The 72,089-nt window shown below is 44.3% G+C and overlaps 1 long non-coding RNA gene across 1 annotated transcript; it reads left to right on the top strand.

Moving 5' to 3' along the window:
- The first annotated feature begins 16,982 nt into the window (after positions 1–16,982).
- On the top strand, positions 16,983–32,292 carry LOC147342174 (uncharacterized). The gene is made up of 2 exons (XR_015157384.1): positions 16,983–17,119; positions 31,548–32,292. It is a non-coding gene; the product is annotated as an uncharacterized LOC147342174 (long non-coding RNA).
- Positions 32,293–72,089: the final 39,797 nt, after the last annotated feature.

The following is a 72,089-nucleotide window of genomic DNA, read 5'->3' as shown; positions in this document are numbered from 1 at the left end:
GAGCTTGCAGAATCTCTTGGGTAAAAGGAAAGTATAACCAGATACTGGATTTGCTCAGTGATGTTTAAGTTTTAAAACTACCTACTTAGAGGTATTAGTTTTTGTTGTTCAGTTGCTAAGTCATATCCGACTCTTTGTGATCCCATGGACTGCAGCATGCCAGGCTTCCCTGTCCTTCACTATCTCCTGGAATTTACTCAGATTCATGTCCACTGAATCAGTAACCATCTTATCCTCTTTTGCCTCCTTCTCCTCCTGCCTTCAATCTTTCCCAGAATCAGGGTCTTTTCCAGTGAGTTGGTTCTTCACATCAGGTGGCCAAAATATTGGAGCTTCTGCTTCTGCATCAGTTCTAATGAATACTCAGGGTTGATTTCCTTTAGGGTTGACTGGTTTGACCTCTTTGCAGTCTAAGGACTCTCAGGAGTCTTCTCTAGCACCACAATTTGAAAGCATCATTTCCTCAACGTTCAGCCTTCTTTATGTCCTTCTCTCACATTCATACATGACTACTGGAAAAACCATAGCTCTGACTACACAGACCTTTGTCGGCAAAGTGATGTTTCTGCTTTTTAATACACTGTTTAGATTTATCATAGCTTTCCTTCCAAGGAGCAAGTTTCTTTTACTTTCATGCCTCAGTCACTGTCCGCAGTAACTCTGAAGCCCAAGAAAAGAAAATCTGTCACTGCTTCCACTTTTCCCCCTTATATTTGCCATGAAGTGATGGAATTGGATGCCATGGTCTTAGTTTTCTTTGAATGTTGAGTTTTAAGCCAGCTTTTTCACTCTCCTCTTTCACTCTCATTAAGAGGCTCTTTAATTCTTCTTTGCTTTCTGCCATTAGAGTGGTATTATCTGCATATCTGAGGTTATTGATATTTCTCCCGACAATCTTGATTCAAGCTTATGCTTCATCCAGCCTGGCATTTTGCATGATGTACTCTGCATATCCTTTATTGTCAGAATGTCTTCATGAAACAAAAAGACCCACTTTATCCTGAGTCTAAAACTCTCTCACTTTAATTTCCTTTCTTATTGAGTGATTCTTACTATGATGCCTTATTATAGAAGGTACGTTTTCCTGGGTTGCTACTTTGAACAATGGGACAGCCTGCATTCAATTTCCCACTCTTGCCGTGTTTGACTAAGTGTCCAGGAACGCCAATGACCAGAAGCTGCAGGGAAGCAGATTTCAGTTCAACATAAGGAAGAAGAATTTTATTAAGGAAGAAAAACAGGATTACCATTTCTTTCCAAATGGTAGTGAATTGTTTCTGTATTAACAGCAATGATGATAAAGATGAGGGTGATAGCTTGGGATCATCAGATGCAATTAGATATATTATTATATATAGGATTCCCTGGTGGCTCAGATGTTAAAGTGTCTGCCTGATATGCAGGAGGTCTAGGTTCGATCTCTGGGTCAGTAAGATCCCCTGGAGAAGAAAATGGCAACCCACTCCAGTACTCTTGCCTGGATAATCCCTTGGATAGAGGAGCCTGGTAGGTTACAGTCCATGGGGCCGCAAAGAGTCGGATGTGACTGAGGGCCTTCTCTTTCTTTCTTTCTATTATACATATAATACTATATAGTATAACTATATGTAATTATAATATGTTATATAATATAATTATATTATATATATAATGGATAAACTATAAGGTCCTATGATATAGCACAGAAAACTATATTCAGTATCCTGTGATCAACTATAATGGGGAAGAATATAAAAAAAGAATGTACATCAACCCACTCCAGTGTTCTTTCCTGGAGAATCCCATGGCTAGAGGAGCCTGGCGAGTTACAGTCCATGGGGTCACAAGGAGTTGAACACGACTGAGCGACTAAGCATGTATATACATTTATAACTGAATTGCTTTGCTGTACAGCAGAAATTAGCACATTGTAAATCAACTGCACTTCAATTAAAAAGTACCTGCAAATAATACAAAACAAAACCACATTTAAAAAAAAGATGAGGATGATAGTAACAGCAATGACAGTTCTTATCCACATACTATGTTCCCATGTGCTGCCTACAGATTTTGCATACATGATTTCATTTAATCTCAAAAATACCTAAGATGTGTTATGATCCATACACATATATAGATGATAAAAATGAAGGAGAACCACGCTGAATCACTGACCCAAAGTCACACGATTAGAAAGGGACACATCAAACTCTGAACACAGGCTTTGGAGCTGGCACTCCAAAGCCCTTGTTCTCAATTATTAGGCTATTGGCTCAGGTTTTCATCATTGGAGGAGTTCAAGCATACATTGGGTTATTGAATTAATGAAACTTTAAGGAAAGGATTCAAACTTCAGATAAGATTGAGGTCACCAGACTAGGTAACAACTAAGTCAGTCATTTCTAAGCATTTTGAGTGATGGTTCCTATAGAATTTGACAACAGTCTGTGGGCTTTCTCCCTAGAAAAGTCCGTGTATGTACACAGCAGCAAACCATCGCCATGCAACCTGTTGGGGAGTAAGGATGCTCATATCTTCCTGGGCACCACATGAGGGTCCTGTGTAGAAGGTCCTTGCTCACAAGACACTTTTGCTCAGAACCTGCTTTTGGAGGTGAGTTTCCCTCCAACTTCTGACTTACAGGTGTGGAGGCGGCGCCACCATCACTCGACACTAATGGGAAAAAGCCAAACCAAACACTGGAGTAACAAGGAGTAGCCCTTTTTACACATTTCTTAGAGCAGGCTTCATGTGCCATTGGAAATCTCTCCCTTGGCTGTTACAGCTTCAGGTGCATTCTGAAAGACTCAGGAATGGAGACACGAACTGTATGTAAAGCCTCTCCTCATATTATTATTTATGGGGCCCGAGAGCCTGTACCTCCCCAGCAAGCCCCATGGCCAATAAAGAAGGGAAGTGAAGTCTGGGGAGGAGGGGCAAGATCGAGGAGGGAAAAGTGTCTTGGAAGGAAATATTTTTATGTGTTGTTGATTTCTGGTTCCTGCCTCGCCTCGTCGCGCATGTGTTTCCAATCTGGAATGAACTCCTGAGCCCAGGATCTAGAGAAAGGCCGTCAAGCCCAGGCCCTCCTCTGTGGCTCCACACCCCTCTCCCCTCCTGTGCTCCAGCGGCTGGGAGCTCTGGTTCTCCGGGTCTGGAAGACATTCCTCAGCTGGCCCCGGGTCTCTGAGTCTGGCACCCACCTCAGAAACATACACGTCTGTCTGTGACCACGTGTGCGCTGCACAGGCTTTCATTCTCATTGAAGCTTCTCACTTGGACATTGGATGGCAGGAGTTTCCGGGGGATTGCAGATGCCTGTTAGGGTCTTCTGCGTCCCCAAGGGAAGGTTACGGCATTCTTCCTCTCCTCCCTGCAGCCCTGCGATTTCAGTGCATTGTTACACGCTGAATTGCTTTGGCGCCCGTCCTGGAATGAGCTTTTCGGCACAGGTTCCTGACAGTTTCTGGGGGACTCTCTGCGGGGAGGCAGGTTTGCAGAGCAGGAGACACAGGCCAAAGGCTGTGCAGAAAGCATGCTTCTGTGGCTCCAGCCTCACTTCTGCTCTGCTCTGACTCGGGGCTTCAGACTGTCGCTGAGACATTGGTGAGAGCCTCCCAGTTCTTTCCTCTGCCTCCACTTTTGTTCTCATTCAATTCCTCCACTCTGCTAAGTGCCCAGCAATGTTTGTCAATGGCAAAAATGTCATTTTGTAGCTGAAAAGTCTCCAAGTGCCTCCCTGATATCTTGTTATCAATGGTAATCACAATAACTTCTCCCAGTTACAAGCTCTCACTCTGTGCCAGGCACCTGGGCAAGTATATTTTGTGCAGAACTCCCCATAATCTCCCAAACAACCCTACCAGGTGGGGCTTACTGTTAGTCGGTTCACCGATGAGAATCCTGAGAGTCTGGCTCAAGGTCATGCAGCCAGTGTAATGCTGAATAAAGTCCTGTAGCCCATATCTACACAGAGGCACCAAGGGGTGGATCAGCATAGCCAGGCTTCTGCTTGCCAAGCCCTTGGCCTCCACAAGAAAGCCCTTTTCTGATTTGCTCTGTGTTCAGGGGGCAAGTTTCATTTTGGGGTCTTAACCAGACACCTGCTGTGGTTGCTGCCTTCTGGGTTAGTTTGTTTGGTGCTGGTGCTGGTAGGGATCCAGAGCTCATCAGATGAGGCTCGTAAGCTCAGAAATGCACAGTTGTGTCGGGAGATGGTGCAGTGGAGGAGGGAGATGGCTGGTGGGTGATTCTACTCCTGTGGGCTAAGTATAAAGGCAGGACTATGCACAATGCACTCTTGGAATACCGCAGAAACCCATCTAGTGCACTTGGAGAGGGAGCAGAGCACCCAGAAGAGGTCCAGGAAGACTTCCTGGAGGAAAATGATGTCTGAGAAATCCTAACCCTGAGGCCTAGTTGGCCAGATGGAGGCGGATGCAAAGAAGGAATTCCAGGCAGTGGGAACAAGAGCATTATAGGAACATGTGAATCACACATCCTGGGAAAACCCGTTTGTGAGTGAATTTAAAGTGGAGCAACTTTAAATATGAAGGAAGAGTCAGCTGGAGACCGGTCTGATTAAACCTATGAAAGCTCTTTACACATATGTCCCATTCACTGAAGTAAGGGCAGACCTTCCATGCAATTTGATTTATCCTGAAGATGCCTGCTTTGTCTGGCCAGGTCCCAGGGATGCAAGGAGGCTGGGGTGTTTCAGGGGAGAGAGCATTTAGTCACCTGTATTGAGATACATATCACCTTTGGGCAAGTTTTCTGACACTTCGTCCTAAGTGTCTGGGACATTTGTTGTCTTCACTCTGCTCAGTGTCTGTCTGGGGTGAAGCCCACCCTGTTGCCTGTCTGTCCCACCCACCTCTGCTCCATTTTCACTCCCAGTTTCACTGGCTAAGGAATTCTAAAGTCCCTTCCACTTCCTTATCCCCAAGGCTTCAGTGTATGAAATCTACTCTCACTATACATTGTTTCGGGGCTTCCCTGGTGGCTCAGAGGTTAAAGCGTCTGCCTGGAATTCAGGAGACCCGGGTTCAATCCCTGGGTCAGGAAGATCCCCTGGAGAAGGAAATGGCAACCCACTGCAGTACTCTTGCCTGGAGAATCCCATGGAGGGAGGAGCCTGGTAGGCTACAGTCCAGGGGGTCGCAAAGAGTCAGAGACGACTGAGCGACTTCACTTTCACTTTCTTTCATACATTGTTTCCATTCTGCTCTTGCACTATTTAAAAATGTATCCTAAATGATACCTGCATAGAGTTGAATAGTGTGACAGGGCTTTAAATTCCAAGCCCAATCTCACTACCATGCTCATATACACAGGCATATACCCTGAGAAAACCATAATTCACAGACATGTGCACCCCAGTGTTCACTACAGCACTGTTTACAATAGCCAGGACATAGAAGCAACCTAAATGTCCATTGACAGAGGAATGGATAAAGATGTGGTACATATACAATGCAACATTACTCAGCCATTACAAGGAATAAAACTGGGCCATCTGCAGAATTGTGGAAGGACCTAGAGACTGTTATACAGAGGAAATAAGTCAGAAAGAGAAAAACAAGTATTGTATATTAACATGTATATGTGGAATCTAGGAAAACAGTAGAGATGAACCTATTTGCAGGGCAGGAATAGAGATGCAGAGGTAGGGAACAGACACGTGAACACAGGGCAGAAGGTGGGATAAGCTGGTAGACTAGGATTGACATATATGCACCACCACGTGTAAACCAGATAGCCAGTGGGAAGCTGCTGTATAGCACAGGGAGCTCAGCTCAGTACTCTGTGATGACCTAGAGGGGTGGGACGAAGCAGGGAGGGAGGTCTAGGAGGGAGAGGATATATGTTTGCATGTGTGCTACGTTTCTCAGTCCTGTCCAACTCTTTGCAATCCAATGGACTGTAGCCTGCCAGGCTCCTCATTCTAGGGGGTTCTCCAGGCAAGAATACTGGAGTGGGTTGCCATGGCCTCCTCCAGGAGATCTTCTAGGCCAAGGGATCAAACCGGCATCTGCTGGAGCTCCTGCACTGCAGGCAGATTTTTTACTTGTGAGCCCCCAGGGAAGCCTGGATATATGTATGCTGCTGCTGCTGCTGCTGCTAAGTCACATCAGTCGTGTCCAACTCTGTGCAACCCCGAAGACGGCAGCCCACCAGGCTCCTCCATCCCTGGGATTCTCCAGGCAAGAACACTGGAGTGGGTTGCCATTTCCTTCTCCAGTGCATGAAAGTGAAAAGTGAACGTGAAGTCGCTCAGTCGTGTCTGACTCTTTATGACCCCATGGGCTGTAGCCCACCAGGCTTCTCTGTCCATGGGATTCTCCAGGCAAGAGTACTGGAGCTGATTGCCATTGCCGGATATATGTATGCCTATCACTAGTTCACTTCCTCGTACAGCAGACTCTAACATAACATTGTAAAGTAACCATACCCCAATGGAAGAAAAAAGGGTTCCAAACCCCACCTTCCCTCTTTTATATATAAATCATGTCATTTGAAACTCTTGGCTTTTTCATTAGGAATTTACCATCATGTTTCCAAATAATTTGCTTATTATTTACTGTTGTTGTTGTTTCATTTAAGACATCATGTGTTGGCCTCCTACCATAGGAGGTGAGAATTTTCATTTCCTCACAACCTGCCCCTGCAATACACACATAGTTTTCCTCCCTACCTTTCATAATTATTTCACAATTTTGGTTAAACCAGTTACACTCTTATAGGATTATGGTTATATAAATACTATTAAAGGCAAAGGAGAGAAGGAAAGATATAAGCTTCTGAATGCAGAGTTCCAAAGAATAGTGAGGAGAGATAAGAAAGCCTTCCTAAGTGATCAGTGCAAAGAAATAGAGGAAAACAATAGAATGGAAAAGACTAGAGATCTCTTCAAGAAAATTAGAGATACCAAGGGAACATTTCATGCAAAGATGGGTTTGATAAAGGACAGAAATGGTATGGATCAAACAGAAGAAGAAGATATTAAGAAGAGGTGGCAAGAATACACAGAATAACTATCCAAAAATGATAATCACGATGACCCAGATAACCACGATGGTGTGATCACTCACCTAGAGCCAGACTTTCTGGGATGCAAAGTCAAGTGGGCCTTAGGAAGAATCACTATGAATAAAATTAGTGGAGGTGATGGAATTCCAGTTGAGCTATTTCAAATCCTAAAAGATGATGCTATGAAAGCGCTGCACTCAATATGCCAGCAAATTTGGAAAACTCAGCAGTGACCACAGGACTGGAAAAGGTCAGTTTTCATTCCAATCCCAAAGAAAGGCAATGCCAAAGAATGCTCAAATTACTGCACAATTGCACTCATCTCACATGCTAGAAAAGTAATGCTCAAAATTCTCCAAGCTGGGCTTCAACAGTACGTGAACCATGAACTTCCAGATGTTCAAGCTGGATTTAGAAAAGGCAGAGGAACCAGAGATCAAATTGCCAAATCATCAAAAAAGCAAGGGAGTTCCAGAAAAACATCTATTTCTGCTTTATTGAGTATGCCAAAGACTTTGACTGTGTAGATCACAACAAACTGTGGAAAATTCTTAAAGAGATGGGAATACCAGACCACCTGACCTGCCTCCTGAGAAATCTGTATGCAAGTCAAAAAGCAACAGTTAGAAACAGATATAGAACAACAGATAGGTTCCAAATTGGAAAAGGAGTACGTCAAGGCTGTATATTGTCACCCTGCTTATTTAACTTATGTGCAGAGTACATCATTCGAAATGCCAGGCTGGATGAAGCACAAGCTGGAATGAAGATTGCCAGGAGAAATATCAATAACCTCAGATATGCAGATGACATCACCCTTATGGCAGAAAGGTAAGAATAACTAAAGAGCCTCTTGATGAAAGTGAAAGAGCAGAGTGAAAAAGTTGGCTTAAAACTCAACATTCAAAACACTAAGATCACAGCTTTCGGTCCCATCATTCCATGGCAAATAGATAGGGAAATAGTGGAAACAGTGACAGACTTTACTTTCGTGGGCTCCAAAATCACTGCAGATGGTGACTGTAGCCATGAAATTAAAAGACACTTGCTCCTTGAAAGAAAAGCTGTGACCAACCTAGACAGCATATTAAGAAGCAGAGGCATTACTTTGCCAACAAAGGTCCACCTAGTCAGAGCTATGGTTTTTCCAGTAGTCATGTATGGATGTGGAAGTTGGACTATAAAGAAACCTGAGGGCCAAAGAATTGATGCTTTTGAACTATGGTGTTGGAGAAGACTCTTGAGACTTCCTTGGACTGCAAGAAGATCAAACCAGTCAAAACTAAAGGAAATCAGTCCTGAAGTTCATTGGAAGGAACTGATGCTGAAGCTGAAAGTCCAATACTTTGGCCACCTAAATGGCAACCCACTCCAGTGTTCTTGCCTGGAGAATCCCAGGGATGGGGGAGTCTGGTGGGCTTCCATCTATGGGGTTGCACAGAGTCGGACACAACTGAAGTGACTTAGCAGTAGCAGCAAATAATTGACTCATTGGAAAAGACCCTGATGCTGGGCAAGATTGAAGGCAGGAGGAGAAGAGGATGAGAGAGGCTTAGATGGTTGGATGGCATCACCAATTCAATGGACGTGAATTTGAGTAAACTCCAGGAGTTGGTGATGGACAGGGAAGCCTAATGTGCTGCAGTCCATGGGGTTGCAAAGAGTTGGACACGACTGAGCGACTGAACTGAACTAAACTGAAATACTGTTAATAATTGAGTCACAAACTGTAATAATTACATTCCTTTCTGTAACACATTTTTTTCTGGAGTCATTTTTCTTTATAAAATTTTCTATGAATCATTATTTCTTTGATTATGAAAAAGTCATTAATAATAAATAAATCATTAGTTCTTTAATTACTTCCTCCTTTAGGTTTTATTTGTCCCCTTTGACTGGAAATTGGATACAAGACTGTTTATATTTGTCCCTCATTTCTCATCTCCCTCTTCTCGCTTCCATTTTTGAAACTTTGGTTCTGGGACATTTGCTGAGCTTTAACTTCCTCTCTGTCCGATTTTTTTTTTTTTTTTTTTTTTGTAGTTTTGAATTTTCACTATCACTTTGAATCCCAAGGAGCTCTTTCTACTTCTCTGAATGTGACTTTCTTCCAAAAGCATCCTGTTCTTAAATGTGTTCTCTTCTTATCTGAGGATGGTTTTGAGTTTTTTTGTGGCTGTGCTCAGCACATGGCGTCTTGGTTCCTTTGTCAGGGATTGAACCTGCCCCCTGCATTGGAAGCACAGAGTCCTAAGCACTGGGCCACTAGGGAAGGTCCTATCTGAGGATGTTAATAACTTGTTTTATTAAAAAAAAAAAAGTGTTGCCTGCTCCCTCCATTGTCTGTCTGTCTGTCTCTCTGTGTGAATATGATTTTTTTCCATTTAATTCCTATCATGTTAAAGACTTTAATAAAATGTTTAGTGACCCCAATTGTTAATGCTTACTTAATAGCAAGACACTAAAAAACCCTTTGGAAGTGCTTGAGTGGGGCCTCAGCTTGATGACAGGGCAGTTTCACTGTAACATTTTTTTGCTGGAGAAGGAGTGACCCACAGTTCTCAATATTGTCAACTGTCGGTCTTTTCTTTGAGTCAAAGACTCCTGCAGTCTCCTGACTAGAAAAGCACAGGCCTGGCTTGCAGGGTCCTGGTGTATGTGGAGTGCATGAGTTGGGGGGCCTCCTGGTTCAGTCTGGAGAACTTCACCTCATCCCTCTGTTTCCATGGAGCTTTCTTGCCTTGCCCTTTGCCAGGGGGGAAGGGAAGGGGGTGTCCCCACGTCCAGAACCTCTGAGCTGGAATCCTTGCTGCTGGTGTTGGAGAGACACAGCCATCAGGGTCTACAGGGTTGGAAAGGGGCCAGGAAGGGCCTGACCCCTGATACAAGCTTGCTTTCCTCCTCAGCCTTTGAATTGCCTTGTCCACCAACTTCCGAGCCTTTCTGAGGTTCGGTGGTCTGACGTGGCTTCTTGTTGGGAGGGTGAGTCCTCTATGGTCACTCACTTTTTAATTTTTGCCCCTCTGGTAGCATTGTTCTCATTTATCCGTTCACTTCCTATCTTCCAGTGTTCGTTGATGTCTGTCTGTTGCTGTCTTCACTCTCATTCTCTGTGTCTCCCTATCATTTCCTAATTTTACTTCCATTTTAATGGCATTTTAGAAGAGAACAAAGGCTAGTGATTTTGTTCACATGACCACATCCAAGCGGAAGTTATTTTACCTTCCTTTTCCTTTCCTGATCTTTAATCCCTCTTTTTAAAGTGGTTTACAGTAGTAGAGAATGCATTTTGAATATGTTGATGCTAAAAAGCTTGCATTTACTGAAAAATCTAAAAATAGAAAATTTGCATGTTTTGGAATTGTGAGTAAAGGAATGTTGCCAATGGCTTTTGGTGTCTGAAGTAAGTCCAAGGCTGTGAGTATTCTCAATTCCCAGAAGAGGCAATGTGGTGGTCCCTTGAGGCATGACACTGGGTGGTGCTCAGGAGACTTGACTACTTCTTCCAACTTCAGTTCTCCTGCTAGGTAGCTATGCAAACTTGGGTGGACTAGTTCTCCTCTCTGGGACTCTGTTTCCCCCAGAAGAAGATTCCTCGTATTCTTTATTGCTCCGCCTGTGTTTTTAAGTCCCTGAGATTGAGCACTCATGTAAAGAAGGTCAGTTGCTGGCAAGGAATCACACATGAAGGCAAACACCCAACAGAGGGTTCATGTTCTAATGCAGTCCTTACATTTTATTACATTTTCTCTGTGTGTTCTCAAAGAATCTTCTTAATTTAGGGGAAGATACTTTTTCCCACTGTCCCTGAGGGACTTTCCCCTCTCCCTAGAGTTTTGGTGCCAGCTGACTTCCAGGCAAAACAATCTTGGCTTTTTCTCAAATATGAAGCAGCCCTAAAAATGGAATAAGTTCTTTTCCTGGGAAGAGTCTTTCTTCCCGACCCCCTCCACCACCACTGCCCCCCCCCCCACCATTTAGGGATATATTTGTGCATTTAATTTCCACTTTTTCCTCTAGATCTTAGGTTCCATGAGGGCAGGGACTTGGTGTGTCTTATTTCTTGCTCTGTCTGTTGTTTCTTGCCCAGGGCCTGACACATTATAGGTGATTCAATGAATAAAGTGGATAGTAACAATTTAGAGATTCTAAAGACATCCATTCCCCAGAGAAAAGGACTCTTGGCATGGCAAGAAATTTAATTGTAGATGTTCTCTTATCTTCAGATGAGGGAAAGTAGGGAAGGGCAACTTTTCATAGTGGATGAGGAAGAACAGTGGGGATTTTATTTGAAATCAATAAAGAATGCTCTGGAGAGTTTGAAGAAAGTTGGGGTTAATTCATTCTGCTTGCCTTTGGCCCAAAATATGAGCCTTGTATGATTAATGATTGGGGAGTTGAATAAAAAGAAAAATTACTGTATCTTTAGTCTATTACATATACTGTTTTAGTTAATTATTTCAACAAAATATTAATGTAGTATTTTTATCCTGACTTTACAGATAAGAGAACAGAAATACAGAACATTTATATAAATTGCTCACTAATACAAGTGGTAATACTAGAGGCAGATTTTAAACTCAGAGAGTCCAACGTCTTAGCATCTTAAAGAGATCAAAGATAAGAAAGAATTCTTATATTTATCCTCATTTTTACTGTTTCCAACATTCTTCATTTGTTTGTATAGATCAAATTTCCATTTGGTGTCATATTCTTTTTACCTGAAGACATTCCTATCACACTTCTTTTAGTGTAGGACTGGTGATAATTCACTCTCTTGGGTTTCTTGTGTGTGTGTGTGTCTGAAAGCATATATTAAAAAGACTCCTTTGTTTTCTTGTGGTTTATTATAAGGACCAATGATAGGTCCTTATTGGTTATCTATTTTATTTATTTATTTATCCCAGCATATGGGATCTTAGTTCTCTGACCAGGAATTGAACCTGTGCTCCCTGTAATGGAAGCATGGAATCTTAACCACTGGACCACCAGGCAAGTCCCTCAAAGAATATTTTCAAAAATTCACTTTTGAAAGATATTTTCACTGAGTATAGACATCTGGACTGACATTTTTTATTTTAGCGTTTAAAGGTGTCTCCCTGTGGTCTTGTAGTCTACATAACTTCTGATTAGAAGTCTGGGATAATCCTTATTTTTATTTCTTTACATGTCATGTATCTTTTTTCTCTTGCTGGCTTCAAAATTTTCTCTTTATCTTTGGTTGAAAGTAGGTTAAATATGAGGTCTGTGAGTATGCGTACGCATATGTTTTAATCCTGTTTGTGATTCTTTGAGCTTCTTGGATCTGTGGTTTGTTTCTTCCATTAATTTTGGAAAATTCTTAACCACCAGTTCTTCCAACATTTCTTCTGTCCTGTTCTCTCTCTTTTACTTTTGGAACTCCACTTACACACGGGTTAGACCTTTTGCTGTTGCCTCACAGCTCCTACATGCTCTGTTTTGTTGTTTTCTGCTCTTTTGGTGTCTCTGTTTCAACCCCTTGGGAAGGAAATAGCCTATTCCTTTGAAGTTTCCTCAAGAGTTTCCTCTCTTCTCTTCAAGTCAACTTCTTGTCTACCAGAAAGCCTATTATCAAACTTTACCTCTTCATTTGGTGACAACTGAATTGTTTAGTTTTGTGTGATGCAATAACAGGCAGTTACATGGATAAAGACAGAAACTTTGATTTTTTCAGACATTACCTCTGGCTCTAAGAGACATGAGCCTAACTGGAGAGCGAAGCCTTGTCCCATAGGACAGCATATGGGAGAGGCAGCATGAGATGGTTATCCTAATATGGGCCTGCTTGGTTTCAAGTCTTTTACTGGTCCTATGGTTTTAGCTAACTACCTGAGCCACATTTTCCTTATTTACAGTGAGAATACTGCCATCGACTCATACATCTACTAAGCCCTAAATGAGGAATAACATGTAAAGCATTTAGGTTGGCCTTAGGCACGTGTTTGGTCTCTAATGGTTGTTGGATCTGAATGTAATAGAATAAGTGATTGTACTAGTTTGCTGGGGCTGCTGTAACAAGGTGCACAGACTAGGCAGCTTAAACAACAGAAATGTACCCTCTCACAGTTCTGGAAGCTTGAAGTCCAAAGTCAAGGTGCCAGCAGTGTAGGCTCCTTCTGAAGGTGATGAGGAAGACATGCTCTGTGCTTCTCTCCCAGACTCCTGTGCTTTTCTAGAAATCCCTGATGTTTGGTGGCATGTAGGCACATCACCCAAATTTCCACCTTCACGTTCAGATGGTTTTCTTCCTGTGCACATGTCTGTGTGTAGCATTTCACAAGGACACTGATCATATCGGTATAGGGGTCCACTCAACTCCAAATATGTCCTCATCTTAACCAATCACATTTTCAACAATCATCTTTTCAAATAAGGTCATGGAAAGTTCCCTGGTGATCCAGTGTTTGAGACACCAAGGGGGCTTAAACACCTGCAGAGGGTGCAGAGTCTGACCCTGGTGGGGGAACTAAGATCCCACATGCCTCCCAGTGGGGCCAAACAAACAAACAACAAAAGATACCCAAATAAGGTCACGTTGTGAGTTGCACAGTACTTCAGCATATGACTTTGGTGGCGGGGGTGGCTGTGTACCACCTAATCCTGAACAGTGGTAAGGAAGAAATATTCTAGAGAAGGTAGAGGAGGTGGAGATAGGTCACTAGTAACCAAATGATCCATGAAACCTTTTTCGATTCCTGTGGAACTTGATCCAGGACTTGATAGTCGACAGTGACTTAGTGGTGGTGACACAAGGGCCGTGTGATCCTGGGGGAAAATGTGATGAGCAAAGATGTCAAGGCAGAAATGTGGAGATGTGATTGGCTGGACTGGCAAGCAGGGGCCTGGGAGTAATCTGGAGGCCCTTGACTGCTGAACTAAGGAGTTTGCACTTCATAGTCTTGGCAGGAAGAAGCTATTGAAAGATTATGACGCATACCACAGAGACAAGTCAGCAGTGCAAAGGAAACCTGAAGTATGTAAATACTAGCTCCAGTCACTGAAAATGACACCAGAGACCCACATTACTAGTGAATTCACTACGAGTAACTTTGCAGCTGGGGATTGGATTGAATGAACTCCTCCTGTGTCCACTCTGTAGCTCTTTGTATATATTCGGCTCCTCGGCTGGTTGGACTTAGGGGTACAGTCTGTAATCAGGTGAGAGCTGGTCTGTGGGCCAAGTAGCAGGGTTTATATGAGGATCAGACCAGATGACTAGGATATACAGTGTTCTCAAGACTGAAGGGAGGATACACAGTGGAGATCTGGCTGACTGCATTACTTAGAAATGCCAGTAAGGCAGGGGGAGCTCAGAGGAAGGGACAGTTGGCTCACTGCACAGACAGATGGCAGAAAACGCACAGAGCAGTGTTGAGGGGTTCAGGTGTCACAGGCTGCCATGGCTCACTGCCCAGGCCGTTCATCCTTGCTCCATTAGAATCTCAACACCTAGATCATCCAAGAACCAAAACCTCATGGAAAAGTGAAAAATTTACTCCATCCATCAATCGTTTGATCTATAGGATGCCAGCTGATTTCAAGGGAAACTACTGTTTAATCTCAGTTGTCGGTTGCCATGGCAGCACACTAGCACAGTCCTAGTGTCTGACGCATTGCACCCGTCACTCAACACACGGGCAGCATCTGGCACCACGCAATTCTTGTGGCCACCCCGCGGTCACCACAGACCATGTAAGCTCAGTAATTAACTTGTCAACACTCTCCACTGGTGGCCAGAAATTCCCACTGGTCCTGGAGGGCTTGGCTCAGGGTGTGAGCCATGGTGTGGGCAGGTTTCCTCACCCTGACTCTTGGAAGCATGCCTGGCATTTCTGGTGGGTGAGTTTGTTGCTCATCTGTGTACTCTCAGTTATGCAGAGTTCTGTTCAGAAGGACTTCATTGTTGGGTTTTTAGAAGCCAGTATTACGTTCCTATTACAGACAGAACCCAAACTCAAGGCAAATGTAAACTGACCAGACCCTTCTAATGTGTAAGCTCTTAGCTGTTGACTTACAGTACCTTAAACTGCACTGGGTTCTCTGCACATGGGTTTCTTTCCCTAAGGTCCCCTGCTCACTTGAGAATTAGATACCAAACCTATTTCTTTTCTGGAATGACCTTTGGCTCTGATTATCTCCCACATGAGATAATGCATATAAAACAGTTATTGTTTGGCACTTGATATACTGCAAGCTCTGAATAAAAGTTGGATAAAACCGTTCTTACAATCACTCCCCCAACATGCCAATTGTAGCATCAACAGAGGCTCCCCAAGTCTAGAAATCACCTCTTACTTAGGGTTTCTTATGAACAGGCATATCCAAATGGTAACACTGATGGCAATCATTCTTCTGTACAACTTAAACTGTGCAGTCTGTCAATGACTTCTCAGTACAACTGGAAAAACCCCATAGGATCTGGTTAAGCTACATGTGGAGGGTGATAAGAGGCCAGGTGTGGCAGGAGCAGTGGGCAGGCTTGTGGCTTGGTGGGTGGTGAGGCTAGATAATTTAGGGGTGGTGGGGGTGAGTCAGCAGAAAGGCTGCTGGGTGGTGGGTGGGAGAGACCAGGCTGGCCCCTGGGAAGCAGCCACATTCCAGGAAGATGGAGCACTGTTGCTATGTTATCAGAATGGTCTGGGAGAGAAATAGCAGGAAAATGGAGGCAGGGAGAATGGCCAGGGTCCTGCAAAAGCTGCCCTAGGGAATCAGAGCATGGGCTAGCAGACTGGTAGGCTTCGGAATGGGGGGCCTGATGAATCTCTAAAGCTAGACGTGATCCCCACCTTCTTGGTCACTAGTGGTCATCTGGGCCCGTTGCAGTGAGGGACAGAGGGTCAGACCTTTCAAAATGTGAGTCAGAAAAGTCTGAGGGATAGAGTGTTTATCTGGGGAATTTCTCCAGATTATGGTCTCGTATAGTAGACAAGAGAGTTGGATTAGATGATAACTCTGTGTGTGTCTGTTTAGTCGCTCAGTCGTGTCAGACTCTTTGCAACCCCACGGACTGTAGCCCACCAGACTCCTCTGTCCATGGGATTCTCCAGGCAAGAATACTGGAGTGAGTTGCCATTTCCTCCTCCAGGGGATCTTCCTGACCCAGGGATTAAACCCGTATCTCCTGCATTGCAGGTGGACTCTTTACCACTGAGCCACCTGGGAAGCCCAAAATGATAACTAGGGCTCAAGTAATAATCTCTCAGTTTATACCACAAGCAACAATCTCTTGGTTTATACCATGAGCAGTAATCTCTCAATTTATACCACGAGCAATAATCTCTTGGTTTATACCATGAGTAATAATCTCTCGGTTTATACCATAGCCGGACAGTTTGGAAGGCAAGCACTGCAGTGACCAAGATGACAGGCATCTGCTCTCACATGGCTGCTTCTCTGGTTTGTGTCATCCTGTTTCAGTGAGCTCACCTGTGCCAAGGTACCTGGCTTCACACCTGGCATAGAAACTTAAAATGACACCTATTGTTTTCCCTACTCCTCATGGTTTCAGGCGTGTCATCAAATCCTCCTTCATCACTCTTGTCACTGCTCATGCTTGCTGTTTGCACACACACCTCTTTCCCTGCTCTTTCTGGTTGCTGTGAAGTTAATCCCTAATCAGCCACAGGCATGAGCTCACCAGGCGTGAAGCAGGATTGACATTGCCTAGCAACTGGGAAAATAGCTCCCGCGGGCCCCACAGCAGCTCCAGAGCCTCAGCCCCTGGCCATGTGGGAACGGAAGAGCTTCAGTTGAAATACAGATACAAACAAACCGAACTGGCCCCCAAACATCACGCTTCATGTGCCTGACTCTCAGGGGAATGATATTAACCACCCTCTCAAGCACTGACACGTCCCTAAAAGGGTCAGAGAGGAGGGGTGAGCAATCAGGGTTGGAAAATCCATAAACCCTGCACATGGACACACACACACACACACACCCTGATGAAGAAACGCACGCGCATACGTAGTTGGCGCTGGCCTCCTGCTCTGTGCGTCTGCGCTGACTCAGAGGAGGTGGTCGCACGTCAGAGGCCAGCAAGCATCCTGCATGTCTGGATCAGTGAACAAGGACAAAAGTCACTCAGGTCAGAGACGTTACAAAGCCCTGTGTGGCGGATGCCCGCTCCCCTTCCTGGTCCTCCTCCATCACACACGCAGCACTCGGTGGGAAGGGTCAGCGCCCAGAGGACAAAGGGCTGCTGTCAGCAGTCCTGCATGGGGGAGGCGGTGGGTGTTCAGGACGAATGTCCGTCTGCAGCCACGGTAGCCCTGGTTTGCCTGTGGAGGTGCTTCAGGGGCTCCGTTCCTGATTATAAGGACCTGAGAGAGTCTTTGGCAGGACAGCTGAGCTGAAGACTTTTCTGCCAGATGGTAGGTCAGAGGCAGGAGTGGGGCAGGGTGAGAGATGCAGTGACCCCCTGAGGATTGCTTCGGCCCCCTCCAAGGAAGGTCACATTATTAAAAGCCTAGAAAACAAGGCCCAGAGAGGTGAAGTCTCTGCCTGTAGGCAACAGCTCATCCTGCCAGGAGAGTGAGGTGGGCCGGGCTTCTTGTACTGCAATCAGTGTAGCGGGCCCTGGGTCAGGTTGGTGGGGGCTGAGCCCTGGTCTGCCCCTCATTGGCTGTGTGACCCAGGTCCTCCTGAGGACAGGGAGATGCATGATGCCTCATAGGGTGGGTGTGGGAAATACTGAAGCTGTGAGCATGATTAATAGCCCAGACCCTGGGGCCCTGGTAAATTCTCCCACTTGGAAGACCTAGCATTTGTGTGCGTCTTCATACTTCTGGATTCAACAGTCAGCTCGCCTTGGTGCCTTCATCTGATCGAATAGCAACAGCTCTCCCGTCCCTTGACTGCGTGATCACTCCCTGTCACTTGATAACTTCCTGTTTTTTGGCAGGTCCTTTATGTCACCATCCCCTACCCCCTGGTCATACCTCTCTGCCTAGCACTCTCGGCATCAAATAGCATCTACCGTTCTGACCCTGGGACCAATTCCTAGCTTGTTAGAAAATTATCACACCCCAAGCCTACCTATAACATTTATAAGATAATTTAATATGGTAAGGTTTTAGAAATTATTAATGCAATTCATATATACTTAGACTCGGTTCTTTTACTTCAGTCGTAATCTGAGTCTTGGGACTGGGCTAGAACCTGGGTTTCTGGTTCTGATCTTGTAACATTTTCATGTGGAACTGAGGTAAAAATTAGGGGGACCCTGAGTGTATTGTGAGCCAGAGCTAATCCAGGATGAATCTGAGATGAAAAGGGGTCTGCAGAAATGATCATCCCCCCATTCTTCCAAGTCACTCTGAATTTCACTCCAGTTTGGCATCACCCTCACCACTTTATTGAAATGGCTTTTGCTGAAGTCAGTCGTATGTGCTCCATCTAATGGTTATCAATAATTTTTTTTGGACTAGTATATTTTCATACCAACTTGTATCTATTCAGAGTATGTGCTGTGTGTGTGTGTGTGCTGTGCTAAGTTGCTTCAGTCGTGTCTGACTCTGTACAGTCCCATGGACTGTAACCCGCCAGGCTCCTCTGTCCTTGGAATTTTCCAGGCAGGAATACTGGAGTGGGTTGCCATTTCCTTCTCCAGGAGATCTTCTTGACCCAGAGATCAAAACCACATCTCTTATGTCTCCTTCATTGGCAGGCAGGTTCTTTACCACTAGCAAGGCAATGGCACCCCACTCTAGTACTCTTGCCTGGAAAATCCCACGGATGGAGGAGCCTGGTAGGCTGCAGTCCATGGGGTCGCTAAGAGTCAGACACGACTGAGCGACTTCACTTTCACTTTTCACTTTCATGCATTGGAGAAAGAAATGGCAACCCACTCCAGTGTTCTTGCCTGGAGAATCCCAGGGACAGGCGAGCCTGGTGAGCTGACGTCTATGGGGTCGCACAGAGTCGGACACGACTGAAGCAACTTAGCAGCAGCAGCAGCAGCGCCAGCTGGGAAGCCCATTTCAAGTATAGTGAAAGTGAAAGTCACTCAGTTGTGTCCGAGTCTTTGTGATCCCATGGACTATACAGTCCACGGAATTCTCCAGGCCAGAATACTGGAGTGGGTAGCCTTTCCCTTCTCCAGGGGATCTTCCCAACCCAGGGGATCTTCCTAACCCAGAAATCGAACCCAGGTATCCCACATTGCAGATGGATTCTTTACCAGTTGAGCCACAAGGGAAGCCCTTCAAGTATAAGGTATGTCTAATTATTCCAAGTCGCAATCATTGATACTGTCACAAGCATTAGAAAGAGAATGCTGCAAGCTTAGGCATAGCTGTACATAGATTTGTTTACCTTCAGGAAGTCCAGAATCTCAAGAAATTATTAAAATTATAAACAGGTTGGTTTTTATAAATGTTTCCCCTCAATTTTGGTTACATGTACCCATGTAAAATACTGACATTGTTTCTGATCCTGAAGCAGAATTGTCTAGTATATAGACTTGCTTTACTCCTTACTCAAGAATGATGTTTATGCAAAGTTCTCAGTGAGATATCCATTTGTATATGTCAGGAAATTAGCATTCTAAATTTTCACATTCCCAAGTACTGTTAAGCAGTGTAAAAAGTAAGGAGAACAACTACTATTATATTTTTCTGAGAAATTTCTCAAATGATGGGATCACGTTCAGGAAATAATCCTCAAAAATATAAATTCTTACACAAAATTTCTTTAAATAAGCCTCTGCCAAATTCTTCACTTGACAGCCATACTTTAAAAATCTTTACCTGTAAATTCTTAGTTTGGTTTTTCCTGAAACTTGAAAATTTCTAAGTTCCATTAAATATATAATCTTCTGTTTCCTCTTAAAGAACTCATGTTCACAAAAGGATCATCATCATTGTTCTCATCTGATTCAAAAATGACCCCTTTAGCTATTTGGCTCTGAGATGTGAGTTACCCAGATGATAAACTTGACCACCTTTTGTGGGAAAATGTCTTCTTCCACATCCACTCCTCCCACCTCTGAGTAACATTGCAGGAGGGCGGCCACGTTGTGGACTTAAAGCCATCTGTAATAGACCTATTTCTAGATGATGCTGAGCTTCTGCTTTGAGTAGAAGTGTCTAGATCAGTGCTGGGTCTACCAGTTTACTGTAAAGGGTAAAACTGGGAAATAGCTGATAAAAAGAAAGGGAGGCACAGGGCAGGGTGGGGAGGAGCTTCCACACCAGCATGGCCACCTTGACCAGCCCTGAGGCTCCACACTGCTCTTTTCCCCTTCCTTGTCCCCATGGAGCTTTCGCACCACTGACCACTCCCTCCTGGAGCACATTATTTCCTTCTGTGACTCCACAGGCTCTGGTTGGCTTTCTACTTCTCTGTCCACTTATTCCCTTAAGCTCCTGTGATGGAGCTTCTCCTTCTGTCTTTAATTTTAGAATTTCTCAGGGCTTCCCAGGTGGCCCTAGTGATAAAGAACATGCCTGCCAATGCAGGAGACATAAGAGACACAGGTTCAATCCCTGTATTGGGAAGATCCCCTGAAAGAGAGCATGACAACCTACTCCAATATTCTTGCCTGGAGAATCCTATGGACAGTGGAGCCTGTCCATGGTGGGCTACAGACCATGTGATCGCAAAGAGTTGGACATAACTGAAGTGATGGCACATGTACAGGTCTTCAAGATGAAAAGACAACATGCAGAATGGGAGAAAATATTTGCAAATGAAGCAACTGACAAGAAATTAATGTCCAAAATATACAAACAGCTCATGCAGCCCAATATCAAGAAACAACCCAATCAAAAAATGGGCAGAAGACCTAAATAGATGTTTCTCCAGAGAAGACATGCAGATGGCCAAGAAACACACAAAAAAGATTCTCAACATCCATCACTTATTGGATAATTGCAAACCAAAGCTACAATGAGGTTTCACTTCACACTGGTCAGAATGGCCATCATCAAAAAATTGACAACAAATGCTGGGGAGAGTGTGGAGGAAAGGGAAGCCTTCAACACTGTTGCTACAGTGTGGAGGGTCTTTAACAAACTAAAAATAGAACTACCACATGATCCAGCAATCCCAGTCCTGGGGATATACCTGGAGAAAACCATAATTCCGAAAGATACATCACTCTGATGTAATTCACTGCAGCACTGTTTGCCATAGCCAGGACATGGAAGCATCCTAAATGCCCATCAGCAGAGGAATGGATAAAGAAGGCGTGGTACGTATTACAGTGGAATATTACTCAGCCATAAAAAGGAATGAAATTGAGGAGACATGGATGGACCTAGAGACTGCCAAACAGACTGAAGTAAGTCAGAAAGAGAAAAACAAATATAATATATTAATGCATATATGTGGAAACTAGATCCTAGATCACCTTTTCTTTTCACTTTACTTCCCTCTGGGATATCTTACCCATGTTCATGGATTCAAATACCATCCACAGGAAGACAGCTCCTGAACTTATTTCTGGTCACAGAGGCAGCTCTGGTCCCTTCTACCCAATTCCATCCATATCTCTCTTCTGTCTCTCCTGTGTCCACACTCATTGTCTTCATGTAGACAACTAGACAGCTCTGAGAGGCCACTCTGCCTCAACTCTGATGTCATCTGCACTCAGCCAGAAAGTGATTCTTTATAAATGCAAATCAGACTCTGTTATGGCCCATGGAATAATCTCAGGGACTCATCATTATTCCTAGAATATTCCAATGTTCTTTTTAATTTTTTAAAAATTTGACCAGACTGCATGACTTGCAGGATCTTGCAGGATCCCAACCAGGAATCAAACCCACACCCTTGGCAGTGAAAATATGGAGTCCTAACCACTAGACCACCAGGGAATTCCCAAATATTCCAATAATCTTATCATGGCTACTTAGGTCCTGAATGATTTGACTCCTGGTGATGGCTTTAGCACTCTGGCTTGCTTTGGGCTCTTGAATTTACCAAAATAATGGCTTCTATTCATGTCAGAGCCTACTCCCTCGCCAGGTGTGCCCCTTTTCTATGCTTGTGTAGTGATACACACTTGTTCTTTGTGGCTCTTATCACAACTGGTATGAAATATTTGGTATTTGTTTGTTGTCTCTTTCTCCCACCAAAATGTCCCTTAAAGTCTGGCATGTGTCTTTTTTGTTCAACTATTTGTCTCTAATGCTGAGAGTTGGACCATAAAGAAGGCTGAGTGCTGGAGAATTGTTGCTTTTAAATTGTGGTGCTGGAGAAGACTCTTGAGAGTCCCTTGGACAGCAAGGAGATCAAACTGGTCAGTCCTAAAGGAAATCAACTCTGAGTATTCATTGGAATGACTGATACTGAAGCTTTTGGCCCCCTGATGTGAAGAGCTGACTCATTGGGAAAGACCCTGATGCTGGGAAAGATTGAGGGCAGGAGGAGAAGGGGATGACAGAGGATGAGATGGTTGGATGGTATCGCTGACTCAGTGGACATGAATCTGAGCAAACTCTGGGAGATAGTGAAGGACAGGAAAGCCTGGCATGCTGCAGTCTATGGGATCACAAGAGTTGGACACGACTGAGTAACTGAACAACAACAACAATCCATGCTGACTGCTGGCACATAGAACTGGTTAAATATCGCTGCTGCTGTGCTTGTTGTTATCAGTGGTCCCAATTCTCTCATAACAAACAACTTGACCTTGGTCAGGTTGTTTCCTCCAGTCGTCAGATCATCATCTTTTCTTGGATAAGATGACCTCTGTCGTTTCTCCAGCTTTAAGAGTCAATGATTCAGGGAATTTTGAGGACTCATGCATTCTGGAACTCTTTGAAACACTTCCATGGGAGGGGTAAGGATCATTTCTCTTTGCAGTCAGGCTCTGTTGGCTTGTCTTGGAAGATAAGCAAGAATGACACACAAGGGAGGAGAAAGCCCAGGCCAGTCTGGCTTGGTTCAGCCTGGAACCTGGTACTTGTGGGTGGGACTAGACACAGATGTTTCATGGCAGCCACATCATGTACCTCTTCCTGGAAATTATGGTAGGAGATGAACCAGAGAAAAAGGATGACCTGAATTTATTTTCTTGGAAAGAATATTTTGTTAACAAAACTCCTGCTTTTCCTCATACATGGTCAGAGAGGCTAACTGAGCGGAAAGATCTGGGTTTGAACCACTCCCTCACTGCTGACCACGCCCAGGAACATCGCCCCTAAGAGCATGGTCCTCAGTTCCAACTCACACTTGACTTCTCCAGAGGTCCCGGCTGTCCTGCTCCTTTTGGTGATTTGCCACTAATCTGATACATGTGTAATATGAGTCCATTTGGATGAAATTTGTGGGAAGGAAAGAAGAGAATGCAGAGAAGGACAGACTTTAAGTGGGAATAGATGGAGTGTGAAGAATGGAGGCATCCCCATGTAATAGATAGGACTGTACCCAAGCCAAGTGACACAAAACCCAAAGTAACAGTGGTTTGAGCAAGATGAAGGTTTATTTGTCCCACATATTAACGTTAGGAGGCAGATGGGAGAGCACTGTGGCTTTGCAGTGTCAGGACCAGACAACTGGTCCTGCACCTCTGCACCTCTGCCACCTTCAGCATGCCTTTTCCATCTTGCAGTCTAGGCTGCATGTGTATCTGCATTTTAGGCATCTGGGAAAGAAAAGAGCGAAGAGGGGAGGGGAAGGGCACATGTCTTCTCTTTAAGGACACTTCCCAGTTATTGATTACATTGCTTCAGCTTATGTCCTGCTGGCCAAAACTCAGTCATATGGCCTTGTGTAGCTGCAGAAAGGTTGGGGGATGTGGCTTTATTCTGAATGGCCTCATGCCTACTTTCTTCCTGTTACTGAGGAAAGTGAGAATAGGTATCAGAGGACACACCCTGAAAACAAGAATGGACCCCGTAGATGTCATAAGAACAGCCACAGTCAGCCTCGGGTGTTGGCTCTGGAGCTGGGCAGCCAGACCTGACTGGAATCTTAATTCTACAGCTGCAAACCGTGCAACCCCGGGCACATTTATGAGTCTCTCTGAACATCAGCCTTCTCTTCTGTAAGTCCCACTAATAATAACTACTTCAGAGAACAGTCACCAGAATTCATCATGGTGATATTCTTAAATTACCTGGGGTACCCCCTGGCAGACCACTGGAGCTGACAGTCAGCGTTAATGATGGCGATGTTTGGATGGGGAGATGCCCCAAGGATGTCCTTCTTCTGCACAACTGGAAATGAGCATTCTAGCTGGCCAACGTCCTTCTTGTGATCGTCACCCACACCCTTCAGCAGGGCTGTTATTTTCTCTTTAGATAGATTCATCTCTTGCTTGGGTTTGGAGTTCCTTGGAAGCCAAGATCTTCTGGACAGAATGGAACACTGACATTGAAAAAGTCACAGCTTTCAAGAAAGAAATGCCCATGAATTCCCTCTTCAAGAATGTTCCAGTCCTTCAAATATGCATTTAATTTAGGTTTAATAAAGCAGCTGTTTAATAACTGCTGATTAAAAGCATATTTGTGGCTTGTGATGTGGTCCTGGAATAGTAAGAGCAGTTTTTGTCTTCATTTCCATCTCCTCCTCTACCTACTACCTAATGGTCAATGTTTGTTTTTCTCTAAAAGGATTTTATTAATCACTATTTATTACAAGAAGAGAACATGCCAAAGGCCACTCCTTCCATTTCCATCCCAGTGATGAATACACACCCTTCCCCCACTCAATACAAGGCATATGGTGAACTCAGATACCAGTTGGGTGACTTTCTCCTACAGGCTGGAAATCCAGCCCAGGTGCTGTACCTGCTGTTGGACTGAGGCAGATCTGGGCTCTGTATGTTTCCTTTGCACAGGACCAGCAGTGTCAGGGATGATCTCTTATCCAGCTGAAGGATAACTGAATGATACTTGACATTCATGCAGAGTTCTGCAGTTCATAGAACATTTTCATGTCAACATAAATAACAAGGATGATGATACCAACCATTTGTTGGGTATATTTCATATCTATTAAGTATTTCTATATAAGTATTTCATATCTATTATCTCTACATTTTACCATCCAGCATAATGGGCATTATTTTATACTGGGTTTTACAGATTAGTAAACTGAGGCTCAGAGAGTAGAAATGACTTACCCAAGGATGCAAATTCTAAGGAGGCAATTCTGAAAAGAGGTAAACTTGGGGCTTGTATGGTTTTCCAGATTTCACGATAATTTCTTACCTCTTAAGGGAGCAAGTAGAAAAAAGAAGAGGATGGACTGGAACCATACAAGTGCTACCTGGAAGGAAATATTTTTAGAATCACAACCAAGGGGCCCTGAAGGAAGATTCTATATGTTCTAAACATCCCAGGAGCCACTCATCCTTTTGCTGTCTCCCAGGTTCCTCTGTGGCTGGGGTGGGGATGGCAGCTGTCTCTGAGTGTTAATAGTGAGGAAGGTTGGAAAGAGATGCTGTTTTTGGACAGGACAGTCCAAGCTCAGCATCATTGGCAAGTGGTCATAGCAGGAGGAGCTGGTGGGGACACCTGATAATTATTAACAATAATGCCATTTTTTCTTGTTTGATATTTAATGTTACTGTTTCCTTAGCTTCTTTCATTCTCCAATCGTATCTCTTACAGTGAGACTCATGTTTCTTAAACATCAATACATATGCTTTTTCCTATAATTCTTACAAAACCATTTCAAAATGCATTATCAATATTACTAGTAACATAAAAACTACCAGTAGCATTTGTATTTCTGTTGTCATTTAGATGTGCTTTGCAATTGGGTTATTTTGTATTTTTTAGGTTCAGTTTTATAACTTCTTTTCCTATTTGCTTTAATTATATATATTTTTATATCTGAAACTTTTTTATTTAAAATTTTTATTTTATATTGGCATATAGTTGATTCACAGTGTTGTCTTAGTTTCAAGTATACAGCAAAGTGGTTCAGTTATACATATATATATATCCAACATCTACTTATTTGAAGTACCAAATATTGAAAAATATATGCTCAGAAGATTTCACTCTCATCCATAACTTCTGTAGTCTATTTTCTCCAAGCAACCATTTTCACTCATGTCTGGGCTCTTCTTGTAACGGATTTGTGCAAATATGTTTCAGGGGTGGGTCGCAAGAGTCAGACACGACTTAATGACTAAGCCACCACCATGTATATAAGTGTGCTTTTCACAGATACTTATATACTAAAAAGAAGATACTCCTATTTTTTTCTTTCCTTATTAAGATGACACAGAATGTTTAGTTGTTAAGTTAGACTTAATGTGGATCTAGGTCTTACCCAGTCCCAATTTAGATACAGTTCAAAGACAAAGGCTATGACTTCGCTGGTGATCCAGTGGAAAAGAATCCACCTGCTAGTGCAGGGGACACAGGTTCGATCCCTGGTCTGGAAAGATTCTACAGGCCTTGGAGCACTAAGTGCATGAGCCGCAATTACTGAAGCCTCCACACCCTAGAGTCTGTGTTCTGTGGAAGAGAAGCCACTGCAATGAGAAGCCCCCACACTGCAAGGAAGAGTAGACACCCCCCTCACCACCACCACAACCTGAGGAAATGCGTGCGTAGCAACAAAGATCCAGTGCAGCCAAAAATTAATTAGTTGATTAATAATAAAAAAAAGTCAAAGATGAGAGCCAGATTCCAGCAAAGTAGTCTTCCTTGGAAGAGGTGCAGGACCACCCATAGCTCTCCAGTGCCTTTTCTCTTCTGCAAGAGGACGTGTTATGCTTCACGATTAACAGGCAAGGATTCAGTAATTAACACGGAATGCTCTGGCAGAGAATTGTGCAGGGTTTCCACGGGAAGGGTAGCCGATTTCCAGCATCGAGGGTAGAGGGGTGTTTCTGGAAGTGAGGCCATGTGATCACTGTTTGAGCACTAATGCTCGCTACTGGGTTAAGAGAATCACAAGCACTGGCTCATTAAATTCTCACATCTTGCGAAGTAGATGTTATTAGCTGTTTTACCAATGAGGAAAATGAGGCTGTGAGGTTAATGCCCAAGGATGCATAACTGATTAGGGATAGACCCAGGATTTGTCTCTAGTTAGTCAGATTCCACTGAGTATGTAGCTACTATATCAAATGCAAATAAAGGACTTTTTAGCATGAACTACTTAGTAAAAAGCTGGAATAGGGCACATATTCAGTTACTGGTACATGCTGTCTAGGTAGGAGATTTTGATCTCCCTGGGGGAAGAAATTGACCCTTGCATAAATATGTATTTGTTCATCTCCAAGTGTACAGTGTGGGACTGGACCATGAATGCTTAATGCTCACTGACCGACAGTGACTTCAGAAGTAGGACTATGGGCGGAGAAGGAGCAATGTCACTTGGGTTCAGTGCTAGCTCAATGCATGCACTGTGGACATGTTTGGTGACGATCAGTCTCCTTTCCCAGAGGAGCCTGGCCATCCGGGCTAGTCTCAGGCTCTCCTGGGGGTGGAAGAGCCTGGGAAAATCCTCAAGGGGTAACAAGAAAGTCATTGCCAGCTGTAAAAGTTCTAGGATTTGGTTTCCAAAGGAAAGGGAGTGAGTATGGGTTGACTGAGTTTCAAGACCTCAGTGCAACAAAAGGACTTTCCTAATTCTTGCAACCAGCCATTAACTAGTGAGTCAAGGAAGCAGTTGAAAAGCAGGGGAGAGGCCAGTGTTTAACATCCTTTCTGTGGGGGAAGTGTCCAGAAATCATTCTGGCATAATCTTACTCTCAGATTTCGTAGGGAAAAGTATGAGGACTCAAAGGAACACACACTGCAAGTTCAGACCAGCATCTTCTAGCCTGAGTGGGAGCCTCCTCCCAGTCACAACCACGATCCTCTCCCTGCAATGAGTCCCTCATCCCGGGAGGCACGGGTCCAGGTTGACGCCCCCCAACCCAAAGCCATCTGGTCCATCAGCTCATATTGCGTTTGGTCCCCTCTTCAGCTAAGCCATGATGAGTTCCCTGTGAAGGCAAACTCCACTTTTGTCCAGATATGGATAGTGGGTCAAGCCAGAAAACTTGGGTAACCTTGAAGCCCAGCTCTGGGACCCCCTTGAGGTTCACCTGGAAAGACTGATGGGGCTTTGTGCACAGGCCTCCCTGTCTCCAGATGCTGACAGCTAGAGGGAGTTATAAGGATTTCTGAACGGTTTATTTTGGGGTGGATTTGAAAGCCCCCCTCTCTTGCTCTGTTTTTCTTTTTAGACAGCTTTGCACAAGGGGCAAGTCTCCTGCCAAAAGGCCTCGTAATGCCCCTCTTTGGGGACTGAATTTATCCGCTCAGCTGTCCCTTGTAAATTTATTCCTGTGTGAGATTTTTCCCAAACCATTCATTCCTCCGCTTAGCTCAGACAGCTGGAATGCAGGAAAAAAAGATACATTTTTCTTTTTCTTTTTTTCCCCCAAGAATGTGCCTTTTGTGTGCTGGGAGGGGCTGGGCTGAAGACAAAACAAAACAAATGTGTGCCCCAATGCCCTACACCTACAGGCATGAACAGCCCTGAAGAGATTGGGGGTGGGGGTGCCCTGGGTTGGTGAGGGTGGCACCCAGCTCAGAGGCGTCTGCAACATGGGCCTTGAGTCCCCAGCCTGGGCCGGCTGGGCAGAGAAACACCTCACTGGGTGTTTCCATGGCAACATCACAGTTTAACTGGAATGGAAAGCCTCATGTGTTAGAGCCAAGAGCGGCTCTCTGCACGTGTTCACCAGGCAGGCCTGCGGGGAGGAGGAGGGTGTTGGGAACTTTTACTTTATTTTTCCTTGAGTGATTATGGTCTCAGAGGCAGGTGAGGGCTGTGCAAGGGCTGGAGGTGACATACGTTTGTGAAGAATTTGGGTTGCTTGGGGACAGTGAGAATTTTCCTGCAAGGTTCGGTCTCTGGGGAGGCCTCGCGTCTGGAGCACATAGAGAAAGGCATGCAGGCAGCGTGCACCAGGCGCGAGCCTGCAGGCCTGGAGGCCTCTGCACCTCTGGGATGTTTCTCCTCCTTATGTACACCAGCCCCTGGGGATGGCTGAAAATTTAGCAGCAATGACAGAAGAGTCAGGAGTTTGCCCCATTTTCTGGAAAGGACCCCAATGCCTTGAAGCAAAGGGTCCATGATGAGCATGAAGCGCAGGAGGTTAGAGGTCCAGGCTGCGTGCCATTTCAGCTGCAGGCAGAGGGACATCAGCATCCTGGTTCAGGGTTCCTGTTCCTGTTCACAGCATTCTGCAAGGGCTTCTGTTGTGAACTGCTGCAAGGGAGCCCAGAGGTCCCTACCTGGCCCAGGATCTCAGATTTCCCTTAAGGGTTCGCAGACATGTTTCAGAATCAAGGAACCTCTGTGTTTTTCTTTATGTGCATTTTAGATGCAGGAGCCATTCATATCCCTACAGCACCAGGGTGAGATGGGTCTGGCAGTGTTGTACAGACTTTTCTCACATTCTCAAGTGCCTGCCACCAGTCTGGGAGGCTGAGCTAATTTGCACGGTTGTGGTTTTAGAGAAGAATTCCTTCTGTTGTGCACTGGGAGACCCCTTCCCCTTTGTCTGCAGCTGGGTTGAGGGGCTCAGATGACTGCGTGCCACGCCCAGGGAGAGGCAAAATAGATATGGAAGAGGGAGCCTCTGTCTTTGGGGAGATGGCAGTCTGACGGGAAGTGTGGATTATGGGCTTCCGTGGTGGCCAAGATGGTAAAGAATCCACCTGCAGTGCAGGAGACCCGGGTTCAATACCCGGGTGGGGAAGGTCCCCTAGAGAAGGGAATGGCAACCCACTCCAGTATTCTTGCCTGGAGAATCCTAGGGACAGAGCCTGGCAGGCTATAGTCCATGGGATCGCAAAGAGTCAGACATTTTCTGTCTCTCTCTTTTTCTTTTTTTTTGACAATTTTTCTCTTTCATGAGCAGACTGGAAGGCCCACACCAGACTGGAGGACAAATCAGAGAGGGGCAAGGACAGGCTTCTCATGCTCTGAGGTGCACGAGCAGGAGCTGTTCCTCTGGTTAAGGGGCCCGTTCAGTCAATGTGGGTGCACTGAACTTCTGCCTTTCTAACCAGTTCCAAGGTGACGCCAACGCTGCTGGCCCACTGGCTGCCCTTTGTGTAGCAAAGGCCAGAATACTCATCCCATGTGGCCAGACAGGGATTTTTGCACCGTGGAGAATGGAAGAACATTCTTAATACAGCTTCCCTGCCTTTGTCTGCTGCCAGGATGGTAGCTTTTCTTTTGCAAGCCTACCTTTCCTGGAGAAGGAAATGGCAACCCACTCCAGTATTCTTGCCTAGAGACTCCCATGGACAGAGGAGCCTGGCAAGCTACAGTCCATGGGGTTGCAAGACTTAGCGACTAAACCACCACCACCACCACCTTTCCTGATTGAGTCCTCCTACAAACAATACAAAACCCACCATGCAAACCCCAAGTGTCCATTTCTGTGCCTAGCCTTGAATTGAATGAGTTTATGGGCTGCCCGGGTGGCTCAGACAGTAAAAGAATCTGCCTGCAATGCCGCAGACCTGGGATTGATCCTTGGGTCGGGAAGATCCCCTGAAGAAGGGCATGGCAACCCACTCCAGTGTTCTTGCCTGGAGAATCCCATGGACAAAGGAGCCTGGTGGGCTACAGTTCACGGGGTTGCAGAGAGTTGGACACGACTGAGTGACTTAGCACACACACGTACAATGCCAAGTGTAGTTGTTTCTGGAATTGCAATATCACTTAATAGCTACGGGTTCAGCACCTGACGTCAGACAGACCTGGATGTGAATGCTGGCTGCCCTTTGTCTGTAGCCAGGCATACTTGGAGAAGCTACCTATTCTCTATAAACTGAATTTCCTCAATGGTGAGGACAAAGTGTAATAATGTGTGTGAAGCACCCAATTTATACTAGCTGTTACCATGATGGTTACTCAGTAATTGATGCATATCAGAAGTTATGAGCTGGAGCCCCATGGGCTGATTCCACCCTCTCCCCATATCCAGGTGGGTTTTGTTTGGCCTGTGCAGTATTTTAAATAACATGAATTTTAGTTGCCAACATCTTAAAATTGGGAAATTTCGCATAAAAATCGGAATTTGGGGCTTAGGTTGAAAATTCATTAGCTCTGACAAACCTGGCACCAATCTTGCATGGGGATAGTCACCTAGTGGCGGGGCTGAGCGGGGCTGGCCGTCTTCCACGGGGTCCACGCTCCGAGATCACTGTTGGCTTGTCCTCTCATATGTATTGTCTCCTCCCTGTGGACGCATGCCCTCAGGTCCCGCCACCTGTAAGATCCCTTCTGACTTCAGAATTCTAGTTATTTTGGCTCACTGATGTGTAGTTAGGGCTTCTGGAGCTCAACAAGTTAAGGGGTACCTTGCCAACGACACAGCTACTGCGTAAGTGTAGCAACTCTGGGGCCTCTTTGCCATCAAGTGGAGCAGCCGCCTTTTCCGTGCTCAGGAAAACGTCGGGGTCAGAACTTTCTGGCTGTAGAAAGCCTCCCCTGTCCTTTGCTGACCACTGGACATCTCAGTAGCGTGGCTTCCTTCTTTCCCCCAGGCATCTAAATGCTCTGACCTTGACTTTGACCTTGTGGTTTTGTAGGTGCTGCTCTCACCCTGGTGCCGCCGTCTGGGTGACCTATGAGCTGGACATTATGCTCTCGCTGGACTCTTGGTTTTCTCATGTCTCCAGAGCTGCCTGGACCTAGCACCCATGAACTTTGTTCCTGGAGTTAAGGACAGTGCTGGACTCTGCTCCTGGCAGAGAAGTGGGAAGGACCATGTTGGGAAAGAGGCTTCTGGTTTGCTCTTTCACTCAGTCTTCAGCCTTTAATGTTTATGGGCTGGAGGTGAATGTTTATGCAGCGGAGAGGAGGTGAAGACACAGAATGAAGACAAAAGCCCCTAGCCTTTGATGCTTTTCTTCACAGGCTCTTTGGTGGACTCACAAGTTCATGGAAGTTCCATGAGCCCTGAGGCCTTGGCAGGTCCCATAGAGCATGTGAGCCCTGGGGAGGCACTGGTCAGGGTGTGGGGACTTCCTGGGGGCTGAGGTCTGAGAGGGACCACTGGGCTGTTTCTGGGGGTGGATGTGTTCTCTGATCCTTCATGAATAACCCTGACTGAGTTCTGGCCTCCTCCTCCCCATAGCTCTCCCACCCCCGGGTAGTGATGTCAGGAGGACCACGGCCGGGAGCAGTGAGAAACAGGAGCGGCTGCTCTTGGGAGAGGTGCCTCTCAGGACTCTCTCTATTTGCCAAATTCTCCAACTCTTGGGATGAACACGCCATGAATTTTAAGATTGTTTTTTGGATGTGGACCATTTAAAGTCTTTACTGAATTTGTTACAATTCTGCTTCTGGTGTTTATGTTCTGGTTTATGGCCACAAGGCATGCGGGTTAGCTCTCTGACCAGGGATTGAACCCAAACCCCCTGCACTTGAAGGCGAAATCTTAACCACTGGACTACTGGGGAAGTTCTTGCTCCATGAATTGTAGTGGCATAGGTGCGTGTCTGACGGTGGATAAGGGTAAAAGAGCTTCGCCATTGCTGCCATCAGCTGTAGAAAGCGGGCACAGAGCATTTTCAGAAGAGCCGAGGAAAGTACTCCTTGAGACAGATAGCAAGAGGGCCGAAAACATCGCATTCATTTTCTAGAACTTGGAGAGACTTCAGAGAATCCACCCATGCTCAGTGATATAAAGACAGCTCCCTGGAGCAGAGGCTGCGGTGTGTCCCCAGAATGTCTGGGCACAAGTGAGCTCCTCTTCTCCAAGTGCCCATCTGCCTGGCCTCATGCAGAAGGCCCTCCAGGTGACTGACGGAATTAGAACCTGGTGGCCTGGGGCTGACCTGAAAGAGGTTGCTCGGCCTCCCAGCATCTCTCAGGGCCACAGCCTGCCCAAGCTGCTTCCCCGCAGAGGCCAGGCTCCTCCCCGCAGGTCACCAGGGGCTGCACACTTCTCCATCAGAGATCTGCACTAGCATCCCCCGGACGCTCTGCAAATGCAGATCCGTGGAGTCAGAGCCTGGAGGGCAGCCAGGACAGCACTTTCAACAAGCACCCCGGGGACTCGGAGCTTCAGAAACACCAGACTCACACGTGGACTTTAAAAGCTCATGCAGAGAATGTTTCTCATTCCTCCACCTCAAACATTCCTTCGTAGCATCTCTGCTTAGAGTGGAGAAGTTCCAGGAACCTAGCGCCAAGCCCTGGAGGCAACAGGATGAGGGCTTCCAAGGATCCTGAGCAGCCTCAGGTCGGGGGACCTCGGGCCTCATCACCTGGACGCCTGCTGCTGGGGGCTCCTCTTGCCAGCTCTGGATGTCCTTCTCATTACGCACCAAGTGCTTTCTTTAAAGGCTTGACCCGAACACCCCCTGGTTCCAGGTGGAAAGCATTTACACGTAAAACCACCAAATGTTGGCTCTGAAGGGAGTTTAAAGATCTCTTCCAGAGCCCCCATTTTTATAACTGAGAAATTACAGGGCAGAAACAGAAAAGGCTACAATGAGAAACCCCCAAATCCCCAACAAAGGAGTTTTGTGGAGAGAGGGACTTGAGAGGTGAGCAGTCAATAGGACAAAATCACCCTCCCCAGACCCAGCCATTGCCTGGGAGAGAGGACCTCTGTTTCCCTGAGAAGCCTTTAAGGGGTGGGGTGGTGATGGTGGTGGTGGTGGTTGCCATGCTGCCCTGGTGGCTCAGACAGTAAAGAATCTGCCTACAATGCGGGTGACCCAGGTTCGATCCCTGGGTCAGGAAGATCCCCTGAAGAAGGGAATGGCAACTCAATCCAGTATTCTTTCTTGGAGAATCCCATGGACAGAGGAGCCTGGCAGGTTACAGTCCATGGAGCTGCAAAGAGTCAGACACGATTGAGCAACTAACACTTTAACTTGCCAGTCAGGGACTCGGAAACCTCATCCTTCTCGGGCTTTCCTGTCGGCTCCGAGAGGACAGCTCGCAAGGCCTCACCCTGCCTGAGCAGGCTCTTCACCCAGACCTGTGCCAGCCCCTAATTTGCATGTGCAACGGTTTATTCTGTAAATGGCAAATGCCAGTTAAGTGGCAATCTCTACTCTAGGCCCTGGGATATGTCATTAACAGGAAAGATGGGAGCTGCTTTCACAGAGCTTGCACTCAATTTCTAAATTTATTTAATTCTCTTCCTGTATCTTTAGCTGGCCAGTTCCTGCCATGGGAGAACATTTTGACACTTGGACTTTTGATGAAGAATAATTTATTCATTTTCTCATCCGGGCATATTCACAGGCAGGACTCTAGTGCATCCTATGGGCTAAGCGCTACTTCAGGTGCTAGAGATTCAGGTGTGGAGGAGGCAGACACAGTCCCTCTCTCACTCTGGCAAGGAGCTTGCAGTCAGGAGCTGAGAGATGGGAAGTCAGCAGAGGCACTTGATGTGCGATGTGTGTGCATGCATCGTGTCCGACTCTGTGTGACCTTATGGACTGTAGCCGGCAAAGGTGCTCTCTCCAAGGGATTTTCAAGGCAAGAATGCTGGAGTGGGTTGCCATTCTCTTCTCCAGGGGAGCTTCCTGATGAAGGGATCGAACCCTTGTCTCCTGAAATGGCAGGTGGATTCTTTACCACTGTGCCACCTCAACAGAGCAGAGTAATTATGATGGTGAGGGCTAGGGTGATATGATAGAGAGGGCCAGAGTGAGGAGTGAAGAAAGGGGTTGCATCTGAACAGAGACTTGAATGAGAGAAGGAGCCAATCAGGAAGTAGGACAGAGAACAACTGGTGCAAAGGCCCTGAGGCAGAGGAACCTGGTGCTGTTGTTGGAGCAGAGAGAAGGGGAGGCAGGGACTGGACCACAGGAGTCCTGCCGTGGAGACAATCTGGGTTTAATCTCCAGAGACCTGATTCACATTTTTTAAACCTTTTTTTTTTTTTGCTATACTGCACAGCGTCTGGGATCTTAGTTCCTTGACTAGGGATTGAACCCATGCCCCCTGCAGTGGAAGCATGGAGTCTTAACCACTAAACCCCCAGGGAAGTCCCTGATTCATATCTTTAAGCAATTTGGTTGTGCAGGTGGGAGATGACAAGGGGCTGGGGCCCCAGAGGCAGGGGTGGAGGTGGAGAGACCTGGCGTCAGGCAGGCTGTGTTTTGGGGGAAAAACTGGGAAGGTTTGAGGCTCAAGGGCTTCTTGCATGAAAACCCATTGAAAAGCACGAAGCAAGTAAGGGAAGATTAGCGTTTTCTAGAGTCACTTGGTGAGCTGCATGAGGGAAGGTATGGTGTCTGCTGTGTGCACCACTAAGAACAGTGCTCACAAGTACATGTGAGGCAAACGCTTGCTGCATGAGCAAGTGAGAGGAATGGTGATCAGTGTGGACGCTTCCTTTTTAGAACTGAGATTAAACTAACCTGAAATTATTAGTATAAATGAAATGCATATAGCTCGTGTTCTCCTTGACGAGTTTCACTGCTGTTTTCTGTGGCCATTTTAGCAAGTTCTGGCTGGTGTTTCAAGCTGTTTCTCTTCTCTGCCCATGACTCGGACAAAATGTGACCTCTCAAGTCCTGGTGGATGGGGCTCCTGGTGTGGCCCTGTTGGAGCCCTGTGGCCACTAATGGTTAAGAGGGCATCGTGACCACTGCTGGTGCCCCAGCACCTCATCTCTCTGGCCCAGGGCATCCTGAGAATGAAGACAGGAAGGAGTTGCTGAGTTAGTTATTGACCCAGTTTGGACTGAAGGTTTTTACAAGAGCAAATGGCTACAGTGGGTCTCACGCTGTCTGGCTAGAACAGACATCGTGCCTGGAGAAAGGGACCAGAGAGGACTTGAACCAAGTGTAGCTTGGCGCAAACTGGAGAAAAATGACTCAACACTTGGCAGTGAGCGAAAGAGATACTGATTATCCCCCGGCCCTCTTCTCAGCCCGCTTCCTTGACTGGCGCTCCACCGACTTGGCTATTTCTCAGCTCTGATGGGGGCAGGGGTTGGCTGATTTTTGTTTGGTAGAGATACAAATAATTTCTGTGCTGTTGGAGGGGAAGATAAACACAAAGGCTATGGTTTGTGACCACAAGAGACATGAGTCAGTTTAGGTTTTAAAACCTATTGATCTTACCCTGTTTTCTTTACTCAATTGCCTATTAAAAAAATCAGACTTTTCAAATTGTCATTTGCAGCAGTTTGAATGTCTTACTGCTTCCCTCATTGATGAATGGATTGGATAAATTCTGTGCCACATCTTCGTTTTATATTTGCACAAGAGTTGTGATGTCACCTCTTTAACAATGGCCTTTACGTCATCTCTTCTGACACTGTATCATTTCCCGCCCTCACCAAGTACTCCATCCCTTCCCTACCCCTTCCTAGGCAAGCTGGTTGGTGAGACAGTGTGTCTGTCTGTTCAGTGTGTGTGGAGGGAGGTGTGTTTAACACATGGCCCTGGGGACGCGCACACACACAGTGAACAATCCATTTAGATTTCCATTTGCCAAGTTGTTCCAATGTCTGGGGTTGCCAACTTGCAAGCCAGTGACTCATTCTGAATGGAAACCCTGTGCAGCAGAGTGCATCGGCTCTCTTGTACCCCTGGCTGGGCTGCAGGGACCCCACCCGCCTGGCACTTTCTTCTCCCTTTTCATGTGTGGAGGAGAACCTGGACTTTACCTCCGTAGGGGTTTCCTGAAACAGGATCCATCAGACCTTGCCAAGCTGCCAGGTGGAGTGGAGGGAGAACAAAGGTGGCTCTTGAAGCCCCGGGAGCTGGCCTTAAATTCTGACAGCCCTGGGGTGTGGAAAGGGCCGGGGGGCAGGTTGGGGTGAAGCAGGAACACTATGCGGCTTGTCAGAAATGGAGCAAGAGTCATTCCCTGTTAGCATTGACTGACCGCGGGCAGCCTGTGGCTGTGTAATTGCCTTGTAAACCAGCATAGGAAAGCCGTGTCTGTGGAAGTAGCAGGTGGCTGGGGACCAGGAGTCACCCCACAGCTGCAAAGCCGGGAGCAGTGTCCCTGGACCATCTGGTGCATTTTGCCTGGACTTCCGTTTGCTCTGTCAGGACAGCAGTGACAGTCCTTTGTTCCAGGTAAAGTACAAGGTGCTTCTAGACATCACTCCATCTTCACAGTTGCCTGATGGAATAGGTGTTCTCCTTATTATCACAGAAGTGATCCCTGAGCTCAGAGAGGGTGAGCAACTTGCCTATAGTCCCACAGCTAGCAAGGGGCAGAGATAGGACTCAAACCCTACTTTGCTTTGCTCCCACGCACTTTATTACTCTATTATATTTGCCCCTCCAGGTTAGATTGTGAACCAGGTGGTGAAAAAAGATGAATAAGGAGATGCAGGAACTGCCAAATTCCTCCCTCTGACAGGGTTGAATTTTCGGTGTGACCGTGAGCTTAATGAGAGTGAGAGCATGGCCTTACACTGCCTCACGTGCCCTCAGACCCCAGAAGTGCGAGGCGTGTAGAGAGAGGACAGAGTGATGTCACTGCTGTGAACTTTCATTAGGATGGATAGAGTTCGGTTATGGGTTTGGAAAAAATCCATCCTCTCAAGAGGCTGTATAATGCTCAAAACAGCTTCAGAAATTCTCTTTGGAAATTGCTTTCTGAGCCACAGGCACATAAATATATTTTTATATGTATCCTCAATCACAGCAGGCCTTAGTCCTCAGAGGCAAGTGAGCTTTAAATGTTCTAGAAACCAGAAGGCTATTCTGAGCTAGATTTGGTGAAATAGGTGAAGGGCCAAGTTTCAGTTTGTTTCCAAGCAAGCTGGTGTTGATCTGACAATTATTAGGCAGGGTTTTAATACAGAAATCTGTAACATTTTTTGTGATTGTATGAACTAGTATATTCCTTAGTAAAGGGAGGAGAGGTGGAAAGTTAGGTTTTGAGCCTTTTATAAAAGTGTAGAGTAATGATGATAAATAATAATGCTGATAACTAGCCAATATTTATTGAGGATAAATATTTATACACTGTTCTAAACATGTTACATGTATTATTATTTAATCTTCACAGTATCCCAAGGGAGGAGATCCTTTTTCATGAGGAAACTGAGGAATAGAGGCTTAAATCCCAAAGCTAGTGAAAGTCAGAATTTAAGCCAAAACAGAATTTTCCTGGTGACTCAGTGGTGAAGACTCCACCTGCAGTGTGGGAGATGTGGGTTCTATCCTTGGGTCAGGAAGATCCCAGGGAGGAGGGCACGGCAACCCACTCCAGTATTCTTGCCTAGAGAATCCCATGGACAGAGGAGCCTGGCTGTCAATAGTCCATGGGGTCACAAAGGGTGGACATGACTGAGCACCTAAACGACAACAACAAAGCTGGTGTTGGGGTGAAGCTGATGACTCTGAAGATGCATCTACGTGGAGAGGAGTTTTAACAAGGTTTGAGCAGAATCCTGCGTGTATTGGCTCTGGCCTGCCGACCAGCCTCATCTGAAACTGCCTCCCGCTCACCTCTCTGTCCCCGTCACCTGGCTTCCTTTCAGTTCCTTGGGGCTGACGCTGGTCATCTGCCTGCGGTCTTCACCCACACGGTCATCTCAGCCTCTTCTTTTTGGGTTCATGTATCTAGCCTGAGCTTCAGCGTCATCCCTGGCGTGACCTCACCTGTCATTCCCTCCATGACACCCTGTCTTTTCCTTTGCATTTGTGATGACAGATTCCACGCCCACGAGTCCCATGGTGGCAGGCACTTTTGTGTTTTGCTCACCACTGTGCCCTCAGAGTTCAGCACAAGGCATACTTTTGATGCTCAATGAACATTTTTGGAAGAATTAAATAAACAGGAGCCTCCAAGTCACCATAAGTTACCAGGCTGCTGGTCCATCCACCTCTGCAGGGCTCCCCCTCTATCCACACTCACATGTCTCCTTCCTTTGTGCCTCTTCGTGGACACTCCTCAGGCTATGTTTTTACCTGTATTATTTGGAAAAAAATTTTTTTGATGTAGACCACTTTTTAAGTCTTTCTGAATTTGTTACAACATTGCTTCTGTTTTTTGTTTTGGTTTCTTGGCCCCAAGGCATATGGGATCCTAACTCCCCGGCCAGGATCAAACCTGATCCCCCTGCGTTGCCAGGGAAGTCCCTAGCTGTCTTTTCTTTTTGTGCCAACTTTCATTTTCCTCCCTCTTCTATGGAGAGCTATGCCCATTGGTTCCCAGGGACCCTTGCTCGTTTCTATACATCTGCTCTCTCTTATGCTTCTCTTTCTGTGCTGTTTCTCTGGAATATTTTAAATTCTGTGCAGTCCCTTGAAAAGGACCTGTAAAGTGTCTTCACCTTCCCCTTCTCTTCTTCCTCATTCAACTCCTCACCAGGAGAACTTGACTCTGCTTCTGCAATGTCTCTTGCATCTGGAATTTACTGTCCATTCTGATGAGAAAATTCCAGGGCCTGGTTGGAACAGCTCCAGAACTTGCCCCCAGCCCTAGATAGTTGTTGAAATTTCCATCATCCTGACAGCTCTCCTCTGAAACAGCTGTCCAAGTGCCACAGTGACCCACACTCTGGCCTTACCCACCACACATCCTTCACCATCTTCAGTGAGATAGTCCTCAAAATGTGACCCCAATGCTCCCTGGTGGTCTAGTGGTTAGGATTTGGTGCTCTGTCAAAGTATGGCCCCCAGATCAGCAGCATGACACCATTTGGTGGCTTGAGAGAAATGCAGATCCTTGGATGGCACCGCACACCCACGGAAGCAGGAACTCCTGAACCTGGCAGGGGAGCAATCTGTTTAACCAGCACTCGGGGTGATCCTGAGAAGCCCGCACGAGCTGCAGCAGTGTTGTCATGTTCTCTCTGAGAATTTCCATCATCTTTGTGCCTCTGTGGCCTGGTTCATGCTTTCTCATCCAAGTGGAAGGATTTGCCTTCTTCACACCATCCCACACTCCTTGCTTTTTCCACCTGTCAAATTCCTGTTCCTGATTCTAGATCCTGCCCGGATGTTACTCCTCTGTGGACCTCTGTGAACCGATCCCTAATTCTCAGTAGGCATGACTGGCTCTCATCTTCGAGTCTTCACGGGCTCTGCTTCTGCTTCGTTAAGTGTCTATCTTCCCCACTGGACTGTGAGCTCCTAGAGTTCAGTGTCTGAGATGTTTTTGTCCCAGTGTCCATGGCCTCTCCTATGATAACCATTTTCTGACTTGACTTGGGTGAATGTCCTATTTCACATGCATTGTCAGGAAAGGGTGAGTTTTGTCTTGGCTAGAGAATCAAGCCAGAGACCTATAGCATCCCACCGCAACAGGCACTTGGTATTCCAAGGTAGTGGTTGTGACCTGGAGTTGTGACCCCAGAGTTGGATAGCTAAATTTTGGAGACATACTAGCAATGGCTGGAAGCCTCCATTTCTCAAAAGATAGGGTATCTGGGGTGAAGAGAACAGAGGGCCAACCATCAGATGGTCAGAAAGGTGGTGACAGAAAAAAACTCCAAGCCCACAAACCTAAGCTAAAAAAACAAGCAGAGATGGTCATACTACCACCACCTACCCCACCGCAACCCCTCAGTAAGGAAACAAAGGCCTGTACCTTTTTGATCTACTGGGTCGACCATTTGTTACTGGTATGGACGTGTCAAAGTACTTTTAGTTATGAGGCCATTGACTAACATTTGATCTTTTTTCCTCTGCTTGTAATGAGCTGAATGTATGCTCAGTTGTTAAGTCATGTTCGACTCTTTGTGATCCCTTGCACTAAATAGCTTATCAGGCTCTTCTGTCCGTGAGATTCTCCAGGCAAGATACTGGAGTGGGTTGCCATGTCCTCCTCCAGGCGATCTTCCCGATTCCGAGATCAAACCTGTGTCTCTTCTGTCTCCTGCATTGGCAGGCAGTTTCTCTACCACCAGTGCCACCTAGGAAACCCTCTGTTTTCTTTATTTCTTCATAAAAACAACAACACACGTGACAAAAGAACACAAACTGATTCAGAAACTGTGTTTAGAATTTCACAGGTTATCTCAGAATCAGCATACTGGAAGTTTTGGTTTCCCTGGTAACACATCTTTCATCTGAAATCAGGTTTTCCAGGCTTGTGTTCCATGAGCACTTTAATATGTATGTATATAAATGCCTATAAATATATATGTGTGCTCACAATTGCACATCATTCTGGTGAGTCTTATGGATCCACCCTTCCTGATATGAATCTGGGCTTTCACTCAGTTCTAATGTGACTAGAGACTAAATGATCAAAGAATTTAAGTGAATTCGACTCTCTTTAACTTGCTTTAGGGGCATATTTCCCAATTCTGTCCCCTCTGTTCTCCCTCCACCCAAGAACTTCAAGTCCCAGACAACAGTCTCAGAAGGGAAATCCTTTACAGAGTCTTCAACGTGACAATTTCAGTGACCTCTGGCATAGATACTGCTTGTTACACAAGGAGGAAAAACATGAGGATACATGCAACAAAGATGGAATTATTTTAGAATGAAGAGGAGATACAGCCTAAATGAAACCCGTGTATGCTAGGGCTAGAGATTACATACCCCCAAGAATAACTGGACAAAGAAACAGTAAGGATGAGGACAATGACAGTTTAAGAAATTTTCACCCTACCTTATATAGTTTTTATCATTTACAGATGATACTATGAAAGTCCTAAGGAATTAGTATTACAGATTCAATTTTACAGACAAGGAAAAAGCAAGATCAGAAGAAGTACGGGGTTTGTCCAGTGTAACACATAGTCAGTAAATGTAATGACCAGGACAGGAACACCCAAATGTAAATACATCTTCCCCTGCTACCTATAAGGGCTTTGATTTTAAATATTCCTTGCTCCCCATTCTTTACCTCCTTGCCTTCTGGTATGCCAGTTGCACACTTGTTAGGCTCTTTGTATTCTGCATGTCTCATACTTCTCTCTGCTCTTCAGTATTTTTTTTTTTCCTGTTCACGTGTCTTGAGGTTCATTACCTTGACTTCTGCTGTTAAAACATCCAAAGAGTTCTTGCTTTGAGGTATTGCAGTCCTAGAATGTACGCTTGCTTTTTAAAAATACATTCCAGTTCTCAGTTGAGATTCTGTCTTTCAGACATCTTTTTTGTCCATCATTTTCTTAATTTTCTTTAAAATATTTATAGTGGTTATTTTCAATGTCCTTCCCTCCTAAGTCTAACCTTTGGATATTTTGTGGATGTGCTTCATTGTCTATTTTCCTTCCTGATTTTTGGTCACATTTTCCTACATCCTTGTCTCATTCCTTATGGCTGTTTGCCAGGCGTTTTGTATAAAAAACCATCGAGACTGAAGTAAAGGTCACTTTCCCATAGGGCTTTGCCCTTTCTCCAGCTAGACAAGCAGTGTAAGGGGCTTATCGCCTTGATGCCGTGAGAACTTAGACCGGGTCATGGCTGGGTTGCAGCTAGACTCAATTCCATCTGGCTGCACAAGTTTCTAACTCTAACCTGGAGCATGTTTGTCCCAGGGCCCTTCCTCTGGTGGGACTTCATTTCTTACAGAAACTGAGGCTGATGGAGGTCTGACTCCAGGTCCAGCTGCTATCCAGGCGAAGTTCCCCCGGGCTTTAGATTGAGATCTTGCTGTGTCTCTGGCACCTCTGTCCTGAAAGTTTAGCCTCCACATCCTAAAGATTCAAAATCTGCCAGAGTTCTGGTGGGGAGCCCCGCTGGGTATGGTTACAAGCCCCTCCCACTCATGTGACCATCTCCCAGGAGCTCAGAGCTTGGGGCGATTGCACCCCTCCTTGCTGGCTCAGCTCGAGGCTCCTGTCCACCCCTGTGCAGAAACTGTCCTGCGGGAAGCCAGCCAAGGGTCTGGGACTCCTCTGGATCTGTTCTCTTGCCTCAAGCAGAGGGCTCAGACAAGCGCCCTCTGGTTTCTCTCTTCTCTGCATATGATAAGCCCTGTTCTTAGACTGGACTTTAGCAAGTGCCCTCATCCTGCTTCAGTGAAGAAAGCTACTAGCAGCCTCAGCTCGCTTTGCATGTGTTCTTTCTCTCTGGGATTCTCGTTCTTCTAGTCCTCTTTGCCTCTGTGGTTCTCCAAACTGTTTTTGTGATGTGTCTTTTTTTCTCCAAGCTGTTGCAGTGCTAGAAATGCCTTGCCTCTATGTACTGAATCCCACTCAGAGGCAAAAGTCTAAAAACTGTTTTTTACATCTGTTTTTTTTTTTAAACACATTGAGTCATATTGTTTTGCCAATATTTTATTATGAACAGTTTCAAACATACAGAAAAGTTGAAAGAAGTTTGCAGTGAACAACCCACATAGCTACCTAATGGTGTGTTTGTAAGCTGGCTCTCTAGATGAAAAATTTAAACACCTCTGATTTGTATGATTTGCTGATTTCTATGGTGTTGACATTCCCACCATGGCCAGCCTTAAGCAACCAATGTAACTTGGGGAAGATCTGGGCAAAACCTGCCCTCGTGCACCAGCAAGGTGACACCGCTGCATAGAACCATCACCTAGATTCTGATGCTGACACTTTAGTATCCTCGTTTTATCACATGTGCATCCAGCCCCATTTCCACCACCAGTCCATCTTACCTTTTGTGAATTTCAGATAGAACTCCCTCTAAATTCTTCAGCATGCATATTCAGTTCAGTTCAGTTCAGTCACTCAGTCGTGTCCGACTCTTTGCAACCCCATGAATCACAGCACCCCAGGCCTTCCTGTCCATCACCAACTCCCGGAGTTCACTCAGACTCATGTCCATCGAGTCAGTGATGCCATCCAGCCATCTCATCCTCTGTCGTCCCCTTCTCCTCCTGCCCCCAATCCTTCCCAGCATCAGAGTCTTTTCCAATGAGTCAACTCTTCGCATGACGTGGCCAAAGTACTGGAGTTTTAGCTTTAGCATCATTCCTTCCAAAGAAATCCCAGGGCTGATCTCCTTTAGAATGGACTGGTTGGATCTCCTTGAAGTCCAAGGGACTCTCAAGAGTTTTCCCCAACACCACAATTCAAAAGCATCAATTCTTCAGCGCTCAGCTTTCTTCACAGTCCAACTCTCACATCCATACATGACTACTGGAAAAACCATAGCCTTGACTAGATGGACCTTTGTTGGCAAAGTAATGTCTCTGCTTTTCAATATGCTATCTAGGTTGGTCATAACTTTTCTTCCAAGGAGTAAGCATCTTTTAATTTCATTGCTGCAGTCACCATCTGCAGTGATTTTGGAGCCCCCAAAAATAAAGTCTGACACTGTTTCCACTGTTTCCCCATCTATTTCCCATGAAGTGATAGGACCAGATGCCGGGATCTTCGTTTTCTGAATGTTGAGCTTTAAGCCAACTTTTTCACTCTCCTCTTTCACTTTCATCAAGAGGCTTTTTAGTTCCTCTTCACTTTATGCCATAAGGGTGGTGTCATATGCATATCGGAGGTTATTGGTATTTCTTCCGGCAATCTTGATTCCAGCTTGCGCTTCTTCCAGCCCAACATTTCTCATGATGTACTCTGCATGTAAGTTAAATAAACAGGGTGACAATATACAGACTTGATGTACTCCTTTTCCTATTTGGAATCATGCATGTTAACCAGAGTTTAATATTTGTTTCCAGTATTTCTTTTGATGAAAAAGGAATTCTGAGTCTTAATTGTACATTGGTTGGGTTTTGACACAGTTGTACACCTGTATAGTTGTACACCAGACCCTGTCAAGATATAAAGGGTGCCTTTATCACAAAAATTTCCCTTGGCCAACAGAAACTTTCAGCTTTTCCAGACATGAGCTGTCACTCACCCGGGAATCCTTCATTATACTTGATGAAATGATCATTTCATCCCAAATGTATGTCTTTGTACTTGTTCCGTTTGACACTCACCTGGAGGAATAACTAGGAATTTGCACACATGTAACTTTGAAAGTAGATGCCTCTTAATAGCCTGAGAGCTTTGGTACCTATGCACACCCTCGCTGAGTCATGCCAAAAAAAGCATCGCAGAAATCAAACACAGATCAAGTCCTCAGCCCCCAGGATGGACCAGCGGCCTCACACCCACCCCGTCAGATTCCCTTAAGCTCCAGCTCCCACACTGAACATATGCAAATCACTCATAATAGTGCCCAAACGTCACCATCATCCAAGGAGCAAGGTTTCCTTCCCACCCCCTGCCCTGCTGGATCCCAACCACGCTGCACTTGGCAACATGTACATTTGGCTTTCACCCATCATAACACAAGGAAAAAACATCAGTCAACAGTGAAAAACACAATCCAAGAAAACACTCAGCAAGAAGAGGGAGAAAACAGTCATTTGCCTTCAGTTATGAGGAAGAATATTTAGACTCAAGCACTGTGAAATACGGACAGTGTCTCAAGTTCTAAACCGCAAATCCGAGTTCCAGATGAGGAAGGCAGATCCAGAGAAGAGCAAATAGAAAGCCCCCGCCTGAAGTGCCAAAAAAGAAAATATTTTCAAAAATAACTTCACATATTAACAGTGACAGCGATCAGCACGTGACACTTTTGTTAGGAGAACTGTTAAGGCTGCAGTATCTTACACATCTGTCATGGTTTATACAGGTTTTGTTCCGGTCATCTCACCTCCCAACGTGCTGAGAATGGATGGAAGTTTGAAAAGGCAGATTTCTTTAACCATTAGAACCGTGTAACAGTTAAGTGAGCTATTGGTAGAAACTTACAGATTTCATGACTGCATGACCACATGACTCTCCAGTGACCATATTTTCCAAACTGAATTTGGGTCCTTCTTTTCCCAAGTGAAAATATGATCTGTAGAGAACATTCTGGAATTGTTGTTATTCAGTTCATTGAACAAACATTTATATAGTTTTTCTAGTCTCTTTTTACATATATACACAGTTATGCTGTGTAAGATAATAGTCCATGAGTTCATTTAACCATTTACCTACTATTGCATCAGTTCAGTTCAGTTCAGTCGCTCAGTCGTATCCGACTCTTTGCAACCCCATGAATCGCAGCACGCCAGGCCTCCCTGTCCCATCACCAACTCCCGGAGTTCACTCAGACTCACATCCATCAAGTCAGTGATGCCATCCAGCCATCTCATCCTCTGTCGTCCCCTTCTCCTCCTGCCTCCAACCCCTCCCCAGCATCAGAGTCTTTTCCAGTGAGTCAACTCTTCGAATGAGGTGGTCAAAGTACTGGAGTTTCAGCTTCAGCATCATTCCTTCCAAAGAACACCCAGGACTGATCTCCTTTAGGATGGACTGGTTGGATCTCCTTGCAGTCCAAGGGGCTCTCAAGAGTCTTCTCCAACACCACAGTTCAAAAGCATCAATTCTTCGGAGCTCAGCCTTCTTCACAGTCCAACTCTCACATCCATACATGACCACAGGAAAAACCATAGCCTTGACTAGACAGACCTTTGTTGGCAAAGTAATGTCTCTGCTTTTCAATATGCTATCTAGGTTGGTCATAACTTTCCTTCCAAGGAGTAAGCGTCTTTTAATTTCATGGCAGCAGTCACCATCTGTAGTGATTTTGGAGCCCAGAAAAATAAAGTCTGACACTGTTTCCACTGTTTCCCCATCTATGTCCCAATTTTTCCATGTAACAAATATTGTCACAATAAATATCATAGCTTGGAAAGCTTTCTCTGTGTGTTGGGTTATTATTTAAACATAGACTGGGGACCTAATCCTTTTTAGTACACTTGAGCAACATAATAAAATTCTCTTCCAAAATCAATTTACAAATCTACATAAAATGTAGGAGAAATCTATATAAAAATATATAAGAAAGCTGTGGTACATATACACAATGGAATATTACTCAGCTATTAAAAAGAATGCATTTGAATCAGTTCTAATGAGGTGGATGAAACTGGAGCCTATTATACAGAGTGAAGTCAGTCATAAAAACACCACCAATATAGTATATTAACATATATATATGGAATTTGGAAAGACGGTAATGATGACCCTATATATGAGACAGCAAAAGAGACACAGATGTAAAGAACAGACTTTTGGACTCTGTGAAAGAAGGCAAGGGTGGGATGATTTGAGAGAATAGCATTGAAATATGTATATTATCATATGTGAAATAAATCACCAGTCCAGATTCGATGCATGAGACAGGGTGCTCAGGTCTGATCCACTGGGATGACCCTGAGGAATGGGATGGGGAGGGAGGTGGGAGGGAGGGTCAGGATGGGGAACAAATGTACGCCTATGGCTGATTCATGTCAATGTATGGCAAAAACCACTACAATATTGTAAAGTAATTAGCCTCCAATTAAAATAAATTAATTAATTTTAAAAATATAGAGAGAAATCTATATAAAAGGAGGAGAAGGGGACAACAGAGGATAAGATGATTGCATGGCATCACCGACTCGATGGACATGAATTTGAGCAAGCTCAGGGAATTGGTGATGCACAGGGAAGCCTGGTGTGCTTCAATCCATGGGGTCACAAAGAGTCGGACGCGACTGAGCAACTGAACTGATATAAAATGTACCAAAGTACCCATCTCATTGCACCCTTACCAACATTGAATTACAGTAATGTATTTGACACTGAAAATTTGATTAGCCCATAAAGATCCAGGCTAGATGTTACAACCCCAACTTTGGGGAGTGTCATAAAAACAGGCTCTGACTGGCAAGTTTGCTGAATGAACTTGAAGGTCCTGGTTTGTCTGAATGAACTTGAAGGCTTCCTGGGTTCAAATCCTGGCTCTGTCACTTGCTATTAGCTTTATAGCTCTGGGTAACATAGCCACTCTGCATCTTAGTCTCCTCATCTGTGAATGGGGGGGGTGATGCCCACTTGATAGGGTGGTAGTAAGGATGAAAAGAGTTCACGGAGGTATAGGGCTTACAGTAGTGCTTGACGTATAGTAAGTAGCACCTACGTGTTTATCAAACAGGCACTTGGTCACTGCGGAATCGTGAGTAGAGGCTGAAAGTGATACATTTTGTTACAGTCATTGTTCTGGGTTTGGTCCATAGCTCACTCCTAAAAAAAGAATTCTAAGACACTAAGACTGAAGCCAAGGTCACCCACCTGCTGGGTGGTTTTGGATCGTCTAGAGCAGGGGTCAGCAAACTTTTCTGCAAAGGATTGAATAGTAAATGTTGTAGGACTGTGGGTCATGCCATGCTTGTTGCAACTATTAAACTCTGCCATTGTCACGTGAAAGCAGCCACGGACCACATGTGTACGTGAACTGAAGGAGTGGTCAGACTGGATTGGCCCACTATCCGTGTCCTCAACTTGCTGACTCTAGGCTTCATGAGGCTGGGCCTGAGCAAGTGAGCTGAAATGCAGTGGTTCTGATGGGGGTGAGGAGCTCCAGGAAGCTGGCGGGGGCGGGGGAGGCAGTGAGGCCATCACTGCTGCGGTGCCCCTGACTTTCCTGGTCTGAGGTCACTCTGACTTTGAATACTGGCGCACTGGGAGCCATGCAAGCTCAGACAAACAGGGGATCAAGTTAGGAAGGAGAATGCACAGGTCATCTATTCTCATCACTGTGGGCTTTATTATCCTACTACAAGGTCTCTGGAAAGAGAGTGAGGCCTCCATTCTCTTTCAAGCTTCTCCAACCCCCAGAACAATGCTGTCCATTCTGTGGATGGTCAGCAAGCTGTTGCTGACTGTCTTTATTTCTCCACCTGCGACGACAGCTCCCCAGGCCCACATAGAAACCTGAAAGTTCACGAGGGACTAATTCGGTGAGGCTCTTCCAGGGGAAGTGCAGCCCCTGTGGGACGTGATCACATACTGCTGGAATCTGTGCACACTGAAAGGGAAAATGATCTTTGCCTCTTGGCTGTGTCGCAGTCGTAAGTGGGAGACATTGTTTCAGGGAGTGCAGCTCTTCCCGGCACTGATAAGAATGGAATGCAAGCTACCATGGAGATTCAGGTCACTAATTAGTCCCAGAAGCCTCTCTGCTTTGAATCACTGTTACATTAATTATGCAGCAAATTAGAATGTTTGCCAAGGCCCAGGGCCAAGTGTGCGGTAGAGCCTGGGGACAGCATGGAAAGAGAAAGGGGTGTCCACGCCCAGCACACCGTGGGGACCAGCAGCCGAATCCAAGGCCTGAGCGCCCAGTGACCCTGCCTGATCCCTGACCCAGCTTTCTGTGCACTTGCAGCCGCCCGCCTAAGAGCTTGTTGTGCATAGAGCAGACAGAGGCGGCAGTGGGGTGGAGAGGAGGGAGGCAGGATGGCCACCCTCTTGTCTGCCTGCCTCTTGTCAAACAGCCATTTGGACGTTTTATTTCCACTGTGACACAGAGAAGAGACTTCCAGGTATCTGTTAACGTGGAGATAACATGTCTGGACTGTTGTCTCCCTTTTTATCTCAAGGATTTAGAGTTGGGTGGACATGGCTATAGCCTGGGTTCAATTCTTTTATCTCCTCCTCCCTGCTTGTCTTCTCCAGGAGCATAAAACCAAAATATACTAGATGCTCTGTTGTAAAATAAACAGATGATAAATAGCAGTCTCTGTGCCTGTTGGGTTATAATTCCATCAAGGGCCTGGGTTGAAGTCATAAACCACGAGAAGTGAAGCGTGACCCACAAGTAGCCTTCAAGATGGAATTACAGCCCCATAATTTAGAATGGACCTTTGAAAAGAATAATTCTCAAACCCTTGTTTTAATTTGGGGAAAGATCCACAGCTGTAGTGATATCTTCTGATTAGTTCAGCAGTAAACAAATAATTCCTCTGCATAGATCTGTGACGTTTGTTAATATTGGGGTGAGCACGCTAACTGGTCCCTGTGTGTGTCCTAAGCTGCTTCAGTTGTGCCCGACTCTGTACGACCCCATGGACTGTGGCTTGCTGGGCTCCTCTGTCCATGCGATTCTCCAGGCAAGAATACTGCAGTGGGTTGCCATGCTCTCCTCCAGGGGAACTTTCTGACCCAGGGATTGAACCCGTGTCTCTTATATCTCGTTTTGGCAGGTGGGTTCATTACCACTAGCGTCACCTAGGAAGCCCACCTAATGAATCTGGAGAGCAGTGTCCCAAACAGAACCAAAGAAAGGGAAGCTGCTGTCTCACAGGGAGGAAGTTCACCACAGTTGAATGTAAGTGAGCACAAGATGAGGAGACACCTTGGGACTTCTGGGAAAAATGTGGGCTCCTGACCACTTGGGGGGTGTGGGGTGGGGTGTGCTCTCCTCTCTGGGCTCTGCATTTCACACCTTCATCTTCCCGCGCTCACTGTTGTCGTATCATGTAGGGACTGAGTCTGAGGAATACTCAGAGGGACCTAAAGCCATCCCTGCTCTGTACCTTGTGCCGTGCTTAGTTGCTCAGTCATGTCCGACTCTTTGTGACCCCATGGACTGTACCCCACCAGGCTCCTCTGTCCATGGGGATTCTCCAGGCAAGGATACTGCAGTGGGTTGCCCCATCTCGTCTCTAAATCTGCTGGCTGTTTTCCAGACCGATTCTACTTGATCTCATAATTCATTAAAGCCAGTTGATCTCATACACACCAAGATTTATGAGGGGCTTTTTCAAGATGGTTTCTTGTGTGATGAAAATATTCACACAAAACAGAGAAAATAAACCAAATCCAACAATTCTGCTGGAGATGGATGTTTAAATGGCGGTTTTGGGGGATCATAAATCAAGCCATCAAAATCCCCTAGGGATCCACCGTAGCCTGGTTATTAAATGAAACAACACATGTGCAAGCATCGGCAGATGGTAAGGGCTTAATATATGGTCATTCATTGACACAATTTGTACCATAAAACTCAGAAATTCCTTGTGTGTGCCCTTGTATATAATTATATGCTTTTTTCAACAAGGCTGTTATTTATAAGAAAGATCTATAGCTATGAAGAAAAGAAAAGCAACAGGAAAAAGAAATGATTTAAGATAAACTATGAGGTCAAAGTCAACACGGAATAAGAAATTTTTATCAGAGTTATTGAACTGTGGTGTTGGAGAAGACTCTTGAGAGTCCCTTGGACTGCAAGGAGATCCAACCAGTCCATTCTGAAGGAGATCAGCCCTGGAATTTCTTCGGAAGGAATGATGCTAAAGCTGAAACTCCAGTACTTTGGCCACCTCATGCAAAGAGTTGACTCATTGGAAAAGACTGATGCTAGGAGGGATTGGGGGCAAGAGGAGAAGGGGACGACAGAGGATGAGATGGCTGGATGGCATCACTGACTTGATGGACATGAGTCTGAGTGAACTCCGGGAGTTGGTGATGGACAGGAAGGCCTGGGGTGCTGTGATTCCTGGGGTCGCAAAGAGTCAGACACGACTGAGCGACTGATCTGATCTGATCTGATCTGATTGAGGTATAAGTTTCATATGGGCTTTATATTTATTTGCTCTTTCTTTTGTAGTTTCTTAGGATGGAAACTTAGGTAACTGATTTGAGACTTTTTCAAATACAAGCGCTTAAAGTTATAAATTTCCCTCTAAGTACTGCTTTGGCTGCATCCCACACATTTTGATATATTTTCATTTTTGTTTTGGTTCATAGTGTTCTCTAATTTCTCTTATGATTAAGTTTTGTCTTGAGTTATTTATTTTCTAAAGGTTTGTGGATTTTCCAGGAATCTTTTTGGTATTAATGTTTACTTTTAATTTTGTTATGATCAGAAAACATACTTCATATGATTTAAATTCCCTTAAATTTACTGAGACATGTTTTATGATCCAGAATATGGTCTTCTCTTTGTGAATGTTGTGTGTACATTTGAAAAGATTTTGTTTTCTGCTGTTGCTGGATGGGTTATCCTTTTTATTAGTGTTATTATAAAAGTGTCATGTGTACAGCATTTATAATTCAACATCTCTATATACTGTAGAGTGATCACTGCCACAACTGCACTTTGTCTGATATTATAGTCACTCCAGATTTCCGTTTATTAGTTTTTGCATGGTACTAGTTTTCCATACTCTTAGTTTGAACTTTAAAAAAAATTTCTTTATACATGAAAGAATGGGCTTCCTAGGTGGCTCAGTACTAAAGAAACTTCCTGCCAATGCAGGAGACATAAGAGACTCAGTTTCGATCCTTGGGTCAGGAGGATCCCCCGGAGAAGGAAAAGGCAAGCCACTCCAGTATTCTTGCCTGGAGAATGCCATGGACAGAGGAGCATGGTGGGGTACAGTGCAAAGGGTTGCAAAGAGTCGAACACGACTGAAGCAACTTAGGATGCAGCACACGCGCATATGAAACAATGTCTTGTAGGTGTCTTGCTTTTGAAATCCAATCTGACAATCTCTGATTTTTTCTTTTGTCTGCATCATGCAGCATGTGGGATCTTAGTTCCCCAACCAGGGATTGGAACCATGCTCTTTCAGTGGAAGCTTGGAGTCTTAACCACTGGACTACCAGGGAAGTCCCTCTGATTTTTCATTAGTGTGTGAAAACTTTTTCGTTTTTTTAAAAATATCTTTCATGCAGATCTGCTGTTGAGGGATCCCTTCAGCTTTTATTTATGTGAAATATTTTTTCCATCTCTAATGTTCTCTATTTTGTCTTCATTTTTAAAAGACAATTTTCCTGGGGATACAATTCTATGATAATAGTTTCCTTCAGCATTTTAAGATGTTTCTCTCTTTTCTGGCTTGCATATTTTATCATAAGAATTCTGCTCTCGTGTTTGCCTGTATTACTCTGTAATTTACCTTTTATCTATGATTGCTTTGAAGATTTTTTTTTAACTTCTGTTTTGTTAGCAACTTGTAATTACTTTGGCATGGTTTTCTTTATTTATATTTTTTCTGCTTGGGTTCCACAGATTTTTTTGGAGGGGGGGGATATGGGCTTATCTTCACTACGTTTGGATAAACTTATAGCTATATTATTTCTTCACATAGCTCTTTTCCTCTTTGGGGCTCTAATTTTACAGGTTAGAGTTTTTTGATATTGTTCCACAGATGCTATATATTATTTCATTTTTTTGTCAATCTTTTCTGTACTTCATTAAACATTTTCTATAACTGTGTTTTCTGATCGTTTCCTGATCTGTTCTTCTATAGCATCTAATCAGCTCTTAATCTAGTCAGTACATTCTTTGTTTCGGATGATTTAATTTTCATCTTTAGAAATTCCATTTCAGCCTCTCTCTCTTTTAAAAACCTTTCTTTTGGCTTCTCATCATATTCATGTTTCCCACTTCTTCTTGAGCATATTAAGCATATTTATAATAGCTGTTTTAAAGTCTTTGTGTTCTAATTTCTATCCTTTCTGATTCTGCCTCTATTGACTGTTTCCTGGTATGAGCCATGTATTTCTATGTTTTTGCATACCTGATCACTTTTATTTGATGCCATGCATTTGTGCATTTTGCTATAAGTATATTTTTAAATATTACACATGCTCATTTTAAAATTTTGAACTAACCAGATACAGAGAGAGCAAAAACAAAGTTCTGTTTCACTTCTCCTCAATTATCTCTTAATTATTCCCTCTTCCCCAGAACCTCACCACTCATATAACACATTAAATCATTATCTTCTTCAAAATCTTTATCCATGGATTTACAGATATAGCATCATGGTTAAGATCACAAGTTCTAGAAACCCGATTGTCTCAGACAGAATCATGATTTTAAACTACTTACTAAATTAGTTTTGCCTAGCCTTGAATATCATATAAGTGGACTTAGAAAGTAGGCATCATTATGTATCTGATCTCCTTCCCTCATTATTGTATTTTTTAAGAATTTTTTGGATGTGGACCATTTTTAAAGTCTTTATTAAATTTGTTACAATGTTGCTTCTGTTTTATATTTTGGTTTCTTAGCCAAGAGACATGTGGGATCTTAGTTTCCCAACCAGGGATCGAACCCACGTCGTCTGCATTGGAAGGGGAAGGCCCGACCACTGAACCACCAGGGATATCTTGACTATCATCATTTTTAGGTTCATTGATGTTATTGCTTGTATCAATAGTTTATTCCTTTTTATTGTATTTAGTTGTATTTACTACTCTGTAATAATACCACGATTTGTGTGTCCATTCTCTAGTTGATAGATATTTGGACTGTATCCAGTTGGGCTGTCATGATAAAAGTTTCTGGGAACATTCTTGTGTACATTTTTGGTGGACATATGTTTTCATTTCTCTTGGGTAAATATTTAGGGGTGAACTTGCTGGTTTAAATTTTAGTCTTTAAAAAACTGTCTATTTTTGGAAGTGGTTGTACCATTTGCCTTCAGCGAAGTGTGAGCATTCATTTCAGTTCCTCTGTATCCTTACCAGCGCATGGTCTAGGTCAGTTTTTACTTTTTTTTTTAAATTTTAGCCATCCTAATGGATGCGTAGTGATATCTTCTGTGGTTTTAATGTTTATCTCCCTGATGACTAATGATGTTAGTCTTTTCTTGTCCTTATTGGTCCTTCGTGTATCTTCCTTTGTGAAATATCTGTTCCAAGTTCTTTGGTCATTGTTGGCTATCTATTGTGAAGTGAGTGAAGTCGCTCAGTCATGTCCGACCCCGTGGACTGTAGCCTACCAGGCTGTTCTGTCCATGGGATTTTCCAGGCAATAGTCCTGGAGTGGGTTGCCATTTCCTCCGGGGGATCTTCCCAACCCAGGGATTGAACCCGGGTCTCCTGCATTGTAGACAGACGCTTTACCGTCTGAGCCACCAGGGAAGTCCTTGTTGGTCATTGTTGGCTATCTATTGTAATATAATATAAATACCCCCATAGCTTAGTGGCTTAAACATCATTGTTTGATTTTGTTTACAGACCTTCAGCTTGGGCAGGGCTCATTTAAACACCTGATTTCTACTGCACATGCATCAGTTGGGGCTGGAATAGTCCCTCCAGGGTGGCTCAGCTACATGCTTGGCAAGGTGGTGCTGTCGGCTGGGAACTAAGTGGAGATTGTCACCATGAGCTTGGTTCTTTTCCCTTTTACATTCTTAGTAAGAAACCAGAATGCATAAAAAAGAAATTCTCTTAGACGTTAAAATTATATTTTCAGATAGAATTTACAGTTTCTTCTCTTCTCAAGTCCGAGAAGTACCTGGGTGTGTCTAGGAAACAATCACAGAGTACACACAGCTCATGTTCTCAGGGCACCAATTTTACTTTTGTGATTTTGAGTAAAATCATATTCATTTTATTTTTTTAATTTATTTTTTAAAGATTCTTTCGATGTGAACTTTTTTAAATCTTTATTTGAGTTTGTTATAATATTGCTTCTGTTTTATGTTTTGGTTTCTTGGATGGAAGGTGTGTGGGATCTCAGCTTCTGAACCAGGGATCAAATCTGCACACACTGTATTGGAAGGTGACATCTTTTTTATTTTTTTTTAAAAAAGAAAAATAACCTTTTATTTTGTATAGGGGTATAACCAATTAACAACAATGCGATAGTGTCAGGTGAACAGCAAAGGGACTCAGATATACACATGCATGTGCCCATTCTCCCCTCCCATCCAGGCTGCGGCGTAACATTGAGCAGAGTTCCCTGCGCTCTACAGTAGGTCCTTGTTGGTCATCCCTTTTAAATAGAGCAGTGTGTACCTGTCCATCCCAAATTCCCTAAGTATCTCTTCCCCCCACTCTTCCCCTCTGGTAACCTTAGGTTTGTTCTCCAAGTGCATGAGCCCCTTTCTAAGTTCATTTGTATCATTTCTTTTCAGATTCCACATGTAAGGGATGTGATGTGATATTCTCCCTTCTCTGTCTGACTTAAGGAAGGCGAAGTCTTAACCATTGCACTGCCAGGGAAGTCCTCATTTCATATTAAAATAAACAGAGAGATTATGGTATAGGATACAAAAATCACATGAATATTTAAAATTAACAGTGATGATTAAAAAGGTTCTCCTTAGAGGGAAGTCTTAGGGCAGTGATCTCGGAAGCTGTGGGATACAGACTCTCCTCTGGGGCTGGGATGGCAGAGTGTGAGAACTTCTGCAGACCCACAGAGCGAGGAGTCTGAGGTCCTGCTATTTGGCTCCAGGTCATGAATGTGTTGCATTTATGCAGATATCTGCTCTGTGGATTTAGCTCTAGTCATAGAATGAGCCGTTTTTACTGTGTAAGGTGCTACCGTCAGAACTGTTCCTCAGTAGGTTGTTGGTTGACAGAGTCTGAAAGAATCTGTTTCTCACTGACCCTCCACTGAGTCAGGACATAGTCAGCAGCCTGTCCTTCCCTTCCAGCTGCAGGTAGGACTGAGGTTGTTGCAAAACATTCCTTCCAGCTTTCTGAGGGGCACTAGTGGTAAAGAACTTTCCTGCCAATGCTAGAGACATAAAAGTCATGGGTTTGATGCCCTGGAGGAGGGCATAGCAACCCACTCCAGTATTCTTGCCTAGAGAATTCCATGGACAGAGGAGCCTGGCGAGCTACAGTCCATAGGGTTGCAGAGTCAAACATGACTGAAGTGACTTCACACACACACACACACACACACACACACATTCCTTCAAGTTGACTGCTGAGGGGTACAAAAGGAAAAGTTTTTCATTGCATTCAGGGGTCCAAGGATTCTACCTTCCACAGGGACCACCACAGCACCAGAACTGCCATCCTCTGAGTAGGACAGTGGTGGTCTTGACAGGCCAATACCATGAGAGGTAAGTGGGAACTCCCTTCCTAAGCCATGTTATCATCCATAAAACCTTGACTCCGACTAGTTGGCCATGATGTTAAAACTTCCTTGGGTTCCTAAACACTGTTATCATCAAATGGTGGCCCCTAATCCCCCTTCATGTGAATGTGTGTGTGTGTCAGTCGCTCAGTCGTATCCAACTCTTTACCCTATGGACCGTAGCCTACCAGACTCCTTTGTCCATGGGATTCTCCAGGCAAGAATTCTGGAGTGGGGAGCCATTCCCTTCTCCAGGGGATCTTCCCAAGCCAGGGATTGAATCCGGGTCTCCTGCACTGTGGCAGATTCTTTACCATCTGAACCACCAGGGAAGCCCTCACATGCACAAAGACCAGCCTCAGTGATCTGCTCTGATCACCATAATTAGGTGGAACTGACAACTGGGTGACTTTTCAAACTAGGGGAAGGGAGACAACACAGCTTCTCTCCAGAGGGTGAGCCTTCTCTGTCTCTCCATCTCTCTATCTCTGTTTCAGTGTCTCTTGTTTCTCTACCTTTGTCTCTTTCTCTCATTGTGTATATCTGGGGCATGGAGTCAACATGCAAGAAATCCAGCTCCTCAGAAGCTACCAGGCTGGAAAGTCCACATGGCAAGAACACATGGACATAGAGAGAGGTGCTCGGGGTCCCCACTGCTCCCACCTTCAGAGTTGGAGACCTCCCAGTCCAGACACCAGGCACAAGACTGAGCTGCCCCAGCTGCTGCCAATGGGAGCAGAGGTGAGCTGTCCTGCTGCCCAAGTTGTAGGCTCACAGCACGGTAAACATTATGTTGTTGCTTCAAGGCACTGGGACGAGGTGTGTTCTGTAGTAACAGTGGATCAGTGGACTCTTTCCTGTTGCTTAGCAACACTAAGGAAACGGGACATAAGTAAATAAAATTTTGGTTGTAAGAGGAAAGGAGTTTGGCAGAGAGAGTGTCCAGGATCACAAGGCATTAAATAAGAGAAAGGGATTAAGAAATGTGGAAACTAAATTACTTTCACAGATCTTATTTGTAATAAATATGTCTGATAACAGAACCTTGGACATTTTATTTTGGAAGGGATCTTAGGGCACATAAAACTCAATCTATTTTTTTTAAGGGAGACTCAGAGCGTTAACTGGCTTGGACAGGATTCCAGAGGCAGATGAGGCCCAAGCCTCCAAACTCCCACTGACAGCACTGTCTCTCTTCTCAAGAGGTTGGGAAGCCACTGGGGAATTTGCAGTTCCAGCTCTTCAGGCAGGCGGGAGAAGGAGTCTCCCCATCCTACTACGATTGCACCACAAATGTCAGCACATTCTCGAAGTGCTTACCACGTGCTGCCATTGGTGGTAAGTACATTGTGCATCAAGTTCATTGAGGTGTAATGTACATATACTGCCAGGCAACCACGTTAAAGGGGCAGTGGGACTTCCTTGGCCGTCCAGTGGTTAGGACTCAGAGCTCCCAATGCAGGGGGCAGGAGTCTGATCCCTGGTGAGGGACCTAAGATCCTGTATACTGCACAGCTGGTGTGGGCAAAAGAAAAAAATAAATAAATAAAGGGGTAGTTAGCTCTTTGAGTTTGACAAATGTATGAGCTTTGTGGCCACTGCCATAATCAAGATACAGAATACTTCTATACCCTTACCTCTGAGAACTTCCTTTCTGCTCCTTTGCAGAAACTCCCCACCCTACTATGCTCTGCTGCTGCTGCTGTTAAGTCGCTTCAGTCGTGCTCAGGCATCCCCCAAATTCTTTCTATCACTAGGTATTTTTCTTTTTTACCTGCTCTAGAATTTCATAGAAATAGAATCACACATTATGTAGTCTTCTGTGTCTGGCTTCTTTCACTCAGCAAGTTTTCCAGATTCCTCCTGATAATTGTGTATATATTAGTTTGTGGCTTTTTACTGTTAACTAGTACCACATTATATAGCTATACGGCAATCTGCTTATCTACTCTGTGACTGATGGTTTTGGGGATTGTTTCCAGTTTTGGGCAGTTATGAATAAAGCTGCTATAAACATTCTTGTAAAAGTCTTTTTGTGGACAGCTTTTATTTCTCTCAGGCAAATACCTAAGGATGGGTTATATGATAGTATATGTTTACTTTATCAGAAACTGTCAAAATGTTTTCCAAAATAGTTGTGTCCTTTTATAGCCCTAATGAATATTTGTGAGAGCTCCAGTTTCCTCCTTGGATTCGTACTCTAGTGGGCATGCAATGGCATGTCACTGTGTATTATTTCTATTTCCCTGGCAATTAGTAATGTGAAAATCTTCATACCTCTATTTGCTACTTATATAACTTTTTTGTGGAGTTTCTTTCAAAAAAATGTGAAATTTACTTCAAGATTCATAGGACTTTAATTAATGGAGTATTTTATAATACTGAAGAAACATAGGTAAAAGTGTGCAACTGAAATTTGACATGTTATGTATGAAGTAAAGTCACTCAATTGCGTCCAACTCGCTGTGACCTCATGAACTGTAGCCCGCCAGGCTCCTCTGTCCATGGAATTCTCCAGGCAAGAATACTGGAGTGGGTAGCCATTCACTTCTCCAGAGGATCTTCCCAGCCCAGGGATCAAACCAGGGTCTCCTGCATTGCAGGTAGATTCTCTACCATCTGAGCCACCTTTATATTTATGCATATATTAAGACAAAAGAGGTCATTAAATAGCATATGGTCAACACCCTGTGTTTTAGACATCTCAGCACCGAAGTTTATTTTGTGTGAATTGAAATATAAGGAAAAATTCTTAGGAAGAGACAAAAATGCTAGAATGCTTTCATAATCATCTTCAGAGGTCTTCTTTGTTATTGGAATAAAGATGCTATGAAAAAGCAAAATAAGTCTAAGAAATTTTTGGCAGAAAATGTACCCAGATTGTTGAAGAGCACAAGACAGGGTAAATGGGGGAAAAAAAACCCACTATGATACATGTTGAAGCAATTGACTCACAGGTTTTATTCAGAGATAGGACTCTATTAAAGCAAAGTGAAGAGTTTAACAAAACTTCTTCCCCCAGAAAACAAACAGAACTGGAAAAAAACAATTCAAAACAATTGTTTCAGGACTCCAAAAGTCAATCGGGGACAAACAAGGAATTGAGAAGTGTTTATTCATGAAAATCTGTTAGGACTTTGGATGACAAGAGTGGAAGTCTACAGAGAGTCTGCAGCCCTCTTGCCTGGATCTGTTCCTCCCTCATTCCTCTTCCAAAAGCTTGGTCAATGAAGCAATCTTACCAGAGCAGGACTGCCCAGGAAAAACAACAGCTTCACTGCTAGAGGGGACTGACTTGATTTGGGTGGAGGGCCAAAACCCATCCCTGGCAGCATTATCAGTAAAAGAAGCATATGTGGCAGAAGTGAATGGGAAATTCTCATAGCTCTGCTAACCTGAGTTTGCAGTCCCAGTTGTGGGACATGACAGACCAGTCAGAAACTTAATAAGGAAATGCTGGAAGTGAGAGAACCATGGAAGGGCTATATGAGCTCTCCTTATCTCCTTGGATATATGGGAAATGATGCTCATCTTTACAGGGCACCCAAGAAGGTCCAGAGGAAAATGAAGATGAGGCAAACTGGAAAACTAGCTAAACATTGAAAGCTTAACATACACACAGATCTATCAGCAGAGAGTGGAAGCCTTAGAGGCTCAAGGTTCTCAAGCACAGCCTCTTATGAATCATTGACTTACCAGTAAGCTATGCAGACACAGGACAACCCCTAGAAAGCTAGGCAGAAAAACAAAACAAGAATTTAAAAACAATCGAGCAGAGACATCAGTGGCTGCATATCTCAGGAAAATAGATTCTGCAGATTAAGTCCAAATAAGTTTCTAACAACAACAACTACCTCATGGAAAAAAATGTAATCCAGAAATGTTACAGTATATGGTCTAAAGAATCAGTTTTCAAGAAAACATCATGAGATATAAAAAATAACAGGAAAATGTGATTCATTCTCACGAGAAAAAAATCTGTAGAAACTGAGTGGACCCAGATGTTATATTTAGCAAAGACTTCAAAACAGCTCTTAGCATATATTTTAAAAATTAAATAAAAGCATAATGACAATGATCCTCAAATAGGAATTTCTCAATAAAAAACAAACAATGAAAAGGAATCAGTAGAAATTCTAGAATTTTAAAGCACAATAACTAAAATAAAAACTAATTAAATGGGTAAATTTGAGATGACAAAAGAAAGAATCAATGAAGATAAGTCAACAGAAACTATCTAATGTGTAGAAGAGAGAAGAAAATAGATTTAAAAAAATGAACAGAGCTTCAGAGAACTACAACACAGCATTAAACACACCGACATGTAGTGAGAGTCCCAGAAGGAAAAGAAAGAAATGGGAGAAAAAATACTTGAAATAATGGCTGAAAATTCACAATTTTTTTGTAAAATATCTTCATATAATTTTATGTGTTTAGTCTTGGTCGTGCCAGGTCTTGGTTGATTTGCATGGGCTTTCTCTAGTTGCAGTGAGTGTGGGCTAGTCTTTGTTGGAATGCACGGGCTCCTCATTGCAGTGGCTTCTCTTGTGGAGCACTTGGGTAGTTGCTCCTTGCAGGTTTCGTTGCTCCAAGGCATGTGGAATCTTCCTGGACCACGGATCAAACCCATGTCCCCTGAGTTGGTAGGTGACTTCTTATCTACTGAGCCACTAAGGAAGTCTGTGTTGTAAAGTATTAATCTACACACCCACAAAGTGCAACAAACCCCAACAAACCCTGAATAAAATAAACATAAAAATCACCGGCCCATCAGTTCAGTTCAGTTCAGTTCAATCACTCAGTCATGTCCCACTTTTTGCAACCCCATGAATCGCAGCATGCCAGTCCTCCCTGTCCATCACCAACTCCTGGATTTCACCCAAACTCATGTGCATCGAGTCAGTGATGCCATCCAGCCATCTCATCCTCTGTTGTCCCCTTCTCCTCCTGCCCCCAATCCCTCCCAGCATCAGGGTCTTTTCCAATGAGTCAACTCTTCGCATGAGGTGGCCAAAGTATTGGAGTTTCAGCCTCAGCATCAGTCCTTACAATGAACACCCAGGACTGGTCTCCTTTAGGATGGACTGGTTGGATCTCCTTGCAGTCCAAGGGAGTCTCAAGAGCCTTCTCCATCCCACACATCATAGTTAAACACAAATAGAAAGTCTTTAAAGCAGCAAGAGAAAAATTCACCTCAAACTGCTGAACAACAATGCAATTAACAGCCCAATTCTTACCTGAAACAGTGGAGGCCAGAAGCCAGTGGAATGAAATAGTCAAAGTAATAAAAGGAAGTAGTCAACCATGAATTGTATATCTCAAAAATTAAGATGAAATAAAGACATTCCCAGATAAGCAAAGACTGAGAGTATTTGTTATAACAAGAACGGCCTTATAAGAAATTCTATAGAAAACGATAGTTAACAGAAGGATATGGAACAATAAGGTAAAACCACAGGAAGAAATGAAGAACACTGGAAATGGTGTCAATTCAGTTCAGTCACTTACTCGTGTCTGACTGTTTGTGACCTCCTGGACTGCAACACACCAGGCTTCTCTGTCCATCATGAACTCCCAGAGCTTGCTGAAACTCATGTCTATTGAGTTGGTGTTGCCATCCAATCATCTTATTCTCTGTCACCTTCTTCTCCTGACTTCAATCTTGCCCAGTATCAGGGTCTTTTCCAAAGTGAGTCAACCCTTCACATGAAGTGGCCAAAGTATTGGAACTTCAGCTTCAGCATCAGTCCTCCCAATGAATATTCAGGACTGATTTCCCTTAGGATTGGCTGGTTTGATCTCCTTGCAGTCCAAAGGACTCTTAAGAGTCTTCTCCAACAACACAATTCAAAAGCATCAATTCTCTGTTGCTCACCTTTCTTTATGGTCCAACTCTCATATCCATACATGACTACCGGATAAACCATAACTTTGACTAAGACAGACCTTTGTTGGCAAAGTAATGTTTTTGCTTTTTAATATGCTGTATAGGTTGTCATAGCTTTTCTTCCAAGGAGAAACGTCTTTTATTTTCATGGATGCAGTCATCATCTACAGTGATTTTGGAGCTCAAATAAATAAAGTCTGTCACTATTTCATTTTTTCCCCATCTATTTGCAATGAAGGGATGGGACTGGATGCCATGATCTTAGTTTTTTGAAGGTTGAGTTTTAAACCAATTTTTCCACTTTCCTCTTTCACTTTCATCAAGAGGCTCTTCATTTTTTTAGTTATGTATATTTAATTGATAAAGTTTTTTTCCATATAATTACAGTGCCATCCATATAACAAACTTAATGATATTCCTTTTATCATTTGACACCCAGTCAGTATTAACATTTCTCTGAATACCTCAAAAATACTTAAAAAAAAACAAACAGTTGAATTAATAGTTGAATCAAGTCAAACAAAGCCTCCACATTGCATTTGGTTGCTGTATCTATTAAGTTTCTTAACTGAATAGAGCTCCTCTTCCCTTTCTTTTTTAAAAATAATTAATTTATTTTAATTGGAAGCTAATTACTTTATAATATTGTAGTGGTTTTTGCCATACGTTGACATGAATCAGCCATGGGTGTACATGTGTTCTCCATCCTGAACCCCCCTCCCACCTCCCTCCCCATCCCATCCCTCAGGGTCATCCCAGTGCACCAGCCCTGAACACCCTGTCTCATGCATCAAACCAGGACTAGTGACCTATTTCACATGTGGTAATATACATGTTTCAATGCTATTCTCTCAATTCATCCCACCCTCGCCTTCTCCCACTGAGTCCAAAAGTCTGTTCTTTACATCTGTGTCTCTTTTGCTGTCTCGAATATAGGGTCATTGTTACCATCTTTCTAAATTCCATGCTGCAGAGTCAGTCATGTCTGACTCTGTGCGACCCCATAGACAGCAGCCCACCAGGCTCCCCCGTCCCTGGGATTCTCCAGGCAAGAACACTGGAGTGGGTTGCCATTTCCTTCTCCAATGCATGAAAGTGAAAAGTAAAAGTGAAGTTGCTCAGTCGTGTCTGACTCTTAGCGACCCCATAGACTGCAGCCTACTACGCTCCTCCATCCACGGGATTTTCCAGGCAAGAGTACTGGAGTGGGTCGCCAGTGCCTTCTCCGTCTAAATTCTGTATATATGTGTTAATATATTGTATTGGTGTTTTCCTTTCTGACTTACTTCACTCTGTATAATAGGCTCCAGTTTCATCTACCTCATTAGAACTGATTAAAATGCATTCTTTTCAATAGCTGAGTAATACTCCATTGTGTATATGTACCACAGCTTTCTTAATCGTTTGTCTGCTGATGGACATCTAGGTTGTTTCCATGTCCTGGCTATTGTAAACAGTGCTCGGATGAACATTGGGGTACACGTGTCTCTTTCAATTCTGGTTTCCTCAGTGTGTATGCCCAGCAGTGGGATTGCTGGGTCGTATGGTAGTTCTATTTCCAGTTTTTTAAGGAATCTCCACACTGTTCTCCATAGTGGCTGTACTAGCTTGCATTCCCACTAACAGTATAAGAGGGTTCCTTTTCCCCCACACCCTCTCCAGCATTTATTGTTTGTAGACTTTTGGATCACAGCCATTCTGACCGGCGTGAGATGGTACCTCACTGTGGTTTTGATTTGCATTTCTCTGATAATGAGTGATGTTGAGCATCTTTTCATGTGTTTGTTAGCCATCTGTATGTCTTCTTTGGAGAAATGTCTGTTTAATTCTTTGCCCCATTTTTTGACTGGGTCATTTATTTTTCTAGAATTGAGCTGCAGGAGCTTCTTGTATATTTTTGAGATTAATTCTTTGTCAGTTGCTTCATTTGCTATTATTTTCTCCCATTCTGAAGGCTGTCTTTTCACCTTGCTTATAGTTTCCTTCGTTGTGCAAAAGCTTTTGAGTTTAATTAAGTCCCATTTGTTTATTTTTGCTTTTATTTCCACTGCTCTGGGATGTGGGTCATAGAGGATCCTGCTGTGATTTATGTCGGAGAGTGTTTTGCCTACGTTCTCCTCTAGGAGTTTTATAGTTTCTGGTCTTACGCTTAGATCTTTAATCCATTTTGAGATTATTTTTGTGTATGGTGTTAGAAAGTGTTCTAGTTTCATTCTTTTACAAGTGGTTGACCAGTTTTCCCAGCACCACTTGTTTAAGAGATTGTCTTTTCTCCATTGTATATTCTTGCCTCCTTTATCAAAGATAAGATGTCCATAGGTACATGGATTTATCTCTGGGCTTTCTATTTTGTTCCATTGATCTATATTTCTGTCTTTGTGCCAGTACTATACTGTCTTGATGACTGTGGCTTTGTAGTAGAGCCTGAAGTCAGGCAGATTTAGTTCCTCTTCACCTTCTACCATAAGTATGGTGTCATCTGCATATCTGAGGTGATTGATATTTCTCCCAGTAATCTTGATTCCAGCTTGTGTTTCATTTGGCCTGACATTTCACATGATATACTCTGCATGTAAGTTAAATAACCAGGGTGACAATATACAGCCTTAACATACTCCTTGCCCAATTTGGAACCAGTCTGTTGTTCCAGACCCGGTTCTAACTGTTGCTTCTTGACCTGCATACAGATTTATCAGGAGGAAGATAAGGTGGTCTGGTATTCCCATACCTTTAAGAATTTTCCACAGTTTGTTGTGATCCACACAGTCAAAGGCTTTAGCATAGTCAGTGAAGCAGAAGTAGATATCTTCCTGGAATTCTCTTGCTTTTTTTGTGATCCAGCAGATGTTGGCAATTTGGTCTCTGATTCCTCTGCCTTTTCTAAATCCAGCTTGAACATCTTGGAGCTCTCGGTTTATCTACTGTAGCATTACTTTGCTAGCATGTAAGATGAGTGCAATTGTGTGGTAGTTTGAACATTCTTTGGGATTGCCTTTCTTTGGAATCAGAATAAAAACTGATCTTTTCCAGTCCTGTGGCCACTGCTGAGTTTTCCAAATTTGCTGGCATATTGCATGTAGCACTTTAACAATATCATCTTCTAAGATCTGAAATAGCTCAACTGGAATTCCATCACCTCCATTAGTTTTGCTCATAGTAATGCTTCCTAAGGTCCACTTGACTTTGCACTCCAGGATGTCTGGCTTTAGGTGAGTGATCACACCATCTAGTTATCTGGGTCATGAAGATCTTTTCTGTGTAGTTCTTCTGTTCTCTTAATATCTTCTGCTTCTGTTAGGTCTATACCATTTTTGTCCTTTATTGTGCCCATTTTTGCATGAAATGTTCCCTTGGTATCTCTAATTTTCTTGAAGAGATCTCTAGTTTTTCCCATTCTATTGATTTCCTCTATTTCTTTGCATTGATCACTGAGGAAGTCTTTTTTATCTTTCCTTGCTATTCTTTGTGTGGATAAATATAAAAGAAGGTATAAATATATATTCTCTTGATTTTAAAAATTTATTTGATGTGCTATATCTTACTAAAATTAAGGAAATATTAACATAAATTATATTGATAAGTTAAAATGTATATTTAAATCCTTGTAGCAAACACTAAGAAAATAAAAACAAAACAAAACAAAAAACAAAAACTACCCTCCAAATCAACAGAGGAATTAAAATGATATACCAAAAATGTTTGTTCTACCCAAAAAGTACTAGTAAAGGAAGAACAAAGAAACAAAAAAGAGAAGAGCCATAGTGAAAACAAATAGCAAAATGTGAATTTTGCTGACAAAATCTGCAGTAGATGAGAATCTACTGATATCAAAAATCACATTAAATGATTCATCAAATAGACTAAACAATTCAATGAAAATGGTGATATTATCAGATTAGATAGAAAAGAAAGAGTCCATTACATGCTAACTACAAGAGACATTCTTCAAATTCAAAAATACAGCTAGATTGAAAGTTATAGAATAGAAAAGATATATCATACAAACAGTAAAAAAAAAAAAAAGAGCTTAGAATGAGCTATATTATTCATATCAAACAACATAGATTCTTATAAAATATATTTTAGTGGAGATAAACAGGGACATTGTATAATAGTAAAAAGGGTCACAACATCACAAAGACAAAATTATTTGAAATGCATGTGAACCTAACAAGACTCTAAAATATAATCAGCAAAAACTGAGAAAACTGAAAGGAGATACAGACTATTCAATATTTATAGTTCCAAATTTCAAGACCTTTTATATTGATAGGAAAAGTAGATGGAAAATTAATACAAATATAGAAGATTTGAGATTTTCCTGGCAATCCAGTGGTTAAGACCACAACTCCAATGCGGGGTGGGGGGGGTGCAGAGGTTCAATCCCTGGTCAGGAAACTAATATCCCATGTGCTGTGTGGCCTAGCCAGAGGGAGAAAAAAAAGAATGAAGATTAGAAGATTAAAAAAACAGATAATCAACATGATCTAACTGACATTTATAGAACAATTCACCCAACAGAAGCAAAATACATTCTTTCAAGGGCACGTGGGACATTCTCCAGGAAAGACCATATGATAGGCCTTAAAACAAGTTTCCATGCTTGTAAAAGGATTGATGTGACTCAAGCATCTTTTCCAACTGCAATAAAATTAAATTATAAAGCAACAACGGAAATCTGAGAACTCCCCAAATATCTGAAAATTAAACAACACATTTCTAAATAACCCAGATCAAAGAAGAAATCACAAGGAGAATTAGAAACTATTTGGGACAGAATGAAGACAGCATATATAAAACTTTATGGGATACAGCTAAAGAAGAGCTTAAAAGGAAAGTTGCAGTTTTAACATGAAGATTAAATGTATTCACTGTCCAGAAAGGCCACTGTTATGAATTAGAAAAAATCTTCTTGTATGAACAGATTCTAGACTTCATTGGGATCTCTTTGTCAAAGGTTTTTAAGATTTCAAATATACACATTGCATTTTGTATATTCACATGTATAGTATATATTATAAAATGCCCTATTAAGAAAAGGTCTTCTACTTAATCACCACAGAAAAATTCTTTCTAGGATCCAAGAAAGCCTTTGGTCACCATTAACAAGGAAACAATATTATGACTGTACTGGGACTTTCCATTTGGGGCTGGTGAGGCTGCACCTCTGAATAGCACTTCTCTCTGGTTGCCTGGGCCCCTGGTTTTCCTCTGTAATTTATTTGTAAAATACTTCCTTTTCTAAGGGTGCCTGTTCCTGAAACAGACACCCCAGGAGGGTAGTGGGGCAGGGTATCACATCCCCGGTTGCTATCTCAGTTCCCTTGATTGCTCTGTATTGTTCTTTCTTCGAGTTCAGCTTGTAGTCCTGGATATGTCCAGGGCTTGACTGGTTTGCATTTATGTGGCTTATCTGCACCGGAGTCTATTCATGCCCCCACTTCCTCATTTTTAGGCTTCATTCTTTGCACTCCCTGATCATCTTTCTTTGACACAGTTGACCTTCAAAGGTTGACCTCCAAAGGTCTCTCAGGGGACTCTAGGGCTGAGCCAAAATGAAATGGGAGATGTGTGGTTGTCAGACATCCCAGATCATGGGGGCAGGAGAGAAGAGGATGTTGTCTTCTCAGGTGCTCACTTATCAAGCCCAGTTTATGAGCCCAGACAGTGGATCAGCTCCCTCTGCCGAAGTGTGAGGGACTGACTGCAAACCTAACATCTTGCTGGTCCCCACTTAAATGTCCTTGTTGGTTCTGTCCAGGTCATTCAGGGGAGAAGAAAGGTCATTTCTTGCAGAGAAAGCACCAAGTAGGTGGGCTTCAGGATACAAAGTTGAATTGTGAAGACTATTAATCAAAGTGAAAGTGAAAGTCCAACTCTTGGTGGCTCAATGGACTATACAGTCCATGGAATTCTCCAGGCAAGAATACTGGAGTGGGTAGCCATTCCTTTCTCTAAGGGATCGTCCCAATCCAGGGATCAAACCCATGTCTCCCTCACTGCAGGAAGATTCTTTAACAGCTGAGCCACAAGAGAAGCCCAAGAATGCTGGAGTGGATAGCCTATCCTTTCTCCAATAGATCTTCTAGACCCAGGAATCGAACTGGGGTCTCTTGCATTGCAGGTGGATTTTTTACCAACTGAGCTAACAGAGAAGCCATTAATCAAAGAGGGTGTGAAAAAACAGAGCTGCTTACGTGAAAGAGGCTGGGTCATTGTGGGGGATGGCAGGGGTGAAGGAAGAGCACAGTCAAAGGATGTCAGAGGCAGGGCCAGTGAGATCTGAGTCCTGGGCTCAGAACCAGCTCTATGAATTGCAATCGTGGGTGAGGGTGACTCCGTCACATGGCACCTGGTGTGTGAAGCAGGGATGGATCATGGGCTGAAGGGACAGAGTGGACATTCTTCTCCCTCATTTCCCACTTGAGTCCATGCTCTCCAGGTGTTGGGAGAAAAGCAGATACCTGTGGTCCGAGGGATGGGCTGGGGATTGGTGCATGACCTTGCCCTTTGTTGGCAAGCTTTCCCTCTCCCCTCTGTTTCTTGGCAGACAGACTGAGCCTGAGGCACTGGAGGAAGTTGGAAGATGGAAGATGAGTGATCAGTGTATTCCTGTCCACAGTTTATAACTACTTCATCATTTAAACACCTTTGTCTCATTCTCTATGTTCAATCCCATCTTTTAGGAAACTTTCAAGCTTTAGAACAGCTTTCTCATCAGAATAAGTAGGGGCAGACTATTGATTTTATTCAAGAATGTATTAAGCACCTACTGTGTATATGCCATGCAAAGCGTAAGCCTTCCTGGGATATGGAAGCCACAGTAGGAGACTTAGGGTTCCTTTCTGCTATTAGATGGGACCCAGTCTGGATCTTGTGTCCCTCATGGGAACTCGGTGACCAGTGCGTACTCAGCAGACCTTCAGTAAACTAGGGTGTCAGCTGAAGACCCTGACACTTTCTGTGGGTGCAGTGGGATGGGTCAGTTTTCAGAGGATCCTGAAAATAACTATGCTTAGTTGTGAATGGAAAGTGAAAGTAGGGGAACAGAGAGGAGAGGAGTGGAAGGGGCAAAAGAGAGGAAGAAATGTTTTCAAACAACAGGGGTAAGACAGAGAGGCCTTCTGGAGATAAAAGGAAGAGCTGATTAAAGGGACAATGAGAACAATGAGGCGTGACCTCAATTCCCAAGCTGAGGTCATGAAGGGAGCAGCGTTCCCATGGGGCAGATTGGCACCACTGTGCTGAGCGCTCACAGCTTAAATGCACAGAAAACACCCACCAAATGCCAAGTGTCTTTGTGTGTGTTGGTGCTGTTGGCAGACTCTGCAGTGTCTCAGGAAGAGCTGCTGAGGGGATGAAACACAAATACAGCTTTCTCCTTGCAAAAAGATCGTTCAGAATATCCCAAACCTGTAATGCTTCGCACTGAGCCCTCCGGAGCAACCTGAGCATAGTGTTGGATTGTGCGAAGTGTAACAGTGCAGTGCTTGGGTTCTGGTTGGCCTTACTAGGCTGCACTCTCAAACCCTTTCTTGAGTGGAGAGCCATGACTTTTTAGAGACAGAGAGGCAGGCGTGAAGGCTAGAGTTGGGCAGAAGCAAGTGAGAGAGAAAGAGGGAACCCCACTGCCCCTGCCCACCCCTCTGCACCTTCAGGTACAGCTTGCTTGTCCTCCTGGAGCCCAAGTTGATGGAGAATTTGGATGAGAACAGAGTGAGAGCAAAGATGCTCCTTCTAATGGATAATGGGAGATATAGCTCCCCCTTCCCTGCCGACCCCAGGCAGGGGCAGCTTGCTCAGGCTTGTGTCGCCTGAAAACCTAAGGGACTAACAAAGCACAGAATGATGAGGTTCAAGGGGCAGAGATGGAATGCGTGAGAAGCCGCAGTTCTGAGTTTTGAGTCTCCAAGTTTGTTAATGGTGTAAGTGGGCAGCCTGCAGGCACAGCTCTGCAGGGTATGTCTCCTGCACCCAGAGGTCCCCAGGAGGGGTCGGGATCTGGGCAAGCTCTGCAGCTTTTCCCGTTTATCCCCGCACCAAGGCAGCTGATGCTTGTCCCTGTCCCAGGACCACCTGGCTTTGTGGAAACCAGCTTTCTAGCTTTACTCCTCTTCAGATCCTCCTTCTCCAGGGCAACCACACACATGATGCCATTTTGCAATTTATTTTCATTTTGCAGAGAAGAGCCTTCCCTCATCTTCCTGGTTTGGCATCGGCGGCCTGGCTGTGTTAGTCTTGGACAGCCCTGGGCTGCCTCGGCCTCGGAGCTGGCATGGCCTTGTTATGCCAGCTGGAGAGGGACAGCACACCTGTGGGGGTGAGGGGCGGGCCTGGGGGGAGGCCTGGCAGGGGTCTAATGGCTCGAGGTGGCACAGGCTTGCCAGGATGACCTCATCCCTTTATCTCCCCAGGCAGGCTCTCTGGGCTCCGAGGAGGAGCTGGGGTGTTTATGCAGCTGCCCAGCCCCTGGGGCAGCACTCCATCCCACCTGGGGTCACCCTTTCTGGCCTCCAGGTGGAGTCTGTGCTCTAAAGCTGGTCCCTCTCAGGTCTCCAGCTTACAGAGTATTCACGCTGCTGTGTTTTCTTCTCATTTCACATTTGGACAAGATACTATTTTAAACAAGAAAACTGAAAAACAGATGGGCTGCGGTTTCCAGACTTCACGTCTCCAACATCATGACAGAAACCAGGAGTCAACCCAGTTGAGGCTCCAGGAGCGGATTCTACATTTCTGACGTGGGCCAAGTCCTTGCTGAGGAGGCAGTGTCGGAGCTTCCGGGTTGGCAGTGGGGGGACCAGGCGCCCCCACCCCCACCCTCCCAGTATCACTGTCCCCACAGAAGACTCGGGATGCAGTGACTAAGCCTCGCATGCTGTCGCCTGCACAGAAGATGCTGAGCCACCGTCTGGAGTAGGTGCTTGGGGTTGTTTTTCTAGAGGTGGTGGCAGGAGGCACTGAGTCACCAGTGGTCTCTGCCCTCATCCCCCCCTGGAGTCCCTTTGACCGGTCAGGTCAGAGTCCCAAACCCCATCATCCCCTCAGAGAAGGATGAATTGATCCCAGTGGGCTGCTCAGCTAAACATGACCTAATGTAACAAGTGGCCTTGGACTGCAGATGGACCCAAAGACTAAGCTCTGCCTCCTCGTAGCTCAAACAAGGGATCTGAGTAGAAAGGAAGTCTTGTGAACACAAGAAAAAGTACCTGGAGAAAACATGTGAAGTTTAGCTGTGGGCAGACTCGTAACTAGGAAAACTCCCCATAGCTGTCTCAGCAGGGGTCACTGGGAAGCCCCTTCTCCTGGCAGAGGCTCGGAGTCTGAAGGAGAGCACGTTCTGGGAGGGGGGCCCCTCACACAGTGCTCCTCACAATGTGCTACATGGAGCATTTGTCTTCGGAAGTCATTTTCACTAGGAAAGTGTTCACTGGTCTAATAAGATTGAAAGACGCTGTATTCTCTGCTTGGAGAGTCATGATATACAATAATAATGACTCAAAAACTCACACATGAGAAAACATTGAACTCAGTTTAATCCTGTGTTTCTCAAATTGGTTTGATGGTAGAATGCTAACATTGCAAAATATCTTTGGAACACATTTTGGGGAAAGTTGCTTTACTGGAAGATGTTACACGATGCCTGCAATTGACAGAATTTTCCCTTCAAGCTGGGAAGCAAATATTCCTCAGGGATCACAGCCTCTGTCCATTTGAATGGAGGGGTG

The sequence above is a fragment of the Bos grunniens genome, chromosome 29 (genome assembly GCF_055505025.1).
Source record: "Bos grunniens cultivar Pamir isolate PY7600 chromosome 29, Bosgru_T2T1.0, whole genome shotgun sequence".
In the NCBI taxonomy this organism is placed as follows: Eukaryota; Metazoa; Chordata; class Mammalia; order Artiodactyla; family Bovidae; genus Bos; species Bos grunniens.
This window is presented reverse-complemented; position numbering and strand designations above follow the sequence as displayed.